At 34.7% G+C, this 72,089-nt stretch overlaps 1 long non-coding RNA gene across 1 annotated transcript; it reads right to left on the bottom strand.

The window, feature by feature from the left end:
- Positions 1-23,550: 23,550 nt before the first annotated feature.
- LOC309960142 lies at positions 23,551-48,376 on the bottom strand. The gene is made up of 2 exons (XR_014326121.1): positions 47,921-48,376; positions 23,551-24,794 (listed from the first exon to the last, which is right to left on the bottom strand). It is a non-coding gene; the product is annotated as an uncharacterized lncRNA (long non-coding RNA).
- Positions 48,377-72,089: the final 23,713 nt, after the last annotated feature.

Consider the following 72,089-nt stretch of genomic DNA (forward strand, 5'->3'; position numbering starts at 1 on the left):
GCTTATTGATCATAAACAAAAGTCATAGAATTTATACAAATGTAATGAAATGAGAAAGAGGGAAGTATCCTTCATGTTAATGGCAGTTGACACTACCATGGATCTTATTTTGAAGTAATTCGTAACTACTTTAATGGGATTTTCTCCCACAAGAAACATTTTCCAAACCCTGAAATTTACTTTGTTCATTCCCTGTGATGTGTGGCAGGATTTATTTTCTAGAATAATGGCTTTAAGCCCATTGAGCTTGCTTTAGTTTGGGACTTATAACCTGTTTTTATTTCTTTCTTAGTTATGATTAAACGGAATAGCACATATAAATCTTCACAATTAATCATTAATTTCTTGTAGGCATTTTTCCTATGCAGTCTCAAGGTAATTTTCAGACATGTAATTTTAAGTGTAACAGCAACTTGCCTTTAAAAAACACTAAGCAAAATTTGTCCTTTGCTCTATCTCCAAACGTCTGGATTATAGTTTGTTTTTGTTTTTTTCTTGAAATTTCTTTTTACATTAGAAGTTCATATCAAGTAACAATAAATGTTTTAGTATTAAAACAAGGAGTTGGAAAAAGGCTTTTTAAAAAAACTTATTTTTAATAATGACTATACATGGCTCAGTATAGGCTGAGATATGAATGGGAGTCTCCCCTTTACTACCTTCAAACACAGAAATTTTGAATAAAAAAAAATCCTGAATAAATATCCTCAGTAGGAAAAAATAATTATTTTATCACTGAATTGTCTTCTACTTAAGTTTTAATTACAGACTCTGTGTGTCAGCTTAAAAATAGTTTACATTTTTGGCAGAAATGCATCCATATGAATATGCAATTTGAGCTCAAGTTTTTGTGTTTAATAAAAATATAGAAATATTATTATCATGTCATGTATTAATAAATATTAACACTGTAAGGAAGATATCTGTTTAAGCTCATAAATTCTAAAAATGGGTCATTTTTTTGACCCATTCTAGAATGGGTCATTATTTTGTAAATCTTGAATAATAAACATATTAGAATTAGCGCTTTTTTTTTTGCCATGACACATATGGTATCTCTGATTTTACCTTAAGTATATTTGTAGGATAAATACAGTACTTGATAATTTAAATACGTTATTTTAAAATGTAATTGGAAATGGTACATAGAGCGTTTGATCAGAATGAAATAAACACAATTAAAATTTGTATAACCTTAGTAAAACCAATCAAGAAAAAGGAGAGAAAGATAAAATTATCAAAATTCACAATGCCAGAGGAATAGTTTTATATTCTTTGGACTTAAAGTAAGAGACTGTTAGGATCAACTTTACACAATAAACTTGACAACAAAGATAAAAGGGAAAAATTCTGTGTAAAAGCTACTTACCAAAATTGACGTAAGAAGATATAGAAAGTTTTAACATCATTGTAAATACTACAGAAATTGAATTAATTAAATAAATCTTTCTACAAACCTCATAGCATTCCACTGGAGAATTCTATCAAACTTATAAAAAATAAATAAATAAATACTACAATTTTATACAAAAACATGTTTAAGGATTGTAGAGGAGGAAACATTTCCCTATTTAATTTATGTGGCCATCATAACCCTAATACAAAAATTTGATAAATACATTATAAGATTACATAGATTGAAAAAAATCCTTAGATGTAAATTGAATCCAACATTTAAAAAGAAAATATGTCATGATCAAGCTGGGTTTATTCCTGGAATTCAAACTTAGTTTAACATTTTAAAATCAACCAACGTAAGATAAGATATTAATAGAATAAATATTATATATTTATCTCAATAGTCACAAAAAAACCATTCAACTCACACTCATAATGAAAAAGATGAATAAAAGATAATCTATTCACTCTGCAAAAAGTCATTTAAAAATGTAGCTAAGACCACATATAATGGTGAAGTATTGAACTTTCCCTCCTAAAGATCAGTAACACGGCATGCATGTCACATATACTGTGGGTTCTAGGCAGTGAGATAAGGTGATAAAAAATAAATAAAAGGAATGAAGATCAGAAAGGAAGGAAAAAAACTGTCTTTATATTTGTAAATGACATGATTGCCTGTGCAGATAATTCTAATTTCCAAAGCAATTACCTCAATTAATAAGTTAGAAAGGTTTCCAGGTACAAAGTCAATATACAAAAAATCAATTATATTTCTATATAATTGCAGAAAACAAATGAAAAAATAATTTTATGAGTTGTATTAACAATAGTGTCAAATAATATAACATAGGTAATTTTCTTTCAAAAAATGCAGGAACTTTGCAGTGAAAACATTGCTAAGACAAATTAAGACAAAAAGAAATGGAGAGATATATCTTTTTTATGTATTAGAAGGCTCAGTGTAGTTAAAAACACAATATATGCCAAAATGCAATACAAATCCAATCAAAATTCTAGCTGATTTGTAAAACTTGACAAGCTAATTCTAAAATTTAAATGAAAATATGAAGGGTTTACAATGGCCTAAATAATCTTGGAAAAAAAAAAAAAAGCAAAGTTAGAGAACTTAACAACCTGAATTTAAAGCTTAGTATAGCACTATAATAATCAAGACAATGAGGCATTGGCCTAAAGACAGGCAAATAGATCAATGGAACAGAAAAGAGACCAGAAATGGACATATACTTGAAATGCCAATTGAATCAAGGTAATTCAGTGGTGGGTGAAAGTAAAATCTTTAAAACAAATGATGCTGAAACAACTAGATATCAATATTTGGGGAGAGGGGACAAAGATCTTGACTCAACTCCGATTGACCAAATTCAAAAACACAAATTTAAGTGTACTACAGTCCTAAACATAAAAGCTAAAACTGTAATGCTCTAGATGAAATGATGGGGAAATATATTTATGACATGAGAGTAGGTAAGTAAATATATCTTTTTTTTTTTACATCTTTATTGGAGTATAATTGCTTTACAATGGTGTGTTAGTTTCTGCTTTATAACTAAGTGAATCAGTTATACATATGTTCCCATATCTCTTCCCTCTTGCGTCTCCCTCCCTCCCACCCTCCCTATCCCACCCCTCTAGGTGGTCACAAAGCACTGAGCTGATCTCCCTGTGCTATGCGGCTGCTTCCCCACTAGCTATCTATTTTACGTTTGGTAGTGTATATATGCCCATCTTTGACAGGACACAGAAAGAGAATAATTCTAAAAGAAAGAAAATAGACTAACAATCAACATTTTTAAAAATCTGTTAATCAAAGGACACTATAGAGACAGAAAAAGTAACCACAGACTAGGAAAAAATATGGCAAGGATATATCTGACAAAATACTTGTATCCATAATACATAAAATAATGCTACAACTTGGTAATTAGAACAATCCAATAAAAAGGAGGAAAACTACTTGAATAGATACTTCACAAGGGAAGGTATATGAATACCAAATAATCCTATGAAAGCATGTTCAATGTTTTTAGTCATCATGAAAATTCAGATTAAAACTGTAAAAAAAAAAAAAAACCACTACACACCCACTAAAATGGTAGGGTTAAATTTATTAAAAATTAAAAAGACAACAACTCAAGTGTTGTCAAAAATAGGGAGTATCTGAACTCTCATACATTTCTAGTAAAAGTAAAATAATACAAAATTTTGAAAAACTGCAGTTTCTTTAAAAGTTAAATATATACCTACTTTATGACCCAGAAATTCCAATCATAGGTATTTATCAAAGAGAAATGAAAATGTATGTTTACAAAAAAACTTGTATAAAATATGCATAGAAATGCCCATAGCCAAAATCTAGAAACAACAGAAATGACCATCAACAGAAAAATACATAAACAAACTGATTACGGTAGAGTTGTATTATGGAATACTACCCAGCAACAAAAGGGAACAAATTACTTATACATAAAACAACATGGTTGAATCTCACAGACATTCTGAGGAAAAGATGTTGAATACAGAAGAGTACGTACTTGATGCTTCTATTTATATAAACTTCTAGAAGAGTCAAAACTAATCTATAGTGAAAAAAGTCAGAAAAGTAGCCATTCCTAGGTGAGTGGATATTGAATGTTAGGGACACATGAAAATTTCTGAAGTACTGGAAATGTTATATATCTTGACAAGGTTGTACATTTATCAAAGTCATCAAATTAAACACTTATGATTTGTGCATTTGCTACAATTGATGAACCTTCAATGACACAACACGATCACCCAAAGTTCATTAGAGTTAACTCTTGTACATTTTATGGGTTTGGACAAATGTATAATGACACGCATCCATCATTATAGTATCATACAGAGTATTTTTACTGCCCTAAAAATTCCCTGTGCTCCACCTATTCACCTCTACCCCCCAACCCCTAACAACCACAAATCTTTTTACTAGCTCTATAGTTGTGCCTTTTTCTTTTCTTTTTTTAATACAAGAAATAATAGAAAAGTTTTATGTTTATGGGAATTTTCCAACAAATAAGAAAAACAAAATAATGATATAGGGCAGAGAGGAGACAGCTCCTGGAGTGATATCGTTAAGTAGATAAGGCAAGATGTAGTCTAGCTCATAAGTAAAGGAATTACCTTTGGACATAAATAAGCACTTATGGATCATCCATGATAACAGATGGGAAGGCAGACTATGCAGGTGTAGATACCTGTAGATGGGTAAGGCAAGGGGTGGGAGTCTGTGGAAGTTTTCTCCTGATAGCTTCAGTTTGCACAATGAAGTAGGAATCAAAGTCATCCAATGAGAATGATGATTTAGAGGAGACATTTTAATGATCTGAAGAGAAGGAGACTATATAACATGAGTGGAACAGTGAACTAAAGTAAGATTTCCAGAAAGTACTAAACACTCATTTGCTCTTCTTGTTCATGAATTTATAGTGGGACGAAGGTGTGTAGTTGCATGTTCTTTCCAGTCCTATCCAATTTCATGGATATATATATAGATAGATAGATAGATATTTGAAGAGTTAGATTTAACCATAGCTGTAGTTGAGCTCAGCTACCTAATGAAGCAAGAAGAGAAGGACAAGGGACTTGAGGGTTTATCAGAAGAAATGCTTAAAATGATTGAGTAATTTAAGCAATGTAAGTTGGGAAAAGATATTAAGAGTGTGAATTACTATAATCTCAACTGATTAGAGTGTAATGAATGGGTTGTTCGAGTGGGGCATGGAGTACTAAAAGAAGAGCCAGAGAAAGAGAAGTGATATTCAAAGTGAAATGCAGGAAATAAGGATAATGAAAATTTTAGTTTGGGGTAATAATGAGGCCTAGAATAGGACTAGGGAATAGCTGAGGAAAGACAGAGGTCAAGAGGAGATGTGCTCAGGAAATTGAGGGGGCAAGGTACTGGAAGTTTCATCTGTGTGAATATTGACATTGCAACAAATTGACAGGAGAGGTGTTGAAGATCATGGCAAACAGCTGAGAGCTAAAGTCTCTGAAAAATGAAAGTAGAATGATCAGGCATAGGTAAATGACAGAAACAATGAGAGGTAGTGGGTAACCAATCTGTTATCAATCTGTTATCATGAGATTCAAATCTGGATGGTGGGGATGATTAGAGAGAAACAAAAGAGAATGGTCTGAAATGGTCTTGAAAATAACCCTGAAGAGTATAGATAAAGCCAGCCCTACCTTAAACCCCAGTGATAAAGCTGAGGTGAAAAAGCAGCCATTGATGGAAACCTGCAAAGGAAGTATTGTCTTTGAAAGAGAGACTAGGTTTTTTTTTAAGTGCTAGAAAGTGAAAGCATGTTCAGAGAAGATAACAGATTGTGGGTTCCAGTGGAAGGATTTTGGAAATTAAGGAAGAGTTCGAGAAAGAGATAGAATAGCAGGTAGAAAGGGTGATTAGAGTGAGCTAGGTGACCCTGACTGGGAAGCCTGAGTTCCTGGTGGCAACTATAAAGGGGAATAGAGGGTTTAATAAAATTACTTGTTTTGGATTTAAGCCAAATGGAGACAGCAAGGCTGTGAGAATGGGGGGGGCGGTAAGAAGGTGTGGGCATCTGGTTCATTATCTTGACCTCTGCTGACTGAGGAAAGAGATCTGGGAACTCAGGGCTAACTCAGTGTGAAGACATTTTTATGGTTGGAATGATGGCCATAGCAGGCCTGGAGACATAGGCCTTGACCATTACATGGGTTTACTCTTGACTTCTATTAACAAAGGGGTATTTTGCACCAAGTTTAATCCAACTTAGATTTTTCTATCATTTGTAAAGAAAAGTTACACAGTTTTAGCTAATATATATTAAGCATTTGTAGATGCCAAGCAATGTAAGTGTGTAAGTATATACATGTTTTAACTCAATTAATTCAAACAATATTATGAAGTTAATGTGATTTTCATCCCTCTTTTACAGATGACAAAACTGACAGAGAAGGCTAAACATCTTGCCTAAGATCACAAAACTGGTAAGTGTTTAAAGCCAGGATTTCATCCCAGAGAATCTGGCTCTATAGACCTTGTATTTACCTAAATGCCAATAAATGAGACAACAGTGTTTGTGTGTGTGTGGTCTGTCTTAATAAGAGTTTCATTTTCATATGTTAAATGCTCACCTAAAATAAATTAAAAACAAACAAAAAAACCCAAAGTTTTAGAAGTAAAAAAAAAAAAAAAAAAGAAAGGAAAGAAATGCTCACCTAGAGAAGTTCCAAAACTGTGCATAGAATGAGAAAATTATGCTGCTGTGTTTTAATTCTTAGCCTTTAACTGGACACCTGGACTTATCACCTTTTATATTTGGGGATGAAAATGATGTGTTTAATGAATTCAATTATTTCCTCTTTGCAGATTTTAACAATTGAACTATTGAAAACATTCATTTCCACCTGTTAATTACAGCTATTAGACAGAATAGAAACACTTTCCACCTCAGAAATAGAAATTTAAGGAGTACTTTTGACAACAATGCTCCCAGGAACATTCCTTGTATTTGGTTAGAGCTCAGTCAGCAAAGATACACACATGGGCTGTGAAAGCAGCACAGAAGTGGAAGCATCACTAGAAAAAAACGGAGAATAACTCCTCAAGGAACAAGGTGATAGAAAGGTCAGTTATTTGGAAAGCCATTAGACAAGAGCCTTTTTTTATTTTTTTGCCCCAAACTCTGCATTTGGGATTCAAGGGTGATGCGTTTGATCAATCATTATTTTAAGATGCAGCCAGATGGATGTTCAAATTGTATGCTTTGGTTCTAAGTAGGTGGCCGGTAGATTTTCAGGATAGGTAGATTGCTTACATGCCTTAATGTTCAATTTGACAACTAGCTAGTGGTCATTAAACCAGCCGAATCATTGTTTTGCATTAATATTTTCTATAAATTAAATATTATTTTGCAAATTTAGTTAATTATAAAACAAATCTCCAATTTAGAAAATTTAGAATGTGTTAATTCATGGATTTTTTTGAGGGGGCACATATGTACATTATTCTATTTCATCAAATTTTATTTTTCCTTTCTATGGCTTATTATTAACTATGAAAAGAAACTGTTCATAAATGTCTGCAATTTGTTCTCTTGCTTCTGGATGGGAGAAACCACACTGAAGAAAAAAATAAAAGAAAGAAATCAATACAAGACTGAAGTCAATAAATGGAGGCTTAGTGCAGTACCTACCACAGGGAACATTTCTCCTTTTTTCAAAAATCTATTTAATAAAGTTTAATTATACCAATTTCTTTTTACTTTGTCCACATGGAAACTAACTACTTAATAGTCTTTCTTGTAAGGATTATTCACACATTTGAAAATTATTTTTCAATTTGTCCTTAACCTGTTCCTTCTCCAACTTAAAGCATGTGCAATTCTTTTTGTATGGGTTTTATTATCTAACCCTTTAATCATCTCTGTATGTCTTGCTACATAATTAACAAGATCTGCAACGTTCTTCAGAGTGAGATTTCAACATATGAAGAATCCACATTTCAAAAAACTAAATAGATGGTGGAAAATACATTAACTACTTCCATTATCTACCATCCTGCCAATGGTCCCAGGACTGTCTCCCAATTCTTAAAATACAATCAATACCAGATGAACTTCCCATATGAATATAATATTCTTGGTACTCAAGACTAAGAATATTTCCTTGCTGTTTACCAGTAGTGATGATAAATTTCTACCAAACAAACTTATTTCCTTGCAGTCTCTTTTGAGATCAATACTAAGTGTTGCTGGGAGAGCTGAAAGGAACTCTGGGACCACGGACACTTGCATTTTAAAGTGTCTTTTTTTTGTCTCAGTAACCTCATGGCTTTCTGCTATTCATATCCTAGATAATGCCCTATGCGGTACCCAGAACAGCAGCCTTACTCAACACTTCCAAGCTCTTCAGGGCTAGGAAAGCTGGAGGAAGATCTGACCATGCCTCAACGAGCTGAGGACTGCCCTAGCCAGCCTGACTCCTAGACATTTTGCAAAGAAATAAAGGGGACCAACTAGGACACAAAGATAGGCTCAGGAAAGGCAATCCCATTTACGGGGACTGGAGGAAGAATGAGCACCAAAGCAACATGGTTGAGTTGTTCAAGGTTGTTCCAATAAAGAATCTTGATTGATCATCCATTATCAATCCACCCTGGTGAAAGGATCCTTACAATCCACTCCATTAACATACTGTCCCCAAATTTTTACCCAAATTGATCAGACAACATTTCACTTGGAACCCTAAACTCTGGGCCTGACACACCACCTTTGCTTTTTATTTTACCAATTACCCTCTCTCCGGCCTTCCCACTGTGTAGATAAGCACCACAAACGTTAGCCCTGCAAAGAGGATTTTATTCCCTGGGTAACATCACCCCAACTACCAATTACTGGGCGCTCCTTACTGTGCCTTCATACTTTGCCTTTTATAATTAATCATGTTTAGTTGCTTCTTTTAAGTTAAAAAGTATAATCTCTGCTCCATTTTTAACAGCAATATGGGCAACCTGGATGCCTTTTTACTCTTCCAATGTTGGTACAATATGAATCATAATAGAGTAACTCATAAATATCACTTAAAATTGAATTGGTTGGGCTTCCCTGGTGGCTCAGTGGTTGAGAGTCCGCCTGCCGATGCAGGAGACACGGGTTCGTGCCCCGGTGCGGGAGGATCCCACGTGCCGTGGAGCGGCTGGGCCCGTGAGCCATGGCCGCTGAGCCTGCGCTCCACAATGGGAGAGGCCGCAATGGTGAGAGGCCCGCATACCGCAAAAAAAAAAAAAAAAAAAAATTGAATTGGTTGGGGTTTGGGGAGGCTGAGGAATTTGAAAGTGATAATTTACTAGATCATAGTCTCAGACCAGCATCATTATTCCATAGCCAGATTGAATATGGGCCATCGTGATCACCACGTATAGTCTACCCTTGTGGTCTTGCCAATGAGAAGCTGTCTAGCGTCTCCCTAACACATAAGTGAGCATAAAGGATACAAGTAGATTGCCTTTAGATTGACCACTATGCTTTCTGCTAAAATGAGTAGAGTCATTTTCATGTCATTTGCAGTTTGACCTCTTAACATATATATCTGTGTCATTTTAAATTTCTCTTTGTTTTCTTCTATTTTACAAGCCCGATATTTACATATTCCTTTGTTGTCTCCTCCTCCTCCTCTTGATACTGGAGCATGCACAACTCCATCTTTGAATTTCTCTATTTATACTCCTTCCCTAAATGATCTCATCTAGTCCCATGGATTTACTCATAATCTACATTATGATGTGATAAGTCACAAATGTATATCCCTATCCTATATCTTACTTGGAATTCTAGCTGCCCCTCTTGACATGTCCATATAGACATCTATTATGCATCTTAGACTTACTGTATTCCCAAACCAAATCCTCATTCCCCCTCTCAAACCCGCTTTTCCTTCCACTTCAGTCTTACTCATCTGAATAAATAGCAATTTCATTATTCCACTTGCTCAGAATCCAAAGAACCAAAATACTTGCAGTTAATTTTGACATCTCTATTTCTCTCATAACCCATAATCTAGCAATCTATAAGCAAATGCCGATGGCTAAACTTTCAAAATATACCCCAACACTGAATACTTCTCATCACCTTCACTATGATCCACCTTGGTCCAGGACAATGTGTTCTCTCTTCAGGATTATTCCAGTATTCTACTAAACTGTCTCAAACCCTGTCCTAAGTCTCATCTACATATAAGAGTAATACTTTTTAAAGATAAATCATCTTGCTCCTTAGGTCTTACCACTTCTCAGATATAATCCGTTTAATAACTTCTCATTTTACTCATAGTAAAATCCAAAGTCCTAAAATCATTACAAGATTCCACAAAATCTGACACCACCCTTACTACATTCTACCTCATCTCCACTGCTCTTCCCTCACTCACTCTACTCTAAGCTAAATGTCTTTTCCTCCGACACTCTAAGCATGTTCTTGACCCAGGGCCCTCACTCATATTCTTTTCTTTCCTGAAACCCTCTTCTCACAGATCACACAAGGTTGGCTCCCAAAGTTCCTTTGGGTCTACGTTCAAATGTCACCTTATCAAAAAAGCCTTGCCCAACTGCTCTAAATAAAATAGCACTTTTACAACCCTGACTTTCCTAACCTCCATCATTTCCTATTCCCCTTTACACCGCTGTATTTTTCCCCAAATTTTTTATTAACATCAGATATACTCTATATTTGATGTTAAATTTGTGTTTGCTTGTCATCTGCCTACTCCCATTAGAATGCAAGCACTGTTTTTTTCTATGTATTCTTGTACCCCAGTTCTTAGAATAGTAATTTAGCCTAGAAACACTGATTAAATATTTGTTGAATCCATTAATTAATTTTATAAGAATGCTGGCATGGCTTCTTGGAAAGCTAACAGATTTGTTTCTTGTAAAATTAATATACTTCTAAAGTAATCAAACATACTGTATTCTCTCAAATGATTTCTGCCCCATCTAATTAATAGAATTGTATGAACATTTGGTTATTGTATTTTTGTCACTCCCAGTAAACATCGTAATTTAAGCCATGAATATAAACAGAACATAGATATTCCAATACTTTGTTTTTTCCTCAAATAAAACACAGGAATTAAAAACAAAAGTAAGCTTAATGTTCTGGTTAATCATCTTACCATAAGAGGTCATAAATTCATTAATAAAAATGTATTTAGCTGAGAGCTAATGTAATTGGAGGAAAACACACAAACGAAACAGAATATCAGCAACAAAATCATCACTCCCAGTTCCACAACTTCTGAGGAGTTATTCTGAGCAAATAGAAGACAATATCTTTTTTTTTTTTTTTTTTTTTTTGCGGTACGCGGGCCTCTCACTGTTGTGGCCTCTCCCGTTGCGGAGCACAGGCTCCGGACGCGCAGGCTCAGCGGCCATGGCTCACGGGCCTAGCAGCTCCGTGGCATGTGGGATCCTCCCAGACCGGGGCACGAACCCGTGTCCCCTGCATCGGCAGGCAGACTCTCAACCACTGTGCCACCAGGGAAGCCCAGAAGATAATAGTTTTACTGCAATCCTACCAGGTGCCTAAAAATCTCTTTGGGTTAACAAGCACTCTCTTAACTTCTAAGTTTTAGTAGGAAGCTTAATATCGATGGGTCTTTATTGAAGAAAATATCTCAAAAAGAGGTCTTAAAGGTCAACCACTCTATGTCATAAAGTGACAGTAATTGGGGGTTGAAGGCAGCTAGAAGGGGAGAATAAAGGTCCTAAAGCAGGGCTGGCTGAGGAGATGGCGGTTATTTGGCTAAGGAAGGCAGAAGAGGTGTGGGATATAATCAAAGAGAAATCTCCCCTTGTGCATTACCATATGTGAAATTTTAGGTTAGTATTATCTAATGTACAAATTAAAATGAGTGCTGACACTTGAACTAGACCATAATCCTCTACTATCCCTCCTTAGTTTTAGTAAAACATTCTAGACTTGGAAAAGTCTTGTGTTGCTTCTGCTTTGGCAACAAGAGGATAGGTGCAGTGTTCAGCCAGAGGAGAAATGCTGTGAAGAAGAACATCAGGTACAGGGGACAAGATGCAGAATTAACATATCAGTAGAAGTGGGCAAGGGGAGCACCTAGGAATGGGGAGAAACACAGAGACTCTGAGAAGAAGCTGGTTTATCCCACAGCGTGTAGGAGGCAAGAGTGAGGTTATTTAGGGTGACAAAACAGAAGTTTGGCTTATACAGAAGACAGGCTCACACATCTAGTCCTCCAGTTATTCCAAGGTTCGGTCTTGAAAAAATAAGAAACAACAAACAAACTGCATCAGCTTACTAACCACAAAACTCCTTTTACTGAAATGCACAGTACTTCCTTGTTAAGTGCCTGGCTTTTATTTAATTTCTTGACACTCTGTCTTCCTCTTTCTACAAATTATGCAGCTCTCCTTTTCAGTTTTGCCTGAACTTCCAGGAAGTGCCAAGTTAAATTTTAGGCTGAAGCAATGAAAATGTGAGACATAACAGCCACTCAATATTTGTTGAATGAGTAAAGGAGAATAGTTAATAGCAAGACATTAAACTGGATCTATCCTAAATTCGAAGATTATGGTTTTGCAGGAAAAAGTACTGATGGCCTGCAAGTTCTGGATTATATGAAGACTCAGGGAAGTCATTTCCCTCAAGTTGGGATAATTGCCCCCAGAAGAGACTGAGAGGGAATACCTTAGGGCATCTTCCGGTAATTAAATATCTAGGTTATCTCAGCCAGTATCTCCAGCAGGTAATGTTGACAGATCTTTCCTGCTGTGAAAGATTTAAATATAAAAGAGCTTCCTCACAAAAAAGGAGGCTGCTTTTCAAAGCTTTGTTGAAAGCAACACTTTTTCTGCTTCTTTCTTTTGCTTTTTGCTTAGCTCCAGTTATTCTAATTTTCTCAGTAAAATTGCATTATTTTACTCAAGAAAGCATTTGAGTGTCCAGTTTATATCACACATGCTGGAGAAAATAGATGTGCAAAGGAAAATCTATTGGCAAAGGCCATTTCTACTTCAGCATGCCTCTTGGTCTCCTCTCAAATGGCCTGCTTTGATGGAGGAGTTGAGGAGTTTAGAAAGGAAACTTTCTTTCTCTTTTTGGTGGGGAAAGAGTAGTGAGGGTGGATTTTTATCTGACAAAATTAGATGGTTTTAATTATTCAACCATCTGTTGTTCATGATAATTTTAATACCTACCTAGGTAGTCATTATTTGGGAGATCATTAATATAGAACGTTAATAATTTAAATGTACAAATAAAATCTTCTGGCATTTGAAGTTCAAATACATTATATATTTTCATTTAAAAGAAGTGTTAGGCTACCTAAGTGGATATGTTAGTTTTGTAAAAGACAAATAAAAAACAAACAAAAACGTCAATTAAATAGAGAGGCCTCAGATTTGGGAGACCAGAAAGGGAACCTCTCATGCCCGACAAGGATAGCAGAGCCCAACAGGGAGAAGAAAGTCTCCTCTTCTTTCCTGGCAAGAACTTAACCAATAAAAAGCCATGGACTCAGGAATCAACCTCCCTGACTTCAGACTATACTACAAAGCTACAATAATCAAGATAGTATGGAACTGGCACAAAAACATAAATATAGATCAATGGAACAGGATAGAAAGCCCAGAAATAAACCCACGCACATATGGTCACCTTATCTTTGATAAAGGAGGCAAGAATATACAGTGGAGAAAAGACAGCCTCTTCAATAAGTGGTGCTGGGAAAACTGGACAGCTACATGTAAAAGAATAAAATTAGAACACTCTCTAACACCATACAGAAAAATAAACTCAAAATGGATTAAAGACCTAAATGTAAGGCCAGACACTATCCAACTCTTAGAAGAAAACATAGGCAGAACACTCTATGACATAAATCACCGCAAGATCCTTTTTGACCCACCTCCTAGAGAAATGGAAAGAAAAACAAAAATAAGCAAATGGGACCTAATGAAACTTCAAAGCTTTTGCACAGCAAAGGAAACCATAAACAAGACCAAAAGACAACCCTCAGAATGGGAGAAAATATTTGCAAATGAAGCAACTGACCAAAGATTAATCTCCAAAATTTACAAGCAGCTCATGCAGCTCAATAACAAAAAAACAAACAACCCAATCCAAAAATGGGCAGAAGACCTAAATAGACATTTCTCCAAAGAAGATATACAGTTTGCCAACAAACACATGAAAGAATGCTCAACATCATTAATCATTAGAGAAATGCAAATCAAAACTACAATGAGATATCATCTTACACCAGTCAGAATGACCATCATCAAAAAATCTAGAAACAATAAATGCTGGAGAGGGTGTGGAGAAAAGGGAACACTCTTACACTGTTGGTGGGAATGTGAATTGGTACAGCCACTCTGGAGAACAGTATGGAGCTTCCTTAAAAAACTACAAATAGAACTACCATATGACCCAGCAATCCCACTACTGGGCATATACCCTGAGAAAACCATAATTCAAAAAGAGTCATGTACCAAAATGTTCACTACAGCTCTATTTACAATAGCCTGGAGATGGAAACAACCTAAGTGCCCATCATCGGATGAATGGATAAAGAAGATGTGGCATACATATACAATGGAATATTACTCAGCCATAAAAAGAAATGAAATTGAGCTATTTGTAATGAGGTGGATGGACCTAGAGTCTGTCATACAGAGTGAAGTAAGTCAGAAAGAGAAAGACAAATACCGTATGCTAACACATATATATGGAATTTAAGGAAAAAAAATGTCATGAAGAACCTAGGGCTAAGACAGGAATAAAGACACAGACCTACTAGAGAATGGACTTGAGGATATGGGGAGGGGGAAGGGTAAGCTGTGACAAAGCGAGAGAGTGGCATGGACATATATACACTACCAAACGTAAAATAGATAGCTAGTGGGAAGCAGCCGCATAGCACAGGGAGATCAGCTCAGTGCTTTGTGACCACCTAGAGGGGTGGGATAGGGAGGGTGGGAGGGAGGGAGACACAAGAGGGAAGAGATATGGGAACATATGTATATGTATAACTGATTCACTTTGTTATAAAGCAGAAACTAACACACCATTGTAAAGCAATTATACTCCAATAAAGATGTTAAAAAAAAAAAAGAAGATGTGGCAGATATATACAATGGAATATTACTCAGCCATAAAAAGAAACAAAATTGAGTTATATGTAGTGAGGTGGATGGACCTCGAGTCTGTCATACAGAATGAAGTAAGTCAGAAGGAGAAAAACAAATACCATATGATAACACATATATATGAATCTAAGAAAAAAAAATGTCATGAAGAGCCTAGGGGTAGGACGGGAATAAAGACACAGACCTACTAGAGCACGGACTTGAGGATATGGGGATGGGGAAGGGTAAGCTGTGACGAAGTGAGAGAGTGGCATGGACATATATACACTACCAAACGTAGGGTGGATAGCTAGTGGGAAGCAGCCGCATGGCACAAGGAGATCAGCTAGGTGGTTTGTGACCACCTAGAGGGGTGGGATAGGGAGGGTGGGAGGGAGGGAGATGCAAGAGGGAAGAGAGATGGGAACATAAGTATATGTATAACTGATTCACTTTGTTGTAAAGCAGAAAGTAACGCACCATTGTAAAGCAGTTGTACTCCAATAAAGATGTTAAAAAATAATAATTAAAAAAATAAAATAAAATAATAGTAATTAAAAAATAAAATAAAATAATAGTAACTATGGAAAAAAAAGCCATGGACTCTTTGTTTACTACAGCCCTCCCAACTTCCCCTTCCTCTCCAAGAAAGCATTCTTCTTCCCTTGCCATGGAGGGACCTGTTCATGGCTCACCAAGGTTGCAGACCCCTAACTGCAATTCTCTGCTGAACCCAAATAAACCCATCTTTGCTGGAGGAATAACTGGCAGTCTATTTGTTTCAGGTCAATTGTTTGTTCTTCATTAATTATTATGTATATTCTCCTGTTGAAAATGATGATTTCTAAGGGAGGCAATTTTGTGACTAAAATGGTGATCATAAGTTGTCATGCAGAAGAACACGCCTCCCATTTTATACTATAACCAAACCACTGTTTTATCTCAAAAGCATGATTTCATTCCAGAAAATTTTTATCGCATCTTGAAAAGGAAGCCTCAACATTAACTGAAACCACACAGCAAGTACCAGTTAACAGTAGTTTTCAATGTTTTGTAAGCATAATTAAGTATCATGTTTTGCTGATTGAAATATATTTATGTTCTATCCTCATGTTTCCTAAACTAATGCTGACATCTGTACTTTTGGAAAATAATAATTACTACACGAATGGCACATTTCCAGTGAAATATACTATTACCTCCCAAATAATTGAGTAGAATTTCCTGATATGAAAAAGAGCCTTTCCACATACCACTACTACTACTATCAAATAATAATAATAAAATTTAAAAACCTGTAGCATTTCTAAATGCTGTAACATTGACTGTGTGTCTTCATAAAGAAAAAATGAATCTCAATTTCCACTTTAGAGTGTGCACATGTGCACAGGAAATCACCAACAACAGGTGCTGCATACAGAATTGATTATCAGAGCAAAAAATAAGTAACCTAAACATGCAGACACAAAGAAGTGAATAGTTAAATTGTACAGGGAATTACCAGGAGATACAAGTAGCAATATGTAAAGATCTTCAAGATTTATTCTTGAATAGAACAAATTCAGGTTGTATAACATTATATAAATTATTATGTCATTCATAGAAATCACACACATACCAATATGCATATCAACACAATATTTTTCTATTGGTATAGGTATCATGCCAAAGGTTACAGTGGTTTCCTTTGGAGATGGGGTGGGACGGGCAAATGGGGAGTTTTTCTTATACATATTATTTTTATTTTTATGATAGTGAATTAAACATATATTTTAAAATAAAGTGAAAACTGTGTACTTCCTCATTTCATGCCTGAGTTCCTTTCCTTCAGTTTCTAAGTATTCAAAATTAAAGTTAAGAGTGTTTCTTTAAGGCAAATCAAAACCACAATAAGCTACCACCTCACACCAGTCAGAAAGGCTATCATCAAAAAGTCTACAAAAAACAAATGCTGGAGAGGGTGTGGAGAAAATGGAACCCTCCTACACTGCTGCTGGAAATGTAAGTTGGTACAGCCACTATGGAAAACAGTATGGAGGTTCCTCAGAAAACTAAAAATACAATTACCATATGATCCAGCAATACCAGTCCTGCGCATATACCAGGACAAAACTATAATTCAAAAAGATACATGCACCCCAATGTTCATAGCAGCACTATTCACAATAGCCAAGACACAGAAACAACCTAAATGTCCATTGACAGAAGAATGGATAAAGGAGATGTGGTACATATATACAATGGAATACTACTCAGCCATAAAAAAGAACAAAATAATGCCATTTGCAGCAACATGGATGCAACTGGAGATTATCATACTGAGTGAAGTCAGTCAGAAAGAGAAAGACAAATACCATATGATAACACTTATATGTGGAATGTAAAATATGGCACAAATGAACCTCTCTACAAAACAGAAACAGACTCACAAACATAGAAAGCAGACTTGTGTTTGCCAAGGGAGAGGGGGGAAGGGAGAAGGAGAGGGATGGACTAGGAATTTGGGGTTGGTAGATGCAAACTACTACATTTAGAATGGATAAACAACAAGGGCCTATTGTATAGCACAGGGAACTATATCCAATCTCTTCAGATAAACCATAACAGAAAAGAATATTGAAAAAGAATATGTGTGTATAACTTAGTCACTGTGCTGTACAGCAGAGATTGGCACAGCATGGTAAATCAACTCGACTTCAGTTTAAAAATAGAGTGTTTCTTTAGATTATGGTAAAATATTGCATATTTCCTTCTTGATAATCTTGCAAAGGAATTGTTAACGCACTAAATATTATTCACTTTTGTAGTCTCATCTTCATGTTTCACTAAAAAATTACTCTATATTTTATTGTCATTCAATACAGAAACAAAAAATTATTCAGAAAAATATATCAGGTTAGCAAATTGCTGATTCAATCTGTACATTAGGTAATAAAGAATAAACACTTTTGAAATATTTAAATACTTCCCTAGAAAAACTGAAGGGAGCTTACAGAACATATGTCTCCATGCTGTGCTTGGTTAAATTCATGGATTGGTTTTATTTTATGATTAAAAAGGCTGAAGTAACTTGAAAAGTGTGGACTACCCTTTCTCTGATAGATGACACTGCATGCCACAATATGCTCTATTTTTCACCTCTAAATTTTAAATAATCTCAAACACATTTAGCTGTTACTGTACGTATCTGAATTGGCACAGGGCCAAAGAACGTCTCTGACTGGTTAGGCAGGTGCACACATCTGTGGGGACCTGCATTTTCTATGGGAACCCATAAATCTACTTGCTTACATATTTCCTTTTTAATTTTATGGTGTATTGGTTTCCTCTATCAAAGCCTCTGAAATACCTGGATTTTGTCACCACAACCAGTGAACAAACATCTTTTTAGCTATGATCAAACCAAAAAAAAAAAAAAAAGTAAGAAATGTTTTCTTAGAATGAATATAAAATGAGCTCCCAAACTTAGGTACCTATTAAGTAAAAAGATGTTGGACAATTCCAATACTCCTTTTTCCCCAAAAACAACTGATAAAACACTCCATTAAGGTGTGCACAAATGAGTTACTGAAATATTGTATTTACCAACACATTAGAATATCACAGCGATGAAGTGTGAAAGCCCAAGGGTCAAAATGTCCTGTGAAAATCTCTTATGTCATCTATACATGCACAGTGCCTTCTGGACAAGAATCACAGTGTGATGAGATGTTCACAACAGGAGACACATAGAGGTTTTCCATGTCATTACTAATGTTGGGTATATGTTCATGGAAAGGGATAGACATGAGTATAGTAGAATCCATAAAAATTAAATGTTGACAGGATATGACTCCACTGTGTTATTTTGCTCCCAAAGATATGAGTTGAAAATCTTATTCCCTAAGGTTTGTACATAATTTAGTGTCTAAAATCTCCAACAAAAAACTCATGGCACGATGAATCTGTGCTACATTTTTCAACTCTTGTGGCAGAATTAGATAGTTTTGTACAACATCATTCATTCTCCCTAGCCTCTGTAGTGTCAGAATACCAAGTTTATTTAAGGTGGCAATGTACCCAGCCCAGGGACTATATTCCTTAGTCCTCCTTATGCTGGTGTGGCCAGTTTGAACAACAAATATACTAAAATATCGTGTGAACATGTTTTAGCAAGCTTCCTTAAAAAGGAGGAAGTGAGCTGTTTCTTAATCATGTGGCCTGGAATATGAGTGTAATGCCTGGAGCTCTGGTAACTGTTTTGCAGCACAAGGACAAAGGTCATATTCTAAGGATGTCAGAGCAGAGAATTTTAAAAAGCCTGGATCCCTTTTGATTTTAGAGAGTTGTCAGGTCTGACACATATAGGCAAACCTAGCTTTATAGAAATTGGTGTCAACATATTTCTAAATGTCTGTTGTTAGTCTACCTGTAGTTACTCAAGTCTATGAATTCACAGGTGTCTAGTTAAGCATTTTTTATACCTTCATTGAGAAGTATACCTTATATAAACAAAAAATGTTCCCAGTGTCATTCTTAATTTCTTATTTGTAATTCTGCTCTCTTTGATCTTCATCTTGAACCCCTTTTTCTTATGGTTTGCATTCAATCAGATATACTTTAACCCATTGTTTTATTATGTAACTGTCTGCATTATTTTGTTTGGAAGTAGAAGTAAAACCTTTGTGTGGCAGGGAAGGAGTGGGATCAGCCTTGGTCTTTTCAGAAATTAAACCCACATTTGTTATATCAGATAGACTTGCTATTACCTCTGTTATTTCTGTATACTTACTACTTTCACCTTTCATGGATGCTTGTTCCCTGCTTTACTAGGTAAGATCTGGCTTCCATCTCACCAGTTTTCTATGCGGTATGCTTTTTACTCTCATTGCTCCAAGCTAATTAGGTTTGCTTTCAGGTGGTCTGACATCCTATTTTCTTTCCTTTTTGCACCTGCTTTTCACATGATTTTGCCCCGTTTATCAACTAGTTACCTTTCAGATCTCAGCCAAAGTTTACTTCCCTCACTGAGTTAGATCCGCTGGATATAGGGTCTGGGCATACCATATAACTTTCTTCATAGAATTTAGTACAGTTGTATTTTTTGTTAACTGGTGAAATTACATGTTTAATGTATTTCTCTCCAACTAGATTATAAAGTCCATCAGACTAGGATCTGTAACCTGTTTCTTCCTACTCTCCAAGACAGTTCATGTTCCAGAGTGGGCACTCTGTAAATAAAGAGAATTATCTTACCCATGTCAATAAACCTGATAATTTCGTGAATTGGGGCCAGCAAGGAGAGAGGTGCATGTAAATAACACACCTGTACTCTAAAAGCAAATGTAAGAAAGTGGAGATTAACTTTACTGGCATTCTAAGTTCTAAAAATATGTATAAGTATAACAGTACTTCTCAATGGGAACTGAATATTGTTTAATAGATTTTGCAAAAGTAATACTGAATTATGAAGATAGCAAAGCTATCCTCTTAAAGAGGATGAAAGAAGATCCAGTGATGGACAAGTGAAATTACTTGAAAAGTAAATGTAGTTAAAGTGGAAGAGAATAAATAAACTAAATCCAAGGAAAATTTTAGACTTTTTTTCTGGTCTGTGCCCCACCTTCCCTAGCCTCACTCCAACTCCCTTTATAAATTACTATGAGTTACCCTGCTGAATAGCAGGCCTGATAATGTCACAACTTTGCAAAATCTTTTGGACACTCTCCACAGACTACAGTAGATATAGTACTGCTTATCGCTAAGAATATTCATAAAATGAAGAACTGTAATTTTTTATCATTTATTCTTGATGGATTTTGTTGTTAGATGTTTGGAGAACAGTTGACTCTCCTGTTTATGAACTTAAATAATTCACAGCTTGAAGCAATCAGCATGGGTTTTAAAAGAATTTGAATGAGTCCAGGTATCCATACTTCAATGCCTCACATCCCACCGGAACCGGCAAGTTGATTCCTAGCTGAGTTATTTTCATGTACAATGTCTTAATTTTAATGGGTTCAAATCATGCGTAACAAACTAATTTTCTTCATGTTACAGGATACTCTAAGTACTACCAAGAGAGATTGCAGAGAGTAAATCAGTTTAAGTGTGAAGAACAATATAATGGGAATTTGGTTTCAGATCATAGTTTGGGAATAAACCTAAAGACCTATTTTAATTTGTTGAACATAATTTGTTTGTGGGGTTTCCAGTATAAGATGGTGACTTAGGAGGATCTTGGACTCATCTCTTTCCACAAACACACCGAATCTGTAGCTACATATTGAAAAATTTCCTCTGAAGAAAACCTAAAAACCGAGCAACTCATTTGCACCAGGCTAATGAGAGGAAGCCCACAGTGAAGCCGGTGGGAGAGGATGGAACACAGTGTTCACCATAAACCCCACATGCAGTGCAGAGACCCACAGTCTGGAGGCAACTCAACCATGAGCTCCCTGAGGAGCAAAGGGTTTGAACCCCACATTGAGCACCTCAACTTTTAAGACTTGTGCCTGAGAAACGAGGCCCCAAAACACCTAGCTTTGAAAACGATGACCACGAGACCCACAAACTGAGGGACGCTCTTAAAGGGCTCTCTGACTCACCTGCCCCAGGGCGCCCAACGCAGAGGCAGCCGATACAGAAGCTCGGAGACTTTTAAGTGAATGAGGCTTAAAGCATCGGCCTAGGGGGCAGGCATCTAAATTCACATCCCGGCTCGCTGGCAGGCGCCATCTGCGTTGTTTTTTTTCCCCCCAGCAGGAGCCACTTATATGCTCCGCCCCTGGCTCCTTTTAACCAGCAGACTCCATCTTTTTTTTTCTCCCCAATTCTAAGCCTTTTTTTCCTTTCTTTTCTGCCTGTGGGCGCCGTCTATACACTGCGCCTCTGCCTCCCTCCAGAGCACCAGTATCTCTCTGAGGAGAGGTTTTACACGTCTAGTGCCCTCGGTTTGGGGGGGCTGCTGCTCAGGGAACGCCCCTTAATTGCCTGGCTCTGGAGGCTGGGGGACTTGTGATCCTGGGCCCTATGGGATTGTAACAATCAGAGAGTCATTTCTTGTCAGACCTCACCCCCAGGGCACTGCACAAAGGCCAGACTGAAACACACCCCCCAGTCTTTCTGAGAAAGGGGCCTACTTACTTGTCCTGGAGCGTCGGCTTGAGGCGCAGGCTTCTGGTCCGGCACACAGTTTAGGGGTCTAGGAAGGGCCTGGGGGTAGGTGGGTGGGTATAGAGGCTGGTACTTGCGGTCTTTTCTCTTTCCTTCCCCCTCACTCCATCTCACTGGTGTGTCCCGGAAAGGAGTTTATTGTCTCCTTGTCTGACAACCCAATGTTTGCGGCTGCTGCCAGGGAACACTTCTACATTGCCTGGCTCTGGTGGCCAGTAGGGCTTGTGCTTATGGGTCCCACAGGACTTGAACCAAGGGAGAACAAGTCCTTAAAGGGCTACTCCCCCCGCTCCAACCCCGGCACAGCAAGAGGAAACAGACCCAGGATATCAGTCTTTCTATGAAAGAAACCTGTTAACTGATTAGCATAGCTGCAGCCTGAGGGTCTCTAATTAAAACACTCATCAAAAGGCTGAGTGCATCTTTTCCAAAGACCTCAGAGGGCTGGCACTATCTTCCTGCTCTCCCCTGGCCACACGCCAGAGCATCACAAACATAACTATAGTTAATAATACTCTATTGCATATTTGAAAGTTGCTAGGAGAAGGGGTATTGAAAGTTCTCATCACAAGAAAGAAAATGTGTAACTGTGTTTGCTGACAAATGTTACCTGGACTTATCGTGGTAATTATTTTGCAATATATACAAATATCAAGTCATTACATTTGTACATCTGAAATTAACATAATGTTGTCAATTATACTCCAGTTAAGAAAAGCATAATTTGTTGGAGCTGGGCACTACTTACTGGTGGTAGCAATGACCATAAATACAGGCTCCAGCTGATGAGTCTCAAGTAAGGGTGAGAACTTTGTGGGCACTCAATAAGCCCTTGTTGACTGAGAATTCTGTTTTTGCTCCAGTAGGATTGCCTAGTCTTTTTTATATACACTGATGGAAGTTCTCAGCAGATCTCTGGGTGAGACTGAAGACTCATTAGGTATGATTAATGGCCTAAAAAAAAAAAAAAATCTAATTTTTATCTTTTAGAGCAGATTTCCAAGAAGGAAAACGTAGAGGAAATTCTTATTGATATAATACTCAAATTTTCTGTTTTGAATGTCCCCAATATATTAAAACTAACTGCAGATACTTAGCATAACTAAAATATTAAAATAACTCTTGACAAGAAGGTTCTAGTGAAAAATATATCACTTCTTCAGAGTTTAAGGAATAGAAAGCACAATTTTATACCACAAAAATATTTGAAATTCAGTCTTCCATTAGTTCTGAATTAGTATGATAAAAGCTTGCCAATGACCAAAGAAAATGTCTTCCAGATAATGAAAACCAAATCAAATAAGCAACTACAAATAATGCAAACAACACATTTATTTAGAAAAATAAACTGAAAATGCTGTTTGTCTAGTACATTTTCCCATGAAGCATAGATAAATGGCTATAAAAATCTCTTATGTCAAATACAAATTACAAATGGTTTTGTTAATTAAGAGAACAAATAGATGTTCAACACAGATGTTTAGTGTACAGTTCACTGTATTTGACTTCTTGGCTGTTAATGATATAAAATGATCCTCACTAAAAAAACCTTTTGATCCCTTTTTCATTCATTTGACCACACTGATTTTTTTTCATTATTATTTTGTAGTTGTTCTTTAATCTGAGACAAGTCCATTTTTTATTAGATAACTGATTTTTTATAGAAGAAAGAGAAATCAATGTCTGGAGAATTCTTAAATGTTTCCTTTTTTGGACTCCTGCAAGAAACTTTGTTGTGGTCTCAAAACTCATGGGACCATCTGTGCAAATAACAGCACACATCATTACCCTGAATGGAAGTGACAGTGCAAATAGTAGAAGTTCATTGAGAAGTAATCAGCAAGAACTGACCCCTTCTCTCTCAACCAATATGGGGTGAAGGATTGAATGCAGAAAATTTTCAAGCAATTGACAATACTCTTATTCCGTTATGGCTTTGAATGTGTACAGAAGATGGCAAACGTCCTCTTTGCAAACAGCAACATTCTGTTCTAATACTATTCATTGCTGCAGTGTTCCTTCATTTTTTCAGTTTTATTTGTTTTGTTTTTGTCTACATATTATGAAATGCTGAGTAGTTCTGGCTACAGATACCTATTTCTATACTTCCACCTTCCCAAATGATAAATTATAATTTACTGGCTGAATTACTGAATATAAATTTTTTGGTGTTCACATCTGGGACTAATTTCAATGGTAAAATAAGATGGATTTTTTTGTTTGCTTTTTGGTTTTTTGTAGGTTTGCTTCTTTAGTCCTTTTCATCTTTTTTTTTTTTTTTTAAATCTTCTTGGTAATATCTGAGTAAAGAGATTTAAGGCTGTGGCTTTTTTTGCCCCCAGGGCTCTGCTCATGGCTGTCAGACTAGAGGCAGATGGTTTTATGTAGACCATATCAGTGATCATTTGTGCTCCAAGTTGAGGGGTTTGCTGCTCCAAGATGGACAGGTTTCTGGTTACTTCAAAATTAGATCTGGCCTCAAGAAGTCATAATGATGAATCTGAAGTGACAAAAATGAACTGACATGCCTCCAAATAAAGGTATTCCTTCCAACCTGAAGGAGCTGTTAGAAAAAAGAAAACAAAAGACAAAAGATCAGTTTAAACAGCAAGTATAGTTTAACAAAAACACATAAAAACTAAGAATGAAGAAATCATTTGTTAATAGTATGCATAATTTAAAATTCTGTGAATTATTAACAATTTTACTTTAAATGTATAAACATATTTTGAACATATATTCCATTTAAATTTTATATATAAAAAAACTTTGATAACTTAGTCATCAAAATTTAGTAGTAGCATGCTTATATTTCAAATGAAAGATCTTCTCTTATCTCTGACAGTTTTTAAAACTTCAGATAAATTTGTCTATTTATAAATATGCCAAGTTTTCAAAATATTTCATAAATTTTGACTATAAACTTTTAAATATTTATCACCCTCAAAAAAGTTATCAAGAAATCATAATTATTAAGGTAGAACCTTCATTTTAAAAACAAAGGAAAAGTATTTTCAAAACATTTTACCTAATGTAATGTTTCATTGCAATTTATATAGTCTAAATGTATTATCAAATTGCCAAAAAGACACCATTTTCCATGATGCAGCAAAAGTGCCCGAGAATTAGTCTTCTTTTACTTTATGCTTATCTTCAATACTTTCAAATTAGCACCTTAAAATAACTTATATCCACATTTGTAATTAATGAATACATTTTTCTGAAAACAATAGGAAATGAAACCTAGCCATAATTTTCACTCTTTCCACCTGACATCAAACATGCTTAGCACAAGTCAGCTCTACCCACCACCAGTCCCTCCCATCAGAAACTTACACAAGCCTCTTAGATAGCCTCATCCACCAGAGGGCAGACAGCAGAAGCAAGAAGAACTACAATCCTGCAGCCTGTGGAACAAAAACCACATTCACAGAAAGATAGACAAGATGAAAAGGCAGAGGGCTATGTACCAGATGAAGAAACAAGATAAAACCACAGAAAAACAACTAAATGAAGTGGAGATAGGTGACCTTTCTGAAAAAGAATTCAGAATAATGACAGTAAAGATGATCCAGGACCCCGGAAAAACAATGGAGGCAAAGATTGAGAAGATGCAAAAAATGTTTAACAAAGACCTAGAAGAATTAAAGAACATACAAACAGAGATGAACAATACAATAACTGAAATGAAAACTACACTAGAAGGAATCAATAGCAGAATAACTGAGGCAGAAGGACGGATGGATAAGTGACCTGGAAGACAGAATGGTGGAAGTCACTGCTGTGGAACAGACTAAAGAAAAGAGAATGAGAAAAAATGAAGACAGCCTAAGAGACCCCTGGGACAACATTAAATGCAACAACATTCACATTAGAGGGATCCCAGAAGGAGAAGAGAGAGAGAAAGGACCAGAGAAAATATTTTAGGAGATTATACTTGAAAACTTCCCTAACATGGGAAAGGAAATAGCCACCCAAGTCCAGGAAGCACAGAGAGTCCCATACAGGATAAACACAAAGAGAAACACACCCAGACAGACAGTAATCAAATTGGCAAAAATTAAAGACAAAGAAAAATTATTGAAAGCAACAAGGGAAAAATGACAAATAACATACAAGGGAACTCCCATAAGGATAACAGCTGATTTCTCAGCAGAAACACTACAAGCCAGAAAGGAGTGGCATGATATACTTAAAGAGATGAAAGGGAAGAATCTACAACCAAGATTACTCTACTCTGAAAGGATCTCATTCAGATTTGACAGAGAAATCAAAAGCTTTACAGACAAGCAAAAGCTAAGAGAATTCAGCACCACCAAACCAGCTCTACAACAAATGCTAAAGGAACTTCTCTAAGTGGAAGACACAAGAGAAGAAAAGGACCTACAAAAACAAACCCAAAACAATTAAGAAAATGGTCATAGGAACACACATATCGATGATTACCTTAAACGTGAATGGATTAAATGCTCCAACCAAAATACACAGGCTTGCTGAATGGATATAAGAACAAAACCCATATATATGCTGTCTACAAGAGACCAACTTCAGACCTAGGGACAAATACAGACTGAAAGTGAGGGGATGGAAAAAGATATTCTATGCCAATGGAAATCAAAAGAAAGCTGGAGTAGCAATACTCAGATTAGATAAAATAGACTATTAAAAAAAGAATATTACAAGAGACAAGGAAGGACACTACATAATGATCAAGGGATCAGTCCAAGAAGAAGATAAAACAATTATAAATATATATGCACCCAACATAGGAGCACCTCAATACATAAGGCAACTGCTAACAGCTATAAAAGAGGAAATTGACAGTAACACAATAATAGTGGGGGACATTAACACCTCACTTACACCAATGGACAGATCATCCAAAATGAAAATAAATAAGGAAACACAAGCTTTAAATGACACAATAGACCAGATAGATTTAATTGATATTTATAGGACATTCCATCCAAAAAGAGCAGATTACACTTTCTTCTCAAGTGAGCATGGAACATTCTCCAGGATAGATCACATCTTGGGTCAGAAATCAAGCCTCAGTAAATTTAAGAAAACTGAAATCATGTCAAGCATCTTTTCTGACCATAATGCTATGAGATTAGAAATGAATTACAGGGAAAAAAATGTAAAGAACACAAACACATGGAGGCTAAACAATACATTACTAAATAACCAAGAGATAACTGAAGAAATCAAAGAGGAAATCAAAAAAAACCTAGAGACAGATGACAATGAAAACATGATGATCCAAAACCTATGGGATGCAGCAAAAGCAGTTAAAAGAGGGAGGTTTATAGCAATACAATCCTACCTTAAGAAACAAGAAACATCTCAAATAAACAACCTAACCTTACACCTAAAGCAATTAGAGAAAGAAGAACCAAAAAACCCAAAGTTAGCAGAAGGAAAGAAATCATAAAGATCAGGTCAGAAATAAATGAAAAAGATATGAAATAAACGATAGCAAAGATGAATTAAACTAAAAGCTGGTTCTTTGAGAAGATAAACAAAATTGACAAACCATTAGCCAGACATATCAGGAAAAATAGGGAGAAGTCTCAAATCAATAGAATTAGAAATGAAAAAGGAGAAGTAACAAATGACACTGCAGAAATACAAAGGATCATGAGAGATTACCAGAAGCAACTATATGCCAATAAAATGGACAACCTGGAAAATATGGATAAATTCTTAGAAATGCACAATCTTCCAAGACTGAACCAGGAAGAAATTTTTAAAATGAACAGACCAATCACAAGCACTGAAATTGAAAGTGTGATTAAAAATCTTACAAGAAACAAAAGCCCAGGACCAGAAGGCTTCACAGGCGAATTCTATCAAACATTTAGAGAAGAGTTAACATCCATCCTTCTCAAACTCTTCCATAATATAGCAGAGAGAGGAACACTCCCAAACTCATTCTATGAGGCCACCATCACCCTGATACCAAAACCAGAAAAAGATGTCACAAAGAAAGAAAACTACAGGCCAATATCACTGATGAACATAGATGCAAAAATCCTCAACAAAATACTAGCAAACAGAATCCAACAGCACATTAAAAGGATCATACATTTTGATCAAGTGGGGTTTATCCCAGGAAAGCAAGGATTCTTCAACATACACAAATCAATCAAGGTGATACACCATATTAACAAATTGAAGGAAAAAAAATATATGATCATCTCAATCGATGCAGAGAAATATTTTGACAAAATTCAACACCCATTTATGATAAAAACCTTCCAGAAAGTACGCATAGAGGGAACTTTCCTCAACACAATAAAGGCCACATATGACAAGCCCAGAGCCAACATCGTCCTCAATGGTAAAAAACTGAAAACATTTCCACTAAGATCAGGAACAAGACAAGGTTGCCCAATCTCACCACTATTATTCAACATAGTTTTGGAAGTTTTAGCCACAGCAATCAGTGAAGAAAAAGAAATAAAATGAATCCAAATCAGAAAAGAAGTATAACTTACTGTTTGCAGATGACATGATAGTATACATAGAGAATCCTAAAGATGTTACCAGAAAACTACTAGAGCTAATCAATGAATTTGGTAAAGTAGCAGGATACAAAATTAATGCACAGAAACCTCTTGCATTCGTATACACTTATGATGAAAAATCTGAAAGTGAAATTAATAAAACACTCCCATTTACCATTGCAACAAAAAGAATAAAATATCTAGGAATAAACCTACCTAAGGAGACAAAAGAAGTGTATGCAGAAAATTATAAGACACTGATGAAAGAAATTAAAGATGATGCAAATAGATGGAGAGATATACCATGTTCTTGGATTGGAAGAATCAACATTGTGAAAATGACTCTACTACCCAAAGCAATCTACAGATTCAATGAAATCCCTATCAACTTACCACTGGCATTTTTCACAGAACTAGAACAAAAAATTTCATAATTTGTGTGGAAACAGAAAAGACCGCAAATAGCCAAAGCAATTCTGAGAAAGAGAAACGGAGCTGGAGGAATCAGGCTCCCTGACTTCAGACTATATTACAAAGCTACAGTAATCAAGACAGTTTTGTTCTGTCATAAAAATAGAAAGATAGATCAATGGAACAGGATAGAAAGCCCAGAAATAAACCCACACACATATGGTCACCTTTTCTTTGATAAAGGAGGCAAGAATATACAGTGGAGAAAAGACAGCCTCTTCAGTAAGTGGTACTGGGAAAACTGGACAGCTACATGTAAAAGAATAAAATTAGAACACTCCCTAACAGCATACACAAAAATAAACTCAAAATGGATTAAAGACCTAAATGTAAGGCCAGACACTATCCAACTCTTAGAAGAAAACATAGGCAGAACACTCTACGACATAAATCACCGCAAGATCCTTTTTGACCCACCTCCTAGAGAAATGGAAATAAAAGCAAAAATAAACAAATGGGACCTAATGAAACTTCAAAGCTTTTGCACAGCAAATGAAACCATAAACAAGACAAAATCACAACCCTCAGAATGGGAGAAAACATTTGCAAATGAAGCAACTGACAAAGGATTAATCTCCAAAATTTACAAGCAGCTCATGCAGCTCAATATCAAAAAAACCAATCAGCACAATCCAAAAATGGGCAGAAGACCTAAATAGACATTTTTCCAAAGAAGATATACCGATTGCCAACAAACACATGAAAGAATGTTCAGCATCATTAATCATTACAGAAATGCAAATCAAAACTACAATGAGATATCATCTCACACCAGTCAGAATGGCCATTATAAAAAATCTACAAACAATAAATGCTGGAGATGGTGTGGAGAAAAGGGAACCCTCTTGCCCCTTTGTTGGGAATATAAATTGATACAGCCACTATGTAGAACAGTTCCTTAAAAAACTACAAATAGAAGTACCATATGACCCAGCAATCCCACTACTGGGCATATACCCTGAGAAAACCGTAATTCAAAAAGAGTCATGTACCAAAATGTTCACTACAGCTCTATTTACAATAGCCTGGAGATGGAAACAACCTAAGTGTCCATCATCGGATGAATGGATAAAGAAGATGTGGCATACATATACAATGGAATATTACTCAGCCATAAAAAGAAATGAAACTGAGTTATTTGTAGTGAGGTGGATGGACATAGAGTCTGTCATACAGAATGAAGTATGTCAGAAAGAGAAAAACAATAACCGTATGCTAACACATATATATGGAATCTAAAAAAAAGAAAATGGTCATGAAGAACCTAGGGGCCAGACGGGAATAAAGATGCAGACCTACTAGATAATGGACTTGAGGATATGGGGTGGAGTAAGTGTAAGCTGTTACAAAGTAAGAGAGTGGCATGTACACATATACACTACCAAATGTAAAATAGAAAGCTAGTGTGAAGTAGCTGCATAGCACAGGGAGATCCGCTTGGTGCTTTGTGACCACCTAGAGGGGTGGGATAAGGAGGGTAGGAGGGAGACACAAGAGGGAAGAGATATGGGGACATATGTATACGTATAACTGATTCACTTTGTTATAAAGCAGAAACTAACACAACTTTGTAAAGCCATTATACCCCAATAAAGACGTTAAAAAATTGAAAAAAAAATTTAGTAGAACCAAAAAAAAAATGATACAAATGAACTTATTTACAAAGCAGAAACAGATTTACAGATATCAAAAACAAACTTATTACAAAAGGGGAAACGTTGAGGGGAGGGATAAATCAGGAACTTGAGATTAACATACACACACTACTGTATATAAGATAGATAACTAACAATGACCTACTGTATAGCACAGGGAACTCTACTCAATATTCTGTGATAACCTATATGAGAAAAGAATCTGAAAAAGAATGAATATATATATATATGTATAAGTGAATCACTTTGCTGTACACCTGAAACTAACACAATATTTTAAATCAACCATACTCCAGTAAAAATTTTTTAAAAATGGAATAGACATTAGTATGTACCTCCTAGAATTGATGAAGAAAATAAATGAGAACATAGTTAAAAATGATTTTACAATGTTTACATATTTCCTTTTTACAAAGAGTGTCATTGAACCAACACATTTTTGGAACAGATAATTCCACAGGAGAACTGCCATCATTATGTGCCCCATCTCCCACTGGCGGAGGACGCCACAGTAGTGGATTCATCAGGAAATAAAACCAGAGTCAAAATAAGTTCCTTGCCCTCTTCCTTTATTAACAATATCAGCATTGGCCATTTTGGTAACCAAAGGGTTATACTTTCTAATATGTAATTACTTTAGGACAACAAATTGCATGGTAAAAAATACAGAAGTGTAAACAAATGCTAAAAGAACCAATTTAGAAAAAGTCAGCAGGATACAGTCTTTTTCTATGAACATAGAAAAGCACACTAAATGAGGATATTCACTTCATAATCTGAGGAAGTGGGGGGGGGGGATTCAACTATGAAACGTGGATGTTTACTTACCCTGGCTCCCCTTAATCTTCACTAATGGTGTTCAGAGGATAGTTTTGTTTTTGTGTTTTTGTTTTATTTTGTTTCTGAAAAATCTCTGCTTTCATAATGTTTTCATTAGCCTAGGCTAAACAGCAATTTTACTCATGCTAATGATTGTGAATTGTTTTCTCTAAAGCCAAAAGTGTTTTAAAACCCCCTTCTTCCTAAATCCCTTTTCTCCTGCCCCTCCTTTGAATTTCCTTTTTTATTCACTGACATGCTGCTTGGGGAAACAGTTGCAGCCAGATTGGAGAGCACTGTGAAATGAATGGCTGTGATATTTATCCCTCTTTTTGGCAAAACTCCTTTTTGTAACTGCATTAAAGCCTGCCGAATCTAATGTTAACACGTGCACATTTTACTGAGTTCCACTGGAAATGAGGCATGCTGGAAAAATGGCATGATTTTTTCATGGTGGAACGAAACTATCTTCAATCAAAACAAAATTAAAATGCTAACATTGCTCCCTCCTCCTTGCTTAAACATTCTGTCAAATCACATTCATTTTAGGTTTTTAATTTATTACATGAAACAAGTGATGCCAATACTTCCCCCTCTAATATCCACTGATGTTTTTCAACAATTAAATTGTCTAGACAAGTAATAAAATGCTGCTCTTATCTTTATGGAATGACATTTCTTTCTTCTGGCTTTTAAATAAATGATAGGATGCCTTCTGTGAAACAGCAAGTGGGAGTTTATGGGTTGCATTTTTATTAACCTAATATAATCAGTTAACTAGTCTTCTTTCCCCAAGCAAAGGTAGGGTTAGAAGTCAAGGACAGGGAGGTTAGACATTACAAATCTGCTGAATAAAGCAATTTTATAGTCCTTTTAAGTCTGAAAAGGAAATCAGAAGTCTCGAGTTATTAACATCTCTGAAGTTACTAGACTATGAAAAACCTCTAGTTGCCCATGCCCACGGATTATTTCTAGTTTCCATTTCCTTTTTTAAAACATCGTACTCAAAAGGAATTAGAAGTAAAGCAAAATAAAATATATTCTACTTAAATGTTATTTTTCTTCTTCCAAAATGCTTTGCTTTTTAGGCACACATGACTGAATAATATAAGCTCAAGGATGGGAAAAACGTCTTGCATCAATTACAATAAAATGCTATTTCTGGAAAGTCTTTGTAAAATGCAGCATATGGATGGTTTCCTAAAATTGTTCTGTTTAACTTGAAAGGAGTAACACAATGTTACCAGTTTAATTGGCAGGTGTCTAGGATATTTTTTACTTAACCTGAGAAAGGGTCAATTTCCTATCACCTTTACTTCAATCTTGCCACCATTGTGAACTAGAAAATATGAGTATCCATATGTATACACCCACATTACCAAGAGAAAACAGATGATTCTTTGTAAATTAGACAAGTAACTGAATAATAAGCAGTCTTCACTGCTGTTAAACTTGGAATTAATCGGAAAGAGGTCCCAGGTACCTAACAATATTTGTTATGATACTTCGCAAATGCAATTCAATGACATAGCCCTTCAACTCCAAAAGAAGTAAACTATACTATAAAAGTACCACTATTGTATTATATTCAGAATTCAGTAACTCCTTCAATAATGGCTAAACCAAAGATAGTCTCAGTGTTTGGCTCTCAAGGCACTTTTTGTTCAGGTGATATCTAATATATTCTACTTTAATATTCCCTCTTTTACTTCAGGAAAAATGTACGAACAATATGTATGATTTCTACGTTTTCAATTCTGCATTATCAGTGGACTTCTAACTTTAATAGAGCCCCAAAAGCCAGTGTGCTTCTGGATAAACTGGATTCAGGGGGGTATAATCTTAAAAAGGTATAATGGTATGTACAATAAAAACCTAGAGGCTTGGGGCCATTTAGTGTGAATAAAAACAGCCATGTACATTTCAAGAGCCTCCAGGTTCATCTCTATTAAAATATATGCAATGTTTCATATGCTTGGCAGAAGTAACATTCTGGTCCAGATAATTATTTCACGGGCTGGGGACTGTGCTGTGCATTGTAAGCTATTCAGCATCATCCCTGGACTCAGGGTCATTCAGTGTCTTAAATGAAATGTTGAATGGTGTTACTTTGTTCATTCATTCGCCTTAAAACTTGTGAACTCCTACCCTTCTGCAATTATCTGCAATTCAGCTACTGTATATTCCTTCAATAACAGCGATAAGAATTGTGGTTAAAGAAATAGAGAGAGTAACACTTGTTCTACGCAAGAGCAATGTTCTATACTCCTAATAATAGTATTTTAGAAAGCTAAAGTGCAGGTTACAATTTTTAAGAGCTGATAGCAAAATTTTCATTTCATTCCTTGCATGAATTCATCATCTCTCTATTATTTAGCTTGGCCAACAAAGACAATGTTTGCCCGTGATGGTCCAGTACTGAGCAAAGTCTTAAATTTACATAGTGTTGTCAATCTCATTACATAAACATTTACTGGAAATGTTCATAGGTACATGAACTGCTCAAGGTGCTTGGAAAACAAAGGTGATAAGATATTAAATGAAGTGCCAAATGATTTTTGAACAGAAATTAGAGAAAATAACCTCTGCCTGAGAGAATTGGAAAAGACTTTGAAGCCAGCTTCCTTATGAAAGATGAATAAGATTTCAACAAGAGAGGGAACATTATTCAAGCAAAGCGGAGCAGAGTCAGAAAAGCATATATCCAGGGATGGTGAGAAATCAATGCAGTTAGAGCCTAGCCTCCAGAGAGGGTAGCAGTAGCAGGAGACAAGGCCAGAAAGGGGGGCGTTAGCATGGAGGTAACAGGGAGACCTTCAATGTTTTTAACTGAAATGTGACCTGGTCAGATTCACAGTTTAGAAAGATGGCTTAGAAAGATGGCTCTGCAGCTGTATGAAGAATGAAATGGAGTAGAGAGGACCTGAAATCAGGGATAGCAGTTAGCAGTCTATAAAGGCAATATTTAATTGAAAGAGAGTGAGATATTGAGCTTAAAAAAATAGCATGAGGGATTGAGAAAAGGGAAGGGACTCAAACAAAATTTAGGATGTAGAATGAATAGAACTGCAAAATAATTGGAGTTGAAAGGGAAGAGATGAGGGAGATTTTCCTTTATTGTTTCTGGTGTGGTGACTTGGATGGATAGTAATATCATTTCCTGAGACAGGACAAGAGACAAGGAACAGATCTTAAGGAAATACATTCTTAACTGTAGAGGGTATACTATCATCCTAAACACCAAAGCAATGTGCATCACAAAGGATATTTAACATATTCAAGTATAAATTATAGAAATGATGGTTAAAGTGGGAAATCTGGTTTCTTAAATCACAAGCTCTCCAAAAGAAACTTTGCTTTGTCGATACTATTTCTATTAATTAAAGAGGATTCAATTGGGAATCTTTAAACTTCATTTCCATGAATGTCATGTCTTAATACAGTAAGGTTAGAGAATGTGCTGAGAAACAGTGCTTGAAAGAGCAGCTTGGCTCACTGGAGGGAAGAACACTGCTGATTAATACACTAGAATTCTTTGGCATTCTAAATAAATTTAGTGGCTGGCTTTGTCAGGTCATAAATCCCTTAGACAATTAGATAAATGGTATGGGCTTACCCCTTCAAAATATGCAGATGTACACCTACATAATATTTTGCTTATGATTTCAAGATTCATAGACACTCTTACATTGCATGGAATTCAGCTTAAGAGCTCTTGAATTAGAGTTGTACAAATTTAATTATAGTAGGTGTTATTTTTTGAAAAATCAAATATATATTTTGAGGTATATCATTGGCACTAATAGAGAGTATTCTTCATTCTAAATAAACTCATATAGTTCAGGGTTGTACAACTCAGTACTATTGACAATTGGGATGGATAATTCTTTGTTGGGGACAGGGAAGGGGAAACTGGCAGGTGCATTGTAGAATGGTTAACATCACCTTGGCCTCTACCGACTAAGTGCCATTAGCAACCCCTAGTTCTGACAACCACAAATGACTTCAGACATTGTCAAATGTCTACTGGGAGGCACATTTTCTCCATTTGAGAACCATAGAAATAGATAATGACTTTTATAAAACTCCCACCTAAGAAATAAAGTTCGGTGCAGTCGGCCCTCTGTATCGGCAGGTTCTGCATTCTCTGATTCAACTAACCTCAGATTGGAAAAAAAAAAAAAAAAAAAATTCAAGAAAACTCCAAACCTTGAATTTGCCACGCTTGCAACTACTTACATAGCATTTACATTGTATTAGGTATTTTAAGTAATCTAGAGATGTATTAGGTATTCTAAGTAATCTACAGTATATGGAAGACATGCCTAGGTTATATGCAAATACTCTGCCATTTTCTATGAGGGTCGTGGACCTCCTTGAATTTTGGTATCCTTGGTGGGGCGGACAGGTGTCCTGGAACCAATTTCCTGCACAGACACTAAGGGATGACTGGATTATCTCTCTGAAGAAAAATATTTTCATGGGAAAATTTTCTAGAACAGAATCACAAAGTCAGCAACTAAGGCAGGTGTTTACATCTCCTATTTTGGGGGGGATAATTCAATCTTTTCTCCTACATCCCTACTCTTAGTGTAAGAGTGAAAATTATCTACTCTTCATAGATGGCTGAGAATTAGACAATAAAGTTATTATATCATAGCAGCTCCTTTTTATCTATTTGTTTTCCTCTTCCTTTTTACAAAATTAACTTTCTCTTTAAGAAATCAAATACTCAAACTTGAGTAAGGAAGAAACTGATATTTTCATAGCAAGAGGAAATGCATCAACTAAAAAATAAGTGAAACACTGTAGAACCTAGTTAGTAATTGAATATAGTTCCATCTGCAATATGAACAAGTTTGTGCTCTTATGGAAACTGTTAACTCGATTTAGTACTATAATGGGAAATCTGTAACTTATGGGCACGGTATGGGATATATTGGCATCAGATACAAAAATCTGCTAATACCCATATAATACAGATACTGAAAATTTAATATAAAGTCTAACTTACCCTTCTCTGCCATTCCTTTTTCCCCAATCTTGCTCTGTAAAACCATGCATTTTGTCTCTTTGTTATCATTCATCTTTCTTCTTATTCTTATTTTCAGTATACTAGACATCTGTATTTACTCTGTGTATTTATTTCCTTGTTTCCTGATATAGTCTCCATTTCATTCTCGGGGCCACTCCCTGCCTAACTCTTAGCCAACCTCTTTCAGGTAGTCTGATACAAACAGCATTTTCCCCTTAAAAATAGAACATATAATTTTTTAGCTAAGCAGTTAATCATGAAGAATAAATACTATCTTGATGGTATGTGTGATCATCTAACAAAATTGGAAAAGGATGGAAGTGAAAATATTGAGTGGCAGCTTCTGGAAAACTTTTTAAAAGGAAAGTTGCCCCATACTCTTGTAAATGTTTCTCCCTTTCCTCAAACCTTTTGCCTGGAATGTAGATTTGATGGCTGGAGCTCTAGCTGCCAGTTTACACAATTAGTATGAACATGCTAATGTCAGAGATGGTCAAAAGGAATACTGAAAGGAAAGAAAACTCAGTCCTTAAGGGCTTTGTAGACATGAGGTGCCAAGTCAGCCCTGATCTGCCTCAAGACTTGTATGTAAGAAACAAAGTTGTATTTTATGTTTTTAAAGCCATTGTGATTTGGGGACTCTGTTTTTCACATAGGAATCTAATCTTAACTGATATGGGTGAGAATCCACTCTGAATGGAGCATGTGATCTAAGTCTAAGTAAAAAAGCTGATCACATTTCTCTGTTTCAGAGGGATATATTCACTATATCAATATCTTGTGTAAAAAGGCATACTTACAGATATCTCAGATCCTAACTTAGCCGGAAAAATTTTGATGAATAAACTATAAAGATGCTGTCATTCTCATAAAACCTCTAAGTATATTCTCGTTAAAATATCAAAATCCATAAGAGCTTGGGGCATAGTAAAACCTTCATGAGATAACTGCATATGATTTCCAGGATGGCAATGAATGATCTCACAGTTACACAATTAAAACAAAAATGTAGAGAACCATGGAAATTTTTTATAGGCATTAAAGGCTATAATTAGGATAGTCTGGTGTGAGTTTAACATATTCTTGGAATTGTGATCTGTAGAAAACCATGGTGTCTGGTGCTAACGGCAATATGCATTTTGTGATGAAGCATTATGCACCAGCTAAACAATCTTTACCCAATCATTTCAGCCAGTCCTCCTGGGTCCATTGCACAAATGCCAGAATCACAAGGTCTCTGACCAGTTTTTGAGAAAGGGAATAAAAAAGTTTGTAGCTTATTATGACAAAATAAAAATTACAAATAATACCAGGAAATATTTGGTTCATTAATAGCAATCATCAATTCTCAATCATTAAATGCAATTCACATAGAATTAATTCAGCGTTTGAAATACTACTTAAAGTGCATAGGCCTTGTCTTAATAGTATGTTTCACATAATTAACTGAGCACAAGAAGCAGAAAGCAGACCACAGTGTGAGTTTTCCCATCTTATTTAAATCTGAAAAGATTTATCCACTTGCTAAATCTCAGAGAGAAGATGTGGCACATATAAGATGTTCTTATGCTTGTTTTTCAATGCTAACATTTTCTTTCATTTTGAAATAATGCATGAAAATTGAAAATCCTTGGAAAGTATGAACAGTATAAAGAAGGGGTAAAATATCACTCTTTCTGACACTCAAAGGCATCTGATATTATAGCTCTGGCATATTTTATTCCAGTTTTTAATTTTTTTCTTAGTTGAAACAATTTCCAGTGTAAAATATTTTTGTAACATGGTATCAAAAATCTTTGTAACATTATTTAATGGCTATTTAAGGTAAAGCTATGTTTCCCATTATTTTTAAATTAGGGTATGTAATTCCTTCATATAAAAAGTACTAATACTAAAATAAACTCAAAATGGATTACAGATCTAAATATAAGACTAGATACTATAAAACTCCTAGAGGAAATCATAGGCAGATATCTCTTTGACATAAATTACAACAATATTTCTTTGCATCTATCTCCTAAAGCAAAGAAAACAAAAGCAAAAATAAACAAATGGGACCTAATTAAACTTAAAAGCTTTTGTACAGCAAAGGAAACCATCGACAAAACCAAAACACAGCCTGTTGAATGGGAGAAGATATTTGCAAATGACATGACTGATAAGTGGTTAATATCCAATATATGTAAACAGCTCATACAACTCGACATCAAAAAAATAAACAACCTGATTTTAAAAAGGACAAAAGAACTGAAAAGACAGTTTTCCAAAGAGGACATGCAGATGGCCAATAGGCACATGAAAAGATGCTCAACATCACTAATCATCAGGAAAATGCAAATCAAGACCACAATGAGATACCATCTTGCACCTGTCAGAGTGGCTATCATCAAAAAGAACACAAATAACAATTGTTGAAGAGCATGAAGAGAAAAGGGAACCCTCGGACACTGCTGGTGGAAATGTAAATTGGTATAGCCATGGTGGAAAACGGTATGGAGGTTTCTCAAAAAACTAAAAATTGAACTACCATGTGACCCCACAATTCCACTCCTGGGTATATATTTGAAAAAAAGAAAAACACTAATTCAAAATGATACACACACCCCAATGTTCATAGCAGCATTATTTATGATTGCTAAGATATGGAAGCAACCTAAGTGTCCCTCAACAGACGAATGGATGAAGAAGATATGGTATATATATACAACGGAATACTACTCAGCTATAAAAATGAATGAAATTTTGCCATTTTCAGAAACATGGATGGACTTGGAGGGCATTATGCTAACTGAAATACGTCAGACAGAGAAAGACAAATACTGTATGATATCGCTTATATGTGTAATCTAAAAAATACAACAAACTAGTGAATAAAAAAAAAAGCAGCAGACTCACAGATACAAAGAATAAACTAGTGGTACCAGTGGGGAGAGGGAAGGGGGAAGGGACAGTATAGGGATAGAGGGAAGAAAAAAGAAGTTATTAAGGGATTGTATGAAATCATGTGTGTGAAAATTTGAAAATTATAAAGCACTGTAGAATTTTTTAAAATATTTTATTCAATTAAAAAAAGTACTAATAAATATCTTGGACATAGGATTTCAAACCAAAGTAAACATTAATAGAGACTTCACAAAGTGTGCTCCCTTGACATTAGTTCAAGGACAAGTTTTGAAAGAATAAAATAAGAAATCTTCTACAAACAAATATGTTTGTGAAATACTGCATACAATTTTTTCCTTACTGTAGCATCCTAAAAAACAATAGCATTGATATTTCAATAATCATGCTTTAAAGAAAACTATTTGGTTTTTCTTTGCATTTCCCCAAATTATTTTATGACAAAAGAGTTTTTGCATATTACTAATTTATATAAGTGTTACACACTCTGGGAAATATTATAATAAATAATTTTTTAAAAAACATGTTAGAGTGAGGCCAAAATTGCTCAGATTTTAAATATCCCAATAAAATTATCTAACCTATACTTCTTAAAATGTTTTTAGAAATAATTAACATTTATATATATATATATATATATATATATTGCAGTACACGGGTCTCCCACTGTTGTGGCCTCTCCCGTTGCACAGCACAGGCTCTGGACGTGCAGGCCCAGCAGCCATGGCCCACGGGCCCAGCCACTCTGTGGCATGTGGGATCCTCCCGGGCTGGGGCATGAACCCGTGTCCCCTGCATCGGCAGGCGGACTCTCGACAACTGCACCACCAGGGAAGCCCCTAATGCTAATATTAACAAATGCAAACAACACAAAGAAGCAATCAAAAACATTTCCCCAACAGACTCTAAATTCTATCATAAGAAATCACTGTCACTAAAATGGGATGAACACTATTCTAGGCATTTCTCAAATCACATATGTAGATAGAAGGAAATACATGTAAGTAGGTAAATTAAATAAATATTAGTGGATAGACTGATAGATAAGTAAATGACATTTAAATTTTACATTATGGTGTATTCTATATTTAAGAGCTATTTTAATAAAATTAATTTATATTTAACAGAAGCAATATAAACTTGGGTGCCCTGAAAATATTGGTAAGATGCAAGTAAATTTTTCTTTAACAGACAAAATATTATTTTATAAATAATCCCTGTAAAAGTCAGGTAAATTTTTGATAAATAGTGAGTTTCACATCATTTTTAAACTACATAATTTAAACTACTTCAGACAATATACTTGTACTTCTAGCAATACAGGATGAAGAAATTAGCTCACTTAGACTTCGTTCTACTTCCAGTAGAATCAAAAGAGTTGGAATAAATTTTTCTTAAGACCCAGTATGGTCTTTCAGTGTGTGGATTATAATCTTTAGTTCAGGGATGTTTTCCTCTTACATCTTTGAATACTTTTTGTTCTGCATATTCTTCAAAACTCCAGTCATGCTTCATTTTACTTTGACTCTTTCCACATAGAGTCATTTTTATCTTTATTACTTTCTCTTTCTTTTAAGTGATTTTTTTTCAAGCCTATACCATACATCTCTGGTTGGGTGTCAATAGTTTTTATTATATTTTTTATAAAATCTTTATTGTGTCACTCTCTTTTTAAAAGAGAGGTCACATTTCTTTGCAATTTCTTTGAACTTGAAGAATTATTTGTCTGAAATCTTGTTTCCCCCCTACAAGTAATTCTTCCATAGTGTATGTTCTTTCAGTATCTTTCTCTCCTTTTGCAGTTTCCATTCTTAAGGTCATGTATTTTATGTCCCTGCTTATGAGTTATCTTCAAACCATGACAGCCTGTACACTGCATACTATCAAATAGACAGATAATGGAACAAGAAAGGGAATGAGCTCCAACTCTGATTTATATTGTTTTGAGTGCCCTCTTACTAAGTTGGCTGTTTCCTTTGGGCACAAGCCCACCCCCACCTTCACTCCCCCAAGCATCAGCATTTAAGCAGTGGTAGGTTGGTGTAGCTCATTGATCTGATAATTGCTGCTTCCTTTCCTTCCTTCACCCCTCTTGACATCCAGGATTCTCCTTTGCATTGAAGGTTCAGTTATGGACAATAAAAATGACTTTAGCATGCTTTCTCCTCCAGCATCATACTCACTGCCATGTTGTAAGAATGAATTAGGTTTCCACACAGATGTCTCCTGATTCTGTAGTGGCCTGTCTTAGAGCTCAGATCTCATTCAAATCTAAGGGTGATGAGATAAACTGCCATCACTGCGACACTTGCCTTTAGGTATATGTTGTGCTGTTTTATCTCTCAGGCTATTCTCTGGCTCACACCAGGTAGTGGTCAGAGCTACTGGCAGTGTGTTCAGATTGTTGCTGATGCTTGCATTATTAGTAGTACTGGCTCTCAATAGATTTTGAAGAAGGAAAACAGGTTAAAAAAATTCCTTTGTTCTGTCATCCATAACCAGAAAACTGATTCCATGTTTATAATCTTTAAAATATCGCAGGTATATTTATTTAAGGTGTATGCAAGGATAGTTTGGGTATTGGCATAAAGAATTTGTGTCTATTTGCTTATTTTTAACTTAGTCAACAAACATATGTAGTATACTCAATCTGGACCATGAACTATGCAAGCTACCAGAAATACAGAAATGAGTTGTTATCTTATGATCAAAGAGTTTACAAATCCAGTACAGTAAATAAGCAGACAAGATGCAGTGTGTGTGTGTGTGTGTGTGTGTGTGTGTGTGTGTGTGTTCTATGGCACAAATACAGCAATAGGGTTATAGGAACTCAGAGGAGGGAGCAAATGAGTTGTATATTACTGCAAAGAGAAGATGATATCTGAATTGTGGCTTAAAATATTAATAGGAATTTACCAGGCAGAGGTGTGGACAGGGAGAAGTAGTTACTAGAAAACAGTGTCTGCAAAGAAAGGCATGAAGACATAAGACATCTTCATTTGTTTGAGGACAGTGAGTGGCATTTTGTTTCTGGAAGAGTAGGTACATGCAGGAAGGAGAGGAGTGGGTTTGGATATGTAAGATTGGGGCAAGATTGTTAAGCACATTGAATTTTACCATAGAGAAATTAATAGGGGATGATGGATGACTTAGTTTCGAGATTCTAATGAAATAGGAGATGCAAGGCTCACTTTACATAGCAAGTCTTTTTCAAGCACTAGATGTACTTTGCTAATACTGCAGAGTTTCAGTCTAAGGCATCTTTTGTCATCACAACTTGAACTCTGTCCTCTCAAGCATAGCCACCCATACAGAGCAATTCTATTATGTCTTAAGCTAGTTTTGTTCTCAGATGCCATAATATGAAAGGAGTTCCATTCCATTATTTAATTAGCTTCACTGCAATATATCAATAACTTAGGTATATTCACTCAAGACCACAGTGGTAGGCAAAATGTCTGAGCAGGGGAAGGAACTGGTCAAACATGTTCTTGAATTATTCTGTTATTCTTAAGTTAAATTTGCCAATTATGTGTCCCTTTCCAACATTCTTTGAATTTAATAGAAGTCATAAGAAATGTAACTCTTACTGCAAATCATTAATTTCTTTCAAATAATTTTGCAATCATTTTTTTCTTGTAATTTCCTGCTCATAAAAACTCAGGTAGTTATTCTGAATGAAGTTTATTCTTTTCTCCATGCCTGTTGAGTATTAAACCAGGATAATGAGTTCTTAAGGGTTATGTTTTCACTTCAGCTTTTCCAAATGTACAATTAGAGGCAGAATCAGAAAGTCACCATATTCAATTTATTCTATATCAAAATAACTGATAATTTCCAAGGAGTGAGAATAGAAGAAACCAGGGACCAAATATTGTATTATATCAATAGATAAATATACTATAGAGAAATCTCAGGATGAGGAGAGTATGAGATAGTAAAATGAGTAATAATTAATATTAAGGAAAGAACCAATAAATTACAATATCTAGCCCTTGTTCTTTAAAACCTTTTATAGAATGGTACTGTGGGTTTTTACTATTCTGAAAAGACTCATCTATATTGACTAGAAACAAAAATATGGTGAAATTAACTGTATTGAGAAGAGACCACATTGTATGATTTCACTTACATATGTCTAAATATGACAAATCCATAAAGACCAAAAATACACAGTGGTTGGTTAGGGCTAGGAATGGGTATATGAAGTGACATTTAATAAGTATGGGGTTTCTTTTGGGGGTGATAAAATGTTCTAAAATTAGATTGTGGTAATAGTTACATAATTTGGTGAATATACTAAAAACCATTAATTGTACACTTCAAAATGGTTTTTATTGTATGTGAATTGTATCTCAAGAAAGCTTTTTTTTTTTTTTAAAGTAGCCTGGCAAGAACTCATTCACTCTAAGTTGGGAATTTTTTTAATGCAAAGGATATATATAGCAGGGATGAGACAAATGGAATGAGCTACAGTGAGAACCTGGTTTCAAATCTATGTTCAAGATGCCATATTTACTATTCCTTTTTAAACTTATTTTCCTTTAAATAGTGCCTTTTTGATGACTAATTCTATCTGGTGACATAAGTTTGCTAGGCTGTTTTCAACATCCCTTTGTGATTTGGCTATAGTGAAATAATACTTCTAGATTCTATAATATCAAAACAATTTCTGGATATTTAGGGAGGTAAGACTGCTGAATTTAGAACTCAGATGACAAACATCTTCAAATTTTCAAATTCAAGTGAAGGAGGATAGATAATGCTGCATTTGCAACCCTTATTCTTGTGTCTTGTCTGGTATTACTATTCCCCAATGACGGGATATGCATGGTTTTGATGAATGTAAAGAGTTTTGCTTGAAGAAGTTGTGAAATACACTATTTTATTGCAGAGTAAAATCAGCATAGAACTTTGTGAGAGTTTCCTCTATGAGCTGGGCATGGGAAAACATGCTGCTTGCTCCCACGATGCCATGAGACATCACCAAGTCAACCTAATCTCCCAAGACACTGCAATTTGGACTGAGATGTGTTGCTTGGTAATAACAGAGTGTCATGGCTCCTAACGGTAGGTGGTTCCTGAAATCTAACATAAATAAATGAATTCTAGGTTTTGACCCTTTTAAATAATTTGCTGTTAATTTTTGCCGTGATCACATCAAAATGTTCTCTAAGCTTGATTACCTATTCCCCAAATTTGGACAAACGTGAGCTGATTAAATTAAAGAATGGGTACATAGACATTCTTGTTTCATAAGTGGGTTTCATACCATATTTTAACTTTCTCTTGGTATTTCAACCTCTGGAAAAAAGCAGTCACTGATATTATGTCTTCATATACTCACCATTTAGGGGAAAAATAAAACTTCAATGTTTTGAAATGGTACATTTAAATCAAACATTCTACTTGTCAGAATTTACTATTAATATAAATTATATTAAACTTATTTGTTTAATTTACTGGTATAAAAAATAGAGCACCATTTGGGAAACTGCCACTAACAGTAATATCTTCAAAATTCATTCATTTCATCAAACATTTAAATAACATCTACTATATACCCATCTCTAGAATTGAGCTGCTTATTTTCTTGTGGGGAAAGAAGATTTTTGTGCTATACTGAGGATTATACTTTCTAGGAAATCAGTGAAATGAAAGATCAGTCTGAGCTGATTAAGTGAAAAATTATAAAAATGGAGGGAATTAAGCTGGGTATTAAAAAGGTATGTAAATAAAAGATACTACAGAGACAATGTAACCCATACAGGTAGAAGACATTTTCAATGCATATATCATACAAAGGACTCATTTAGAATATATTAAAACTTCTATGTATCAATGAAAAAAAAACAAAAGAGATAACACAATAGAAAATTAGGAAAAGAGATGAATATACCCTTCACAAAAGAGGAAACCCAAATGACCAAAAGGCATACTTTCTTTAAAATGTTCAGCCTCATTAAGCAGCAGAAAAATGCAAATAAAATGACACCGGTACATATCTATTAGAACAGATAAAACAAAAGAGAGGCAATGCCAAGTTTTGGGAAGGATGTGAAACAACCAGAGTTCTCATGTACTGATGATGTAAGTACACGTAAATACTTTGTAAAAACTATTTGAAGTATCTACTAAAGCTGAACAAATGGATACATAAAACTCATCAACTCCATTCTTAGGTGTAGACCTAATAAACAGGTTTATAAAAACACAGGTCTAAAATGTTTATAGTATCACTGTTAATAACAGCCAAAAACTGCAAACTTCTCTATTAATGATGTTTATCAACATTGTATGGATATATAAATTGTGGCATATTTCTTTAATGCCATATATAACAATGAAAATAACAATCAAAAGCTACCTACAACGATATAGATAAATCTCACAGACATAATGTCAATTGAAACAAGTTATAAAAGCATATGTACTTATCTTCCCTTGTACATAAAGTACAGATCAGTTGAAACTAATTTGTGACATTGAAAATAAAAAAAGCAGTGACTTTGAGAGATACTGACTGGAAAGGAGCCTACAGTGGCTTCAGAAATGCTCATAATGATCTTTTTCTGGATCTCAGCTCTGATTACTCAGTGTGTTTAGTTTGAGAAAATCCATTGAGTTGTAAACTAATGATAGATGGACATTAATGCAGGCATATTGTAATTCAAAGAGTTTTTTAATGGGTAAAAGTTAGAGGTTTAGAAAAAAAGTAAAAAGAATTCTTTATTAAAAGAGTTTTCACAGCCAATTATTTTCCGAAAAAAATTTTGTTAAGTGAAAATAAAGATGGAAAGACAAAACTTTACTCTAAAAAATTTCCCCAGAGTTGGATTTTTTCAGTTTATATAATAAAATCTGCTTAAGCTGATCTATTTTAAACAGTCTTTCACCACTGTGACAGGCCAAAATCAACAACTTTTATTTATATATGTAAGGTCCTTCCAGGGTACATTTGAATCATCAAAGACAGACAAAGATGTGTTTAATTTTATTAAAGTCTAATTGGTTAAATCTTCACTCTTTGAACATGAGTAGAGCCATGTGTGATATCTAATGGAAAATATTTCAGATTATTTGCTTAATTAGATGGTCATGTGCGAGTCTATGGTCTATTATTTATAATTTAAAGACATTTCATTTTAAAACTGTATAATTTTTTCTCTATTTTCTTCCTTCCTTCTTAGGTGTACACCTAATACTTAGATGTGTTTACAAAAGTATAAGAACTAGAATGTTTATAGCATTTATAATAGGCCAAACTCCAAAATTCACTATTAATGATGCCTATCAACACTGGAATAAACTGTGGTATATGTCCATAATAGTAGTATATAACAATGAGAATAAAAATCAAAAGCTACGTACAACAATATGAATGAAACTCACAGACATATCAATGGAAAGAAGTTCAATTATTCACGAAATATTCATAAAATCAAAGTTCAATTATTCATGGCTGAATAATATTCTGTTGTGTGTGTGTGTATATCACAATTTGTTTATCCATTTATCTGTCAACACTTAGGTTGTTTCCATGTCTTGACTATGGAATAATGCTGCAATGACTATGACAGTGCAGCTGTATCTTCAACATAATCATTTTGTTCTCTTTGGATATACACCGAGAAGTGGAATTGCTGAATCATATGGCAGTTCTATTTTTAATTACTTGAGGAACCTCCATACTGTTTTTCACAGTGGCTATATTAAAACTTCCTGATATAAAATTTAAAACAAATGTTAGATTTGTTACTCCTCAGTACTGTTGTAAAACCTGCCTAACAAATACTATCATCTATTTGTTGAATGCAATTCATATTTGACTAGGAAATCTGATGTGTCAGAAACAATATTACAGCCAGAGTATTCAGTGTTTACCTTTCCCACATATCTTAAGTAGGAAACTTAAGTTCAGGGAAGTGAAATAATTTGTGGGAATAATGGAATTAGTGAAAAGTAAAACATCTGTCTCATTTGAAGTGTTAATATTTACTCTATACTATCTCTCCAAAAGAAAAGAAATTGCATATAGAAGCCATGTCATTTTTTCTGTTTATATCCCACCACCCAACCAAATAAATTATTAACATACCCTATTCTTATAACAAAGAAACATGTTCCTGCAATAACCCTAATATGGGCATCAGAGCCACCATCTGAGCTAAAATCTATTGGACTTAAGAGGCCAGCATCACTCCTGTAACATATTAAGGAGCTTCCTGGGGAGTAGAGGTTGAAGAAGTAATGATCCTCTGAGAGAAGGTATTTGGAATATATTTGTGTCTGAACTTACCCACATTTATTTGTGACCTTCCAAAGTCACACCATCATAGCTCTTCTCTTTAAATCAGAAAAGTTGTCAAACTATACAGAGAGTCATTGTTGAAATTACTTGTTAATGCATATAAAATTATAGTGTTTGTTCAACAAAGGAAAAGTGAAACAAAACAAACAAACAAAAAGCAAAAACGACTGAAATAAAAGTTTTAAAAAATGTTTCATTGATAAAAATCAAGTTCTTGGAAACAAATTTTGGTGGAAACCTATGCCTTCTCCCATGATATGTTTCACAACAAAATAAAACTAGAAACATTGAAAAAGATAATCAGGAAATAGCAAAAATAAAACATATAACATGACACAGGAAAATCACAAATCTTTCAACATTGTCTATAGATAAGCACTTCCTTTTCTCAACAAAAATTAAGAAACATTAATACTGAATCACATCAAGTCTAAAATTCTAATTTCTGAGGTTAATAGAAATGCAAACATTTAGTTTGCAAATGTTAAGTTATAGCTAATGAACTAACATAAATGAACCAGTATCCTAGTAGTTTTATTAAACCAGGATAGTCAAAATCAGAAAAAGTAAATACAATGAGCTATGTGCTGTAGACATTTCAAATATTAAGTGCATTGTTAAAGTTCTCTTTGGTAATCTTTTCTAGAATCAATGTCAAAATGGTCCTCAAACCAAAGTGAGTCTATGCACTAACAGACAAAGCAACCCATGTATGATTTTCTTACAGTTTTGAATTTCTATTCCAGCTTTTCTCTTTCCTATGGAACTGATAAGTAAAAGCATAAGTACAAAGAGGTTCCACAGAGCAAACTAAGAGCATGCACATAAAAAATACCCACTAGCATATGTTGACACACAAGTTGCCCAAAGGCAGTATCTTTTAACGGTTCTTAATTTTGTTGCTTCCTACAGTTTTTTTTACTTTACACCCCATGGACAACAAATAAAAATGAAAAGTATAGAAAACAAAATTAGGGTTTAGATTATTTAAGTGTTTTGACTGAGGTCTTGCAGTAAATTGCCTACAACACAACATTTGAAAAAAAAATGATAGGTATTTTCAATTAGCAAGAATTTGTACACACTAAATCCTGCTCACATTACTCTGGAAAGTAGACACGATACAATAAAGCCTTTATTACCTGAAACCCCAGGAGGAATAATTACATTTTGTTCTAGAAAGTAGTTTCAAAATTAGGCAGTAATTAGTCTTGGCCCCAGGAAAGGAACACATGAGGGTATATATTTTTCATCTAAAGAAAAAGCATAAAACATTTTGCTTAAATTTTCTTCTTCTGTTATATTACTAAACCACTAGTCATGTAAATGGTGCCTCTGAACTTTTCCTTACTAAGGGACCCCGTTCATCAGAGGGGTGATGTACAGTCTACCATACTGGTGAAATGTTCAGCACTATATGCATATTCTGTTTACACAGCCATGCCATAAGGAAAAGGCAAAAATTAAATTGAACACATGGAAGAAATTTGAACACTTGGAATTTCAATATATCACCATATCTCTAAATTAAATTGGGTATTAGATAAATCCTTGGAAACCAGGGTATTGTTGGGGTTTTATTGTTATTTTCTTTCTTTCTTTTTTTTGGTCTCTCTCTCTCCAAACATTTAACAATCAAGTTAAAACTAATTTTATATATGACCAGTGTCCTTATTAAAAGGGAAATTTGGAGACAGACATGTACACAAGGAAAAAACGTGACGATGGAGGCAGAGATTGGGTTGATGCTTCTTTAAGCCAAGGAACACTAAAGATTGCCAGCAAACTACTAGAAGCTAGGAGAGTCATGGAACAGATTCTCTCTCACAGCCCACAGAAGGAACCAAGCCAGCCAGCACTCTGATCTTAGACTTCTAGCCTCCAGAACTGTGAGAAAATAAGTTTTTGTTATTTAAGCCACCCAGTTTGTGTACTTTGTTACAGTAGTCCTAGCATATTATTGTACCATACTTTATTCAGGTTTCCATAGTTTTACATAATTTCCCTTTTCTGTTCCAGGATCCCACATAATTACATCTAGTCATTATGTCTCCTTAGGCTGCTTTTGGCTGTGACAGTTTTAGACTTTCCTTATTTTTGGATGACCTTGATAATTTTGGGAAATAATAGATATTTTATAGGATACTTCACTATTTGCATTTGTGTGGTATTTTTCACATGACTAGACTGTGGTTATGGACTTTTGGGAGAAAGACCACAGAAGTAAAGTGCCATTTTCATCACATCATAGCAACGTGAGTTTTACATACTATCCACATGATTTATCAGTGTTGATGTTGACTTGATCACCTGGCTGAAGCTGTCTTCTCAGATATCTCCATTGTAATGTCACTTTTTTACCCCCTTTACATTAGGATGAAATCTTCCTCAATAAAAAACAAGCAACCCAATTGAAAAATGGGCAGAAGACCTAAATAGACATTTCTGCAAAGAAGACATACAGATGGCCAACAGGCACATGAAAAGATGCTCAACATCACTAATTATTAGAGAAATGCAAATCAAAACTACAATGAGGTATCACCTCACACTGGTCAGAAGAGCCGTCTTTAAAAAGTCTACAAATAACAAATGCTGGAGAGGGTGTGAAGAAAAAGGAACTCTCCTACACTGTTGGTGGGAATGTAAATTGGTACAACCACTATGGAGAACAGTATGGAGGTTCCTTACAAAACTAAAAATAGAGTTGCCATATGATGCAGCAATCCAACTCCTGGGCATATATCTGGACAAAACTACAATTCAAAAAGATGCATGCACCCCAGTGTTCATTGCAGCACTATTTACAATAGCCAAGACATGGAAACAACCTAAATGTCCATTGACAGATGAATGGATAAAGCTGTGGTACATATATACAATGGAATACTTCTTAGCCATAAAAAAGAACAAAATAATGCCATTTGCAGCAACATGAATGCAACTAAAGATTATCATACTAAGAGAAGTCAGAAAGCAAAAGACAAACACCATATGATATCACTGATATGTGGAATCATAAACACAAATGAACTTATCTACAAAACAAAAAAGGACTCACAGACATAAAGAACAGACTTGTAGTTGCAAAGGGGGTGGGGGTGGGGGAAGGATGGATTGAGAGTTTAGAATTAGATGTAAATTATTATATATAGAATGCATAAACAACAAGGTCCGACTGTATAGCACAAGGAACTATACTGAATATCCTGTGACAAACCATAATGGAAAAGAACTTTTAAAAGAATGTGTATGTATGTATATATATATATATATATATATATATATATCTGAATCACTTTGCTCTACAGCAGAAATTAACACAACATTGTAAATCAACTATACTTCAATTAAAAAAAAGAAAGAAAGAAAGAAAATCTTCTTGCTCTTTGGGAAGGAAGTCACTGTGCATTACTTACACTTCAGAAGTTGTAAGTTATGCTCCCCCTCCTTGAAGGTGTAGTATTTACATCAATTATTTAGAATTATCCTGTAGGAGATATGCCTCTTCTCCTCCACTTATGTATTTAAACATTTATTTGTAACTGTATAGACTCATAGAAGTTTATTTTATACTTTGATTTATAATTCAATACTACTTTTTTTGTGACCCAAATTGTTCTACCTTTGGCAGTTGGAGTTCTTTCTGTTCCTTTGACAGATCTGTATCAATGTGGTGTGTGTGTTTTAACACGTCCTTACTTTCTGGTACTAAAAGATGCTCCAAGATCATGTTGTGTATTTCCAGTCCCAGTCTTAGAATCAGCCATTCTCCAAGGATTCCTAGTTCCTTTTATTAAAAATCAAGATCTGGGCACTATGTGTGTTCATTAATACTGAAGTGTCATTGCTTTTAGGCTACTTTGGATGACAGCACAAAGAAATACATGTGTGCATTTGCATACACACATATCTATAATTATTCCTATACATAACCATCTGTGTGTGTGTGTGTGTGTATGTGTATAATAGCTAAATATGAGCTCTTATCAATGTCTCCAACTGCAATCCATTGCTACATGGATCATTCTGGCCTACACCCATTGTTAATCTGTAAATTCATTGCAACACTGAGAAACCTGGCTCCTATCATCCACCATTCATTTAATTAACTGTTCGATTTCATTATACATGTATATTAGCATCAGAATTAACTTGTACTTCAGGGAGAAACAGCTTTATTAACTAGCATTCAGTGTGTATATGCAGTTCCTTTTGACTTTAGTCTTGAGAACTCCACTCATATCCAAAGTTACTTGGTCAGCACCTTTTACAACTAACCCCTTAAGAAAGATTGTTTCACACATTTGTAATACAGTTAGGTTCTCACATATTCTGCATTTCTTCCTGGGATTTCCCAATCTCTTACATAATTTTCTGAATTTGCATATATTAAGGTTCACTTTTTGTGCTATAAAATTTTATGGATTTTGACAAATGCATGTCATGTATTGACTATTATGATATGTTATCTAAAAAGGAAGAAAAACACATTATGTTTCACCTATTCAACCCTCCATCCTTCCCTCTGAACGCCTATCAAACACTGAATTTTTATGCTATCTATATTTTTATATTTTTGAGAATGTTATATAATTGGAATCATATAGTATGTGTCTTTTTCAGATTTTTTTGTTTTCTTATTATTAAGTTTTAAGAGTTCTTTTTATATTTTGGATACAGATCCTCTATGAGATAAATGTTTTCATAATACAGTGAAGGAGCTCTAAAATTATTGGGGTGCTATGAATTATAATATGTTAGAAAGGAAATTTTAAGGAATAATGCTATAAAAATCAATGGACAACTCTTAATCACTGCATTTTTTGTTTGTATCAGTAAGGATGTTTGAAAGGAAATATACTAAAAAATAATATAAGAAAGTTACATCATTATAAAAAAATATTTTTAGACTAAGAAAAAACAAAGTTACCATTTTTCTGTATCATTTTTCACACCCTACAACAGAATAAAAATAGTTTAATTCCTTGAAGAGATAGATTAAAGCTGATAAATAATAAAATCAAAGAGCTAATGCACATGAGGCCTGTAGGACAGAGTGTCTAGTAATAGTAAGCCTTGGTTCACATTTGTTGTTATTATTATTTTCACTCATTATGAAATCAATATTCATATAAAAAATCACAATTTGAAAATATAGAAAAATTTGCTTAACACATTTCTTTTTTTTAATTTTTTGGTCATGCAGTGTGGCCCATAGGACCTTAGTTCCCCAACCAGGGATCCAACCCTGGCCCTCGGCAGTGAAAGCCCTGAGTCCCAACCACTGGGCCGCCAGGGAATTCCTGTTGAACACACTTCTTAATAAACGGAAACCATTTCCATTATTTTTGCAACAAATTTGATTCCAAGTAAGAGCTCAGTATGTAACTACAAATATCCACAGTTTAAAAAACTACTAGAGTAACATGCTAATGAAGTTAACAATAGTTACCAACAAAGTAGTATATTAAAACATACTTTAACATTCTAAGTTTATATGTAATTACTCCTCTATTTATGTAGTACATCTTAGGTGAATGATAAATTTTTACTCTAATGCAGTTGTCAAAAGCTTCATAGAATGATTAGAAATATGAATATCATAGGGTTTTTTCCTATTTAAATCCAGAGACGAGAAATGTCATTTTTGTTTTATGTATATGATTCATTAAAATTCCTCAAACTCACAACTGTGAGAGGCTTATATTTGCATTAGTTAGACACCATCAACTCTCCAAGCCTATGATCTCAATTTATCTGTTATCATTCTACAATTATTACTTTATTATTTAATCTTAAATGAGAAATATCATGACCTTATAGTTCAAAAATATTCATGTCAAAGCAGTTTTTATGATCATTCATATGATGATAACCAACAAAATAATGAAAATGATTAAGTTCTTATTGTCAAGCACTATTATTTATCTTGATCTCTACAGCAAAAGAGAAGAGCTAATGGGTCCAATTTTTGCCCACGGACAACTTTCCCCACCTGAGATATTTTTTAATTGTGATGAACTGTGAGTAAATTAAAATTCGACTGATTTTACCTAAAACTGGCTAATTAATTTCTGATATTAACAACTTGCCTTCCGTTTTTCTAGTTGAAAGAAAGAAACACACACTTAGAATGCTTTACTTGAAAGGGGTTAATTGTAAATTGTAAAAGCAAATAAAAAACAGGAAATTAATTCAACAGAAACAGAAGTAGCCTCAATAGCCTATTTTCATGAAGACTAAAGGCCTCTCTTTTTGTTTCTTTCTACCTGTTTTAATATAAAAACAATGATAATAGTAATACAGATTCAATAACTAATATTTATTGAAGACAAATGCTATGCTATCTTAGAGCAAGCCCAACAACTTCATTTTGAAGAAGAGAAAACCAAGAGTTAAAGAAATACAGAAACTTGCCAAATTAACATAGCTAAGAATTTCCAGACCCAGGATTTCAATCCAACAGTTTATCTTCAAAATGTACTCTCTGTGCTATTCTGTTCTCAATTTTCTACAGCATTACCATCTAAAATAGTTCTACTCTATACCTCATGGCTTCTGATTACTGAAGCAAGATGTTTTGACTTGTATATTTTGATCCTGCCCTTAGTCTTTTTATCACCAGTGGTATAGAGTTAGTAATAAATAAGATTAAAGATCTGGTATTCCTCTGCTGAGAACGACAACTCTTTCACCTTTTGCTTAAGATTTACTTATGTCAGGAATACTGAAATATAAGATCATTTCTAAAAATATTCTGGTTAATAAATGTAAACCTCAAGGTATATCAGAGTATATATCATTAAGTAACTAAATAACTTTTCTCCTTAAATGGGAATAATAATCATATATACCTCTGAGACAGGACGGAAAGGGGCAGGACACAGTCGTTAAAAGAATGACACAGCCACTAAAGATACAACAAAAACTGGTTAGAACCTATTAGGCCTAAGATGGCAGAAGACTCAACTTCCAGTGGACCTTGAGCCTCATTATATGTTCATTGCAATACATTAGCATATGCTAAGTGATACAATCACAGGCGTCATGACAGTTCTGAGGCCTACCATAAAAGGCCAAAAAGTGGGCGGCAGCCCAATTCCTGGAAATTCCCACCCCTTCTCCAAGATAGTTAAAATATTCCTCCCACTCATTAGCCTATGAAATTACCCAGCCCATAAAAACTAGTCACCAGCAAGCACAGCCTGGGGTCAGTCTCACCTTCTGAGATGGACCCACTTTCTGCCTATGGAATGTGTATCTCTCTAAATAAACTCACTTTCACTTTACTATGGCTCACTCTTGAATTCTTTCCTGTGCAAAGCCAAGGATCCTCACTTGGCACCAGTCCCAGCAACTTGCCCTAGACCTGAGACATGACCATCCTCTCTTACCCGATTCTCCTGCAATGTCTCATATTGTAGTTATGAGAATTAAATGAGGTAATGCATCTGAAAACATTTGGCACAATGACTGGCATATAGTAGCATCACATAAATGTTTCCTAGATCTTCATCATCACCACCATCATTATCACCAGCATCATGCTAGTCTGAACTCTGACCCAAAGTTCCAAGTGTAATTTTTTATATTATATTTAAAAACAATGTATCACCACAGTGATACAACACCACTCTTTATCTTGTCAAACTTCTAAGACTCCATTATTTAATTAAACAATTCTAAGTTTATCCCAACAAAGCTGATGCCTTTCTGGCAAGCCTCAACAACTAGGACCATTTTCTTATTGTTTTGGCTCAGTTATGTACCTGTTCTTTTTCCTAATTTGATATTAACATATTACTTGCAGAATATAAGAGAAATTTTAACCTCCTATGGCCTTTTTCCAACTACATTACTATACTGAAATTATACTTTCACAGGTAAGTGACTGATTAATTGTCAGATTCAAAGGTAATTTCTTATTTTCTATGCTCCTGGACTTCTTTTAAAGCATTTGATTCATTTGACATTTTTCTAGAACCTCCTAAGTTTAACCACTTCCAAGTCCACCCTGCACACCAGAGACTGACCTCTTACAAATCTCTTAACAAATGCTCTTTTATCACATCACTCATCTGAAAACCATTAACGTTTTCTTGTTTTCTTGTGGGAAAAGAAAAAGGTCCTTAGCATTTCATCCTTCATTCTCCACAATCTTATCTTCATTTATCTTTATAACATTCTCTGAATGAAAGAGACAAAAAGTCTTACTTTGCAATATGATTTATTTTTTTAAGCAGCATTTTGCCAGTTCTCTCTCTGAGAAAATATATAATTACCCACTAGAGAATCCTTCCTTCCCTTTTCTGTTGTTTTCTACCTGCTGCTTTCAACCGACTACTCTGAGCTGAACTAAGTATTTGTGTAATGAGCATTTTTGCTACCTCAACTGAGCTGATCCATAAAAAACACAAATAAGCAGAAGTTTGTAACCAAATACTGTTCTTCAAACTTCTGAACTAGATATAAGAGAAATCACATATTCATGACGTTGGACAGCTCAGTTCCATCCTATCTGTAACATAATCTAGAAATGTAGAAATTGCTAAATGTTCATCTCATAAACTGCTATCACTTCCCAAAATAAATTTTTATAGGAAATTTTATAGTTTTTTGTTCTGAATCTCACTAAGTTAGTTTGATCTAAGCAAAAAGCAAGTCTAGTCAGAGCAAAGATAGTGCAAGATGGGAAAATATTTCTAATGCACAAATGTATAACCTTATTGTCCTTCCTAACATTTCAATCAAAAAGAAAACACAGGTAATGAAGCAAGATTTTTCTCTTATTTCCATTCTTTGATCAGTCTCACATTATTTCCACTTTTATCTATGCATCTGTATTCTATCATGGCTTTCAGGGTCTATACTGGAAGATATTTTTAATTTATATCACATGGGTCTTATCTTGTCTAATATTTTCCCAGAGTAAGCCATTCTTCTTAAAAAATGATACACTCCCAAGTTGGAATTGAGTTTCTCTAACATCTTCATATAATAACAAAATCCTAAATGATATATGATTGTGATAATCAGAACAGTCTTAAAAAATTAGCATTAATTTCTCTAAATCCATTAAAATATTCTAAGCTTCTTCAGGAAAATTCAGTCCTTCCTAATCTAGTACTGAACAATTTTAAAGGTAAAGGAGAAATCCTTGAGCCACCTAAATAAAGATATAACTAGAGTTAAACACCAGAAAATTCTGAGGAAGCAAATGTAAATGATTATTACACAAGTATACTCAACGAATAAGTAAATAAATACTCATTTGTTTAGTCTATATTAATGTAGGATACTAAAGCATTTCCACCCACCAGCCCCTAAAAAGAGGATGTCCTGGCAGCTAAATGAGATTAGTAATTCCTTATGATTGTTCACTTGATCCTTTTTTTTTTTTTTTAATGCTGTCACAAACTTATGAGGACAGAGAGAAAGAGGGTATGTTCATATTTGGGGTATTTCAAATCAAGAATGTTTTACCTTATTTTCTTGCTGTTATGGATTCTGAGAGGCAAGTCTTCTGAAAATATACCAGTATGAAAAGGAAAACTTTTTTTGGCTGCCCCACTCGGCTTGTGGGATTTTTATTAGTTCCCTGACCAGGGATTGAACCGGGGCCCTTGGCAATGAGAGCACGGAGTCCTAACCGCTGGACCACCAGAGCACTCCTAAAAGGAATTTTAAACTGCAAAATTAAAGTAAACAAAGTGCCATCAAATATGGTGAGAAGTTTAAAGTATGGGTAGCCTTGAATCCTACAGAGTTTGTAACTAGGTTTATAGTATATCACAGTAAGTCAATAATTTACCTTATTTATCTTTGTTAAGTTGTTTAAAAAATCAAATGGTTGATGCTGGGTGTATTTTTCCAAGAAGCTCTTTTACCACTTAGTTAACAGTTAATTTGTTTCAAATTCCCACAAAAATATTCATCGAAACAAAACCATGCTGCTGGATGATTTGTTGTATAAAGCTACCAGATCTTTTAAAACAAAATGAATTTTAAAAAGACTCAGGCTGTAAACCATATTGATTCAGGTGCATTTTGTCTAGATTCAAACATGTTCTAATCTTCATTATAACATGGGTTGGGGGGAAGTGGTTATGTAGGAAAATTTCTCAGTGATCTTTTCTCAAAAATAGCTCTATAAACAGAAGAAAATTTGATTTGAAATTTAATCTTGGAAAATTTCAGCATAAAAATGATCTCTGATATTTTTCCACTATTTCTTTCCAACAACAAAGAATATTCAGAAGACAAATACTGCATATGGAACTTCCTTTCTGCAAACACTTTTTGATGATACCATACAGAACTCCTTCTACATATTCTTACTATCTGAACATAAATTTCATAACTTAAAAACATAAATATGTTCTTTGGTATTATTTTGTATTATAGATGAAATTAGTGGTATGCTTATCAGCTTTCAGTGCAAAGATAGGAAATTCTTAATGAGAATTTTAGCACATAGGTGGACAATCTAAAGTAAACACTTGATTACGCTGACTATAAATTCCTAAGTAGTTTCGTTGTTTCCTTAACTTTCTACATATCACCTATAATATTTCAAGTTCAAGTGCAAATCTTGGGTCAGAACTGATTGAAAACAGTTTTCTTTTAATATAAAAAAGTTAAGACTACAGTGTGATTTGAACATTAATAGCAAAATGTTATATCTTCAAACTATTCAGAATAAGAACATAACAAATAACTCTGCCATTGCATAAGAAATCTATGCCTTCTGTATTTCCATTGTTTCAAATGTCAGACAAAAAAAAAAAAGTGTGAGAGTACCTTATTATAAATAACAATCAATGATCCAAAAACAAAAAATTAAAAAGACTTGCATTTGGCTTTTCTATAATATTCTAGAACTACTGCATAACACATATTTTAAAGCTTAAGTAACATCAACAATTTTCCCCATGCAGTTAGAAAATAATTTGTGTGACACAGCCAGATTATTCAATCTCCTAATATAAAAATTTTGTTCTAGTTTATTTAATTTCCAGTTAAATTTTGTGCTTTTCTTCATTTGAATTCTCTAATTAACCCTGTAAAACCTTAATTTTCTGTATTTAGGTATAAAGTATACATGTAAGTATCCATTGATTAGCCACTATGCAATTTTGAAAAGTTTGAATTAAGCGAACATAAATATAGATATGAGTTTCTTAGTTCAGAAAATAAATAATGCCTCTAAAAATATTTTGTACTAATGGATACTTGCTCCAAATAAAATATATTTTGTAGTTATGTGATTCAAATATTTTGATGTTCTGATGATTTCTCAATTAAGTAAAATCAACAATTCATAGTATTGGGTTTCCAGTTTCAGCTCAGAGATGTCAAAAAAAATTCACTTAAGAGCTGGAAGAACATGGCTCCCATCACAAGAGAAAAACTGACAAGCTGAAAAAGAAATTCTTGTCTTTAAATCATCAGAGAATTGAAACCACAGGTCATTTAACTATCCTGAAATCTAGAGGGAGATGGGTACCTGCAGGAAGAAACAGGGCCTTTCCTAGCTGGAACAGATACTGCCAAACAGCACATGAGACAGTTATAAGATTGAGCTAATATTTTTTAACAAGTTGCTGAAAACTGAATGTGGGCTGGTATGAGAGTATGAAGTCCCTGGGGCTGCAGACATAGGGAGTTTCAACCCTCTAACAGGCTTTTCCTATGGAAAGTCACCAGGGAAGATAAGGAAGGTCTGCAGGAGCTTTACCCATGGCATTGGCTGTGGGAGGGGAGCAGTAGCAAAAGGCTAAGTTTACAAAGAGAACTCCAGGCCCAGATGGTTTCACTGGTGAATTAGAGCAAACATTAAAGGAAAACAATAATACTAATTCAACACAATCATCTCAAAAAAAAAAATAGAAGAAATAGGAACACTTCTAAACCCATTTAATGACGTCAGCTCTACCTTAATAATAAAACCAAATAAATGTCTTTGATTATAGGCCTCTTACAAATAGAGACACAGAAATTCTCAACAAAATAGTCTCAAACCATATCCAACATTACGTAACAATGATAATAAATCATGAAAAACTGAGGTTCACCCCAGGAATCTAAGGCAAAAGCAATGTTCAAAAATCAATTAGTAGTTACTATATTTACATACTAAATAAGAAAAGCTATATGAATATCTCAATAGATGCAGGTAAGTACTTGACAAAATTAAACATCTGTTATGATATTTAAAAATCTCAACGAAGTAGAAAGTCTTTCTTAACCTAATAATCAACATGAACAAGCAAACAAACAAAAAGGACAAACAAAAATCTACAGCTAACATCATACTTAATGGTCTTTTTTAACTGTTTCAATTCAACATTATATTGGAAGGCCTAGATACTGCCGTAAAAAGTAATAAAAAAGGTACGATTGGAAAGGAAGACATAAACTTGCCTCTATTTAAAGATGAAACAAAAGTTTGTAGAAAATTCAAAGAATCTACACAAAAGTTGTTAGAATTAAGTCATAGTTTAACATGTTTTCAGGATACAAAGTCAGTCAATTGTAATCAATCATTTTCCTAGATATCAGCACTGTAACAGTTGGAATGTGAAATAAAAATACCATTTTGGAGATGACTTCTGAACTATAACACTAATAGCAAGATATATCAAAGAAATAATTGATAAGTTGGACTTCATTAAAATTAAAAACTTTTGCTCTATGAAAGACAATGTTAAGAGAATAAGACAAGCCACAGACTGGGAGAAAATACTTACAAAAGACTTATCTGCTAAAGGACTCTTTTAAACTATACAAAACAAAACAAAACAAAAAACCTCTTAAAACTCAACAATAAGAAAACCAATAACCCAATTTAAAAATGTGCCAAAGACCTTAACAAACACTTCACCAAAGAAGACATGCAGATGGAAAATAAGTATATGAAAGGATGCTGCACATCATACGTCACCAGGGAAATGCAATTTAAAACAACAACAAGATACCCTTACACACCTATCAGAATGTCCAAAATACAAAATCCAAAATCCAGAACACTGATACCAAATGTTGGTGAGGATGTGGAGCAACAGGAAGTCTCATACATTGCTCATGAGCATGAAAAGACAATGAGGAACCTTAACTGCATATTACCAAGTAAAGAGATCAATCTGAACAGGCTACATATTGTATGATTCCAACCATATAATATTCTAGAAAAGGGATGGAAAACTATGGAGACAGTAAAGAGGTCAGTGGTTGACAGGGGTTGAGGAGGAGGAGGGATGAATAGGATTTTGAGTGCAGTGATAATACTCGATATGATACCATAAGGTTCGTATAGAATGTACAACACCAAGAATGAACTCTAAGGTAAGCTATGGACTTTGGGTGATTACGATGTAAATGTACGTTCACCAGTTGCAACAAATGTACCACTCTGGTGAGGGTGTTGATAGTGGGGTAGCTATGTGTGTATGGGGGTGGGGCACCTGGGAAATCCCTGTACCTTTCTTTTAATTTTACTGTGAACCTAGAATTGCTCTGAAAGAATAAAATCTTAACAAAAATCCATTTACAAAGGCACCCATAAAAAAGTAAGTGCTTAGGTAGAAATCTTACAAAATATGTGCAGGATTTATAGACTGAAAATGTAAAATATTCCTAAGAGAAATTTTAAGGGACCTAAATAAATAGAGTAATATACCATTTTCATGAGATGGAAGACTCAAGTTGTTTAGAAGTCAATTCTGCCCAAATTGACCTGTAAATTCAATGCAATCCTAATCAAAAACAAAGCAGGCTTTTGTGGAGAAACTTAAAGACTTTTTCTAAAATTCATACAGATCTAGAGTATCCAAAACAACTTTGAAAAAAAAGTACAAAGTTGGAGGACTAACTCTACCTTATTTCAAGACTTACTATAAAGTTACAGTAATCAAAGCACTGTAGTATTTGTGTAAAAACAGAAATAGATCAATGGAGCAACAACAAAAAATAGTACAGAAATACGCCCACGCATGGACAACTGAATTTCCATGAAGGTGCAGACAATATCTTTTTCCATTAATAGTGTTTGACATTTGGATATCAAAAAAATGAAAAAGGAACTTCAATTCATACAAAACATCACATACAGAAATAATTCAAAATGGATTGTAGATTCTAGAAGAAAGGATAGGATAAAAGTTTTGTGGTCTTGGGTTAAACAAAGAATTCTTAGATATACACCAAAACTATATTCATAAGAGAGACTGATGAATAGGACTTAATAAATATTAAAAATTTCTGCTCTTTGAAGACACTATTAAGAGAATAAAAAGATAAGCCCCAGTGTGGGAGACTTCAATACACCTCTTTCAGAATTGGACAGAGTAGGAAAAATAAATTGCATGTAGGAAGTGTTTAATATGAACAACAAAGGTGTGGAAAGAAAGAAAGAGGGAGAAGTCTATCTCAAATAGAAAAAGTACATTGCTCTTATGTCTATAAAAGACTTACAAAATATGTCACTGTAATTTACCACAAGAAGTTTATAAAATTTGAAATAGAAAATTATATCTCATATTCTCTGAAAAGTGGAAAATTTAAAAGTAAGAATTTAGAAATAAACTGTGACAAAGATAAACTTTTTAGAAAAGAAATATGCTTACAAAATTATGAAATTAGAATAAAAAGTACAGACTCGGAAAATCAGAATAATCCATGACAATAGTAATAAAGCACAGTAAAATCTGTACTCAGCAAAAAATTTATGGCCATGAAAACCTTTAATTACAAAGAAGAAATAATAAATGAATAAAATACTAATTGGGGAAAATAGCAACTAAATAAACCATAAGTCACTTAACTAAGAATGAAGGAAAAAATAAAATGGAAAACCATATGTACGCTTGCTTGTACATGCACACAAACAGAATGTCTAAATCCAGACTGCTTTTTTTTAAAGGCCAAAAAAGACATCTAGAAGTTTAAATTTATAAAATAGTTCATATTTAGAATAAGAAAGGAAAATTAATTGAAGATTTAAGAGAGGTTACAAGAATAGGAGAATAAAACATAGAATTCTGTGGCAAATAAATAAAACTCCTGAGGAAATGGAACATTTTGTGTTTAATAGAATATTTAAATAAATATTTTAATATATTTATATATATATGCATATACATACATATACAATTTCCCCAAATTAGAAAATTTGACTGGTCCAATTAACAGAAAAAATTAGAAAGATGATTACAGTGATAAAGCTCTATCACTAAACAGCACCAAAATAGAGAGAAGATTGAGGAGAGAATTGGCAGAAGCCAAGACAATTCAGCTCAACAGGAGAGATACAGATGAGGGAGGTCATATAACGGAACATGTAAACTTCCAGCAATGGTCTGTAGTGCAGTGTTTCTCTAAGGGAGTAAGTATGGCTTAGACAAGTAGAGGACAGAAAGAGAAGATACTGAGGGCATATTCCCTAAAGGGGCAAACGAGAGTGGATTGTTTCCGATTTCTTATCTGCAGTACATTGCATTTGCATATGTCCAACAATCACCCAGATGGCATATTTAAATACATGAAGATAACATCTTATGGATCTGACAGCAGGAGAGATGAGAGCCTCCAATTCAGGGAATTCTTCACTATTTGGCCCAGGGAATCAATTCAGTCTCCTCAAAGCAGTAAATTCCACTTATTTTCCTGACTGACAGGGTCTCCTGGCCTGCAGTGTTATTTTGTTGTTGTTTAAATATTTATTTATTTATGTTTTTGGCTGCGTCGGTTCTTAGTTGTGGTGCCCGGGCTCTTTGCTTCGTTGTGGTGCACTGGCTTCTCTCTGTTGTGGCGCGAGGGCTTAGTTACCCCATGGCATGTGGGATCTTAGTTCCCCAACCAGGGATCAAACCAGTTTCCCCTGCACTGCAAGATGGATTCTTAACCACTGGACCACCAGGGAAGTCCCCAGCTGGCCTGCAGTTTAAATGTGACTGCTCGTTTGTTGAAGCTGACATTTATAATGCCAGATTTCATGAAATTACTCTGTTAGGTCCTTCGATCATTTCTACAGATCAGGGTGTCACAGATCCAGCCCAGAACAACTGCAGGACATTGGAACCAAAGAGAAAGCTTCAGATAAATCAAAATTTCAAAAGCCTGTACAACAGGTAAATTATGGCTAATTCCACACAATATCACATTCAGAAGAAAATGTAGGTGGGATTTTTCAACCTGCCAATTTTTTTCTTGTGTTTCAATTTCTCTATTATTCATCTTCTATTAAAAGAGGTAAAGATTTTTCTAAATCAGAAAATCTCAGGCAGTCTGGACTTAAAGATATTTGAACAGTGATTCAGTTCAATCACTAATGTGCAGCTTGACACCTGTGTATTAATTAGGATTCTTTGCTTTAAGACAACAGCCAGCAAATCTGGATAGTTCTGAAATATTATGAACTGATTAGAAAAGTGTGAAGTATCTCTTAGAATAAACACTGAAAAGCTATATCTGGAGAAGTACAGACATTAGAGCAACTCTGAATACCCAGCTGGGGGAACTAATGGACAGTTTCTATTGCGTCCATCTCAAGAGAGGAATAAGCTCCCACCTTCTGCAGCTCAGATTCTGCAGAGACTCTGACTAACTTGTATCAAGTTGCTAACTTGGCTAGGAGAGGAAAGGACATTCTATCAACAGCCCCTCTTACCAGAGCCCCTCTTAGACCTTACCCAATGAAGGTAGGTTAGTTCCTCTAAGCAAAATTCATTGCTGCGCAAATATAAGGGGAAATGTAGGGCAGGCAGGAAAAACAAACATTCATGCCACATTCTCTATGATTTCTTGATACAGGGCTATCTATTCTGTTTAAAAACAGTCAGCAGTGGGAACCCATGACCTCCCAAGGTAGCATATTTCATGTTTAGACAGCTCTGTTATACGTGTTTTTCTTAAATTCAACAGAATGTTCTTTATTTACAGTTTTCATCTTTCACTTTGAATTCTACCTCACAAAGCTCTTCAATCAATAATTCTCCCTCTTCCACAGCAAACATTTGAAAGCAATTTCAAACAATTTCAACAAGTTACTGATCCACATAGAAGTTCATACATCCAATGCATGTCTCTCTACCTTGTCTGGGGAATTGGGGAAACTGTAAAAAGCCTTGAATCTGTATTTCCCTGATAGTGACAAAGAAAGGAGCTAAAATGGACATGAGTTTTAGAGAATTGTTTCTAGGCTCTAGTGCTCACTGCTTCCTCTACTACTTTTTTTGTTTCTATAAATCGTCAATTTAATATTTCCTAGATCTTTGATGCAAGTGACAAGCATACTGATGATGAGTTTGTGGATTCTATCTTCCATTTAGATTATAACGTTTGTGCATCATAAAGCTTCCAAAATCTTGCCCATTCCACAGAATCTGTTACTGAGTTGTTTCCTCAGTATTCTAAGAATGGATTTTTTTTTTTTTTTTTTTTTTTTGCGGTATGCGGGCGTCTCGCTGTTGTGGCCTCTCCCATTGCAGAGCACAGACTCTGGACGCGCAGGCCCAGCGAACATGGTTCACGGGCCCAGCCGCTCCGCGGCATGTGGGATCCTCCCGGACCAGGGCACGAACCCATGTCCCCTGCATCGGCAGGCAGACTCTCAACCACTGCGCCACCAGGGAAGCCCAAGAATGGAATTTTTTAAGCCTAGGAAATAAGCACTTTCTTATAAGCTCTCAGCAGCAACAAAGCACAAAAGTCAAAACTGGAAGAAACCTTAGAAACTGGTTCCACATCTTTTGTAGGTGAAGTGGATAAAAAAAGTCATTTGTCTATGTTACGTACTAATTTGGAGCAAAATTTGGTTGTCAAATCATGTTATTTCTTCCACCCACAATATTTCAAACTGCATTGGATGGTTACTTTTTCTTGCTTATACCATTACAAATGCTTTTTCCTTTCTTAAATATATTTATACCTATTTACTTAAGACCCTGCTGCTAGCTTAATAATAATACTAATAGGTTATATATATATATAGCCTTTATTATGTTCTAGGCATTGTTGTTAACTGTTGACTCATAATAACTCATTAATGCTCACAACAGGAAACACAGAGTTTGATTGCCTGTTATCACACAGCTAGTATGTGTCAGAGCCAGAATTTAAACCCAGCTGGTTTAGATGTTAAATTCATAAATACTACAAAATCGTGCCTCTCAATGCTCAGCTGTATGTCACTCAGCTACTGCAAGTATATAATGGGCTACCATATTTTTATATATATACACATATACACATATACATATACATACATACACACTCCTTAGCTCTGGAAATGTAACACTGACTTCATAACTTCATTTTTCAAACTGACACTCCTCCTATCCCACTTTCCTGTCAGCCTTGTCCAAAAATCTCTAATGTGCATAACACCACACTCTGCAAGTCTGCTAGTAGCATCGCCACTTCTTATAATCTGACCCTTCCCTTAGTCAAGCTTATTATCTGTTACTTTCAATATACATCTTCCTTTAGTCAGGGCAGTGTTTCCACTGCTTCCCTCCCCAAGACCCACAAGCTCATTTCTGATTCTCAACTCTGTACCCTGATACTTCAATCACATTTCTGGTGTGTTCTTGCCCTTTCTTGCTGCCGGCCAAGTCCTACCCAACTCTCTAGTCCTACCTCAAGTATAAAAAATCTATGAATATTTCCTAATAAACACATCTTGCTCTCATCTAGACCAACCCACTGTTTTCATATCTCCATTTCAGTTAGCCTTTAATTATCTCTGATCCTAAAAATATGTGAGTGTACTTTCCTACTTAGATTGCAAGTTAATTGAGGGCAGGAATCATGATACACTTCTTTTCCAACACTTAACATCATACTGGACCAAAAGTAAGTGCCTAGTGAATATATGTGCATCAGTTCTTCATGTGTACTTATAAGACCTAACCCCCAAATTACCTTCAGCAGGAGAGTACACCATTCAATGAACTTTATAGTAAAATACTATTACAATTAAAAAGAAAACAATTTAGGATTTTGTTTCCTAAACCTTACACTGGGGACTACAATATTTTAATTTCTAAACATTAGATTTTCTTCAGAAATTTCAATAATTGGTTGAAAAATTGTTTATCCTGGAGACTATAAATTACATAAGATACATATCAATAAGAGATGTTTTAGTTTTAGTGTTATGATGAGGGATTATAGGGAGAGATTTTGACAACTAAACAGACAGCCAGTACAAACTTCTAAAACATTTGTCTTCAAATGACTAGAAGCAAGATTACTCAAATAATATTTAAATCAATGTATGTTTTAAAGGTAAATTAGATTGTGTTTATGACAATTATATAAAGGATATCACATGAAATCTTCAAATTTAAATCCTTAAGAATTTTTCTGTTTTCTATGAAACAGAAAACATTGATTTAGCTCTAATGCATAGATATATGTATTCCATAATGTTTTTAAAGAGGAAACATGTTCTAAATATATCCATAGTTAAATCTGACTATTTGCCCTCTGTGGCTAAATCTTTAGCACACTGTTGTCACTTGGTACTGGCATACACAACAGAAATACTAGACTTTTTTTTTAATAGGGGTAAATAAAAATTATTTAAGCTGTAAAATTAAATTTAAGCAATGTTGACAACAAAGTATCATTCCCTCATTCCATTTCTCTCACTTCCCTTAAATAAAAGTAAATTTTAATTCTGGCATTTCTAGATTGCTACATAGTCTCTCATAGTCCCTAGTACTTCTTTCCCTTGCTCTTAGCCCACCATACACATGAGCCTTCTTTCAGTTCCTTTAAGTACCTATGCATGTTATCTTCTACATCAAGGATTTAATCACATTTCATTCATCTGTCTGACATTTTCTTACTAAATGAACGACTTTTATTCTCAGATCTGAGCTCAAATATCATTTCCTCATATAAGCTTTCCCAAACTTCTATCTTAGATAATATCTTCCAAATGTTTCATAAGAACTTGTATTCTCCTCTCATAGCATTATTAACATTTTAGATGAAATATTTGCTTAAGGCCTATTTCTCTCACGATTCCATATTCTCCATGTTGACATATACATTGTTAGCTCACTGCTACTGTCTCTGGCATATACTAGACACATATAAAACATTGGGAGAATGAACGAATGCACTAAAGAATGAATTTTACACGGAAGGAAAAATGCCCTAAGAGAAACGTGATAGTTTTGGAGAACGAATGCTGAACAAAGACAAATATCTTCCTTCGCGAGAATCACCAGTATTTGGCTCAAGGAGGTTAATATTATTCAATCTTGGCTGTTTTGAAAGTGTCAGCTTCACTCCAATCTAAACATATGGTGAAACTTACCTGATTGATTAAAAATATGCTGAAGAAACCTTTTTTCCTATTTCAATATATTGCTCTCATAAGGCAAACACTATTGATTGGTACTTGATAATTCCATCTATCCTAAAAGTGTAATCATTCAATAATATATTTACCAATGGTATCCCACATAGAGATTTGACAGTGTGGGATCATTTACATTTTTGAATTATTGAATAATAAGTAGAAAGTACATGATGGCAATTTATGATAAATCAATTAACTTTGTATGATTCTTAAAAAGCATAATTTTTTAAATGTGGGGAATAGATTGCACCAAATGTAATTTTTTTCATCTCTTGAAAGTAAATATACCTATGATAGCTATATATATATATATTTTTTTAACATCTTTATTTGGGTATAATTGCTTTACAATGCTGTGTTAGTTTCTGCTTTATAACAAAGTGAATCAGTCATACATAAACATATGTTCCCATATGTCTTCCCTGTTGCGTCTCTCTCCCTCCCACCCTCCCTATCCCACCCCTCCAGGCTGTCACAAAGCACCGAGCCGATATCCCTGTGCCATGTGGCTGCTTCCCACTAGCTATCTACATTACTACGTTTGTTAGTGTGTATATGCCCATGACTCTCTCTCGCCCTGTCACAGCTCACCCTTCCCCCTCCCCATAACCTCAAGTCCATTCTCTAGGAGGTCTGCGTCTTTATTCCTGCTTTACCCCTAGGTTCTTCATGACATTTTTTTTCTTAAATTCCATATATATGTGTTAGCATACGGTATTTGTCTTTTTCTTTCTGACTTACTTCACTCTGTATGACAGACTCTAGGTCTATCCACCTCATTACAAATAGCTCAATTTCGTTTCTTTTTATGGCTGAGTAATATTCCATTGTATATATGTGCCACATCTTCTTTATCCATTCATCCGATGACGGGCACTTAGGTTGTTTCCATCTCCGGGCTATTGTAAATAGAGCTGCAATGAACATTTTGATACATGACTCTTTTTGAATTTTGGTTTTCTCAGGGTATATGCCCAGTAGTGGGATTGCTGGGTCATATGGTAGTTCTATTTTTAGTTTTTTAAGGAACCTCCATACTGTTCTCCATAGTGGCTGTACCAATTCACATTCCCACCAGCAGTGCAAGAGTGTTCCCTTTTCTCCACACCCTCTGCATCATTTATTGTTTCTAGATTTTTTGATGATGACCATTCTGACTGGTGTGAGATGATATCTCATTGTAGTTTTGATTTGCATTTCTCTAATGATTAATGATGTTGAGCATTCTTTCATGTGTTTGGATAGCTATATTTTTGTAAACCGAATCATCCATGGAATAACATGAATTACAAATATCACTTCAGGAAATGTTTGATAAACTAAATGATTTCTTTCTTTCTCTTTGTTTCTTTCTTTCATTCTTTCCTTCCTCCCTTCTTTTCTTCCTTTTTGTAAATTCCTAGGTTCCAAAAAGCACCTGATTCTATATGTACAATTTGATGTATTTCTTAGCTAAGTCATACCAAACAACTTAATATCAGATTGTGTATCTACAGACATCCATTGTGCCTTTTTAGGTGGCCACTAGGTTAGTTTTCTTAACATGTGATGCTGTTCTTTTACAACAGGGACAGCTCCCTCTGACAGTCTTACAACATTTTGAGAATCACTGATATGATCTGGTCTACCAAGACTGGAAGCATTTTCTAAAAGATGAAGCTATCCACATGAGATAGAACCTGGCTAAAAATTCAGCCTACATTATTTACTCTAGCTGGATAAATGGTACTGGTTCTCAGCAGAGAAAAAGTTGGAATGCTTAATTTACTGATGAGATCAATTTTTTTAAAAAAAATTTGAATATACAGAGAATGACTAAGATCTTCTAGTAGCACAGTAGGTTAACAGGTAAATGTAAACTACAGACATCTCCCTAGCCCCACACATATGGCCAGTCTCTGAGGAAAAATCTATAGGTTGTTTGGTTTCTTTTTTTAAAAAATTTGGATTTTTCAACATACATTTAACTTCTTTTTCTCCTAATGATAGCAAGTTTCAAGTAAACCTGAAATCAAGCTTTCTCTTCAATAGTCCATGAAGAAATTAATTTTTCACCAACTCAGAGTAATTTACCTCAAATAGACCTGACTGTAAAAATAAGATTTTAATATTTTCATCCAAATTTCAAAGGAAAGCTTGTTTTTATTCCCCAGAAGAAAAGTGCTCTTTTTCAATAATGATGTTGCAAAATAATTCAAATTAAAATAATTTCTCTTGGGCTCCAAGGGAAGGGGAAACAATTTACTTTCATTTATCCTGAATTGTAGTGGTGTTAAGCCAGTGTTCCCTTACTGTCACTCCTGAAGATGGATCTTCCTCCTGATTCATTTTCTGTTACAATGGCTCTCAACTCTGGCTACACTTTCGACACCTCTAGGAGCTTTTTAAAAGCACCACTATCAGAGTCCAGCCCCAGATAAATTTAGATAAAATTTCTAGCACTAGAACCTGGGCAGCTATTGTTCTTTAAACTTCCCAGGTGATTCTAATGCACAATGATGGTTGCAAACCCTTAATCCAGTGTTTCATCTGAAAGAAATTAGTCAAAGGTAAATCCTAAGAAGTTAAGGAAAAACAGTCAACCAAACTCGGAGTTTCAAGATTTAGCTCGCTTGGTTAAAGAAATCCTATTAAGATATGCTTCACCAAACAGTGCATATGAATTCCCATTGTAGCTCCAAATTTCTTATTTTCCTCAGAGACTGGAGGGTACAGTTCAAAAAATCAATTATAACTTAAGAGGAGAGTTGTTTTCCCAGGTTCATATCATGCTTAAGTAGAACAGGGCCAGGGCTTGGAAGCAGATCTTGTTTGCCTCAATAACATTAACTCATGCCAAAGTCAGTCATAGTTAGGGTTGCCTGCGCCATGGAAATAACATTCACCAACATATTTCCATTCCGAACACTAATGGAAATGACCCAAAAGAATCAAAACGTAATATAACTGAATAGAAGAAAAATTACTTTTAGAAAAGACTTAACGAATCTAAATACAAACTTCCAAAGATAATAGAATTATAGTAAATCTTAAAATTTCACTGCTTCCAAACCTAAAAATATGGGTGCAAATAGGCTAAAGACAAAATGAAACCTACCAACGAACAAACAACAAACTTCCACAAATACAACAGAGGTCATCAAAACAAGAGCTGGTAGTCAGAGAAACAGAAGGCTTTTAAAAATATTCTACAAGGCATGACTTAGTTTAGCTCTATGTTATTCCCAAAAGCCCAATGAAAAGTATAGGAAGGAAGAGGTGATTTCACAACATCCTGAAAAATTTGTACTAAAAATCCATGGTTGGAAAGAGCATAATGAGAATACATGGAAGCAACTCAAAGAGGACCAAAAGCCTCAGGAAAAGGAAACATGGTTGACCATTATGGTTTTGGTTCTCCTGCTGGGAGAAAAGCAGAGAGAAAAAGTAGAAACATTTCAGACACGAGAGGTAAGATCCCATGGATAAACAAGAATTTAGTTAAACACAAAAAAAGAGAAAAGACATTTCTAGGGTGGTATAAAGTAGAAGAACCTGTGAAAGTATCTTCAATCTACTCTAAACTCAACACAGGGGCCTAAAATCAAATTGTGAATCTCATCCTATTATGCTTTTAGAGGGTTAGAAAAAGACTTTGGAGGAATCCAGGATCAAATAGGGTTAAAAACTACTTAGGCAGCTGCTTTTTGATAAATGCATAGAGTTTTAGAATTTGCACCAAATTCACAGGTGCTATTTGAAGCCTGAAGAAATTCTGGCATGGATTACGATACATCTTCT

This window comes from Leucopleurus acutus (assembly GCF_964270905.1).
Source record: "Leucopleurus acutus genome assembly, chromosome: 3".
Taxonomy (NCBI): Eukaryota; Metazoa; Chordata; class Mammalia; order Artiodactyla; family Delphinidae; genus Leucopleurus; species Leucopleurus acutus.